The sequence below is a fragment of the Ochotona curzoniae genome, unplaced genomic scaffold (genome assembly GCF_017591425.1).
Source record: "Ochotona curzoniae isolate NIBS_2020 unplaced genomic scaffold, NIBS_Ocur_1.0 scaffold_1852, whole genome shotgun sequence".
Taxonomy (NCBI): domain Eukaryota; kingdom Metazoa; phylum Chordata; class Mammalia; order Lagomorpha; family Ochotonidae; genus Ochotona; species Ochotona curzoniae.
In genome coordinates this window covers 42665838-42737926 of record NW_024467087.1, presented here as the reverse complement: position 1 = coordinate 42737926, position 72089 = coordinate 42665838, and the positions used below count along the sequence as shown (strand labels likewise).

The 72089-nt window shown below is 37.8% G+C and overlaps 1 pseudogene; it reads left to right on the top strand.

Moving 5' to 3' along the window:
- The first annotated feature begins 24644 nt into the window (after window positions 1-24644).
- On the top strand, window positions 24645-50313 carry LOC121169099 (annotated as a pseudogene).
- Window positions 50314-72089: the final 21776 nt, after the last annotated feature.

The following is a 72089-nucleotide window of genomic DNA, read 5'->3' as shown; positions in this document are numbered from 1 at the left end:
AAGTGTATAATTACAGCATGTTCACTCAAGAAAAGTGTGTATTTTGAAAAGAACATGCAGATGAATACTAGTCTCACAAATACATAGTTGACAAGAATTTAAGCTGGCAGAAGAGCTCAGTTAAGCTCTTTTTCATAAGCTAATGTCAATATGTCTGTATAAACGGCTTTTTTTTTTTTGATGTTCAAGTACCCATACCAGTGATGTTTCTATTCACAGGCATACCTTTATCTGTAAGGCAGAGGAAGAATGTGGCATAAAAGATTTCCCTCAGATGATCTTCCAACCACTTACTGAAGGACATTTTTGATATCAAACGTTTGTTCATAAGAAATTGCCTGGATTGTGGCATGGAAGGTAAAGCCACAGCCTGGATGATTCATTTGCCTTCCAGCTCCCTACCTGTGGCCTGGGAAAAGAAGTACAAGATTGTGTCAGTGCTTGTGCCCTTGCACACATATGGGAGACCCACAAGAGGCTTCTGATTCCCACCTTTGGACTGGCCCAGTCCTAGTCATTGCGGCCCTCTAGGGAGTAAAGCAATGAATAGAAGACCCCTCTTTCTATCTTTCTTTCCCTCTCTATCTCTGTAGCTCTGACTTTAAAATGCATAATGAAATAAATGCTTTTACTAAAAAGAAAGAAATTTTCAGAGTGTATGTCGCAGATTCACATCTAGGTCATTATCTCCAGCACATTTGAACTCTCATAAGCAAATCTGAAGGTGAAAAAACAATTTTGGATAATATTTTGTGTTGAGAAATAATAAATGATGACCGAGTGCCCCTAGCTTCCATGTACGCTCTCTAGAAACCTTGCATTTCTTCATCTTCGTACCCTATGGTAAAGTTAGCCTTAAATGGTACATGAATAAGGAGTATGTGTAAGGAAGTGAAAGATCAGAAGGCTGGAGTATTCACTAAAGGTGAAAAATGGATATACGGGAGATAAGAGTCCGCATGGGGTCCCCGCAAATTTCCACATGGCATGCATCAGCATATATTCTTGATCGTAAGTAAGACGAGAGAATAAATGTCTTTACCACTTAAAGTGCTTGCCTGGGATCATATTGAATTCTAGATATTTTTGATTCATTTAATTATCCATTTAAAACATTGAATCATCATGAAGATGCCACTTTTCAGTATGAGTAATTTCCATTCTGTTAAAGCTAAGTTTTTGCTTGAAAGTCAGATTGATATGTCCAAGTGTAAATTAATACTTTAAAGAAAAAAAAAAAACAAAAAAGTTGCTTCACTTTAAAAAGTCATAAAAATACTGCATTCTGTAAAAACATCAGTATAAATCGTAATGTTTGAAGTAATATATATTTTTTAAAAATTCATTTTTTTATTAGAAATTCAGATATATAGAGAACAGGAGAGACAGGAAGATGTTCTGTCTGCTGATTCACTCACCAAGTGAGTGCAAAGGCCAGAGCTGCACTCTGATCTAAAACCAGGAACCAGCCAGGAGTTTCTTCCAGGTCTCCCACGCGGGTGCAGGGTCGCAAGGCTTTGGGCCGTCATTGACAGCTTTCCCAGGCCACAGGCAGGGAGCTGGAAGGGAAGCGGGGCTGCTGGGATAGAACCAGCGCCCATATGAGATCACAGTGCTTGCTAGGCAAGGACTTTAGTTGCTAGGCTATTGCGCCAGGCCCTATAATTTACATTTTGAGTATTCTTTTGTCTGTTTAGTTGCATAACTGTTCTTAAATAATTTTGATGACACTTTTGTTTTTAAGATTTATTTATTTTCACTACAAAGTCAGACATACAGAGAGGAGGAGAGACAGAGAGGAAGATCTTCCCTCCGATGATTCACTCTCCAAGTGAGCGCACCAGCCGGTGCCGCAGCAATCCGAAGCCGGGAACCAGGAACCTCTCCCAGGTCTCCCACACGGATGCAGGGTCCCAAGGCTTTGGGCCGTCCTCGACTGCTTTCCCAGGCCACAGGCAGGGAGCTGGATGGGAAGTGGAGCTGCCGCGATTTGAACCAGCACCCATATGGGATCCTGGCGTGTTCAAGACAAGGACTTTTACATTTATCATGACTATTATTATTATTTTATTTTATGATACAGTTCAATAGGCTATTGGGTATCCCTTCTTTATATATTCTAAACATTTTAAAGCACATTTAAAAAGTTTTATGATGCAATTCCATAGGCTCTGGGATTTCTCTTATCTCCTCCCAGAATTCCCTCCCCCACAATGATTTTCCCTATATTATTACAATATTATAGTCCTTCATAAGCAGTCATAACTCCATCATTTTGCTACTAAAGTGTACCCTGACACTGGGGGCATGGACAATGGCAGAGAGTTCAGCATCCTATTGTCAAATTATATTTAACAGTTTCATTGGGAGTCCATCTTTGATTTGGAAGTAGAGATGCATACTGAATTGTATCTTCACATCTGGATATGATAGCCTCCATTACACATTTACTATTTATTCCCTTAAACGAAAAAACATAAAACAGAAATTGACAATAAGATGAGAGTTAAAAAATTTACAGCACCAAGTAGTTAAATAACATTCTATTGAATAACTAAAGTGTAGCTGAATAATTGAAAAAGAAATATTAAACCTTCTTAAAGCAAATAATGGTACTGTGACCTATGAGTCAATGAAAAATTTAATAAGAGAATAGAAACTATTTTGTGGAAATTAAAATAAAAAACAAAAATATCAAAACCCATGAGATGAGCAAAAACAGTAAAAAAAAGGCTATTGATCTTACAGGGACTAATATCCAAGATTTACAAAGAGCTTCAGAAGCTGAATGACAGGAAAACAAACAATCCTGTGAAGAAATGAGCTAAGGAAATGAACAGTTTTTAAAAGAACACATTCAAGGCCCAGCGCAATAGCATAATGGTTAAAGTCCTCGTCTTGCATGCACCAGGATCCCATATGGGCGCCAGTTCAACCCCGGTGGCCCTGCTTCCCATTCAGCTCCGTGCTGTGGCCTGGGAAAGCAGTTGAAGGCAGCCCAAAGCCTTGGGATCCTGCACCTGCATGGGAGACCTGAAGGAAGTTCCTGTGTCCTTGCTTCGGATCGGCACAGCACCGGCCATTGCAGTCATTTGGGGAGTGAACCATTGGATGGAAGATCTTTCTCTCTGTCTCTCCTCCTCTCTATGTATCTGCCTTTCCAATAAAAATAAATAAATCTTTAAAAAAAAAAAAAGAGAACACACTCAAATGGCTAATAGATGAAAAAATGCTCTGGCTCCCTAGTTGTCAGGGAGATACAAATGAAAACCACATTGAGGTTACACCTAACTCCAGTGAGATTGCCTACATTCAGAACACTACTAACAACACCTGCTAGCTTGAACCTGTGAAGAAGATACCCTCCCTCCACTGTTTGTGGGAGTGCTGGCTACTACAACCACTTTGTGAGTCAGTATGGAGAGTGCTAAGACAACTGCTAATAAGCCAGCTATCTCACTGCTGAGAATATATTCAATGGAAATGAGATCCACATATGAGAAAGGATCTGTAATCCTATATTTAGAGCACCGCAATCTAAAATTGCAAAGACATGGAAACAATCCAGATGCCTGTCCAAAGAGGAGTAGATAAAGAAACTGCGGTACCTCTACTTCATAAAATAACTATCACTCATTGAAATGAATGAAATTCTACCATTTGTAATGAAATTTCCGAAACTGTAGACCATTATTCTCAGTGAAATAAGTCAATCCCAAAGGATATATATCATATATTTTCTCTGATATAAGGCAACCCTCACGCAAAATAAGAGATAAAATAAGATTGATTATTTTTTAAAGATGCTTATTCAGTGTTATACCTTTGAAACAAAGGCAGAGTGATTGAGATACATACATGAACACACACATGCAAACGCACATGCACACATAGGGGAGGGGAGAGAGAGAGGAAAAAGAGAGAGGATGATTCCATCAGCTGATTCACTCCCTAAAATAAGATAAAGGGCCAGGGTTGGGCTAGGTGGAAGCCAGGAGGCAAGAGCTTCATCCATCCTTCCAACATGGGTGGCTGGGACTCAAGCACTTCAGCGGTCTTTTACTGATTTCCCAGGCATATCAACAGGGAGCTGAATATTAGTAATTACATTTATTTTTTGCTTTTTGTTCTTTTATGACCAAGAATGTTACAATCTGCTTAGATAACCACTAAGGCTTTTCAAAGATTCTGCAATTATTTAAAAATAAGGAACTATATTGTCATCTTGTTTCGTTGTAAAAATTCGTTTTATGAAACATTAAACAACCACAACAAGTTCACAATTATTATGATTGAGCTCTGGCATTTATCAAGTGCTAAGATAAGCACATAATATTCATATGTCTTTAAATTGTGTTTATAAAAATGTTAACCCCTAACATAACAGCATTGTAGGCTAACATAACAGCATTTTAGGCAGGGCCTTCTGTGAGCAATTAAATCATGGGAGCAGTACCTTCAGAAATGCAACCCCAGAAAGTCTTCTCTTCCCTCACATCTTCTATCATATAACGATGTAGTATGAAAATGGCAGTCTATGACAAAGTGAACCAGGTTCTCATTATACACTGAATCTGCCTGCTTCTAGAACTATGTGATATATATATATATTATCCACAAGCTAGTCTGAAGTATTCTATTATAGAAAATCAAATGTAATAAGTCAACATAATTGTAATAAGTCAAATTGTTTTCAAGAACTCACAGAAAACTGGAAAATAAGCCATGTTAATATTACCTGCTTAAAAACAAATTTTTTAAACTTTTTAAAGATATATTGTTCATGTTAAAGAATTCTGTAAATACCATTTTATAAAATTTGTGTCTACGTTGCCAATGCCTTTCAAGATATCTGTTAATATAGTACTGTCTTCTTTATAGGGGTTTTCCCTACAACTTTTTCTGGCCTTAGTATCAAGACCATTTATGGATTTTCCCAAACCAAAGAAGGATGTGTGGAGTTGGAGAAAAACAAGACATGGACTACTGTAACCCAATGCTCATAATGGACAACTCAGAAATCTACCTTCTTTATTTATACAGAAATGATCACAAGCCTTTGTGCAAACATCTAATTGTTTCAATTTTACTTCAGGGTTAAAAAAGTAATTATCAAGATAATGTAAAAAAAAAAACCAACTTTACAATCATTTTACTTTAAAGAAACTTTCTCAGGAAGCCATTGCTCATGAGATCTGCAGTTACCTGGATGAAACCAGGAAACTCCATGGTGGGCAGCACATGTAGTTACATAGTGTCAGTGGTTTATTTATAAACAAAATCAATTTTTACTAAAGTTAAACTAGTATTACTTTAAAATCAAGAATACAAAATTTAAAAGAAAGCTTATAAATGAAAGGAATTTATAAAGTTACATATCATAGATTCTTATTAGAAATTATGATCAATCATACACTAATTACCGTCACCTTCACCGAGTACTAAATCAATTATTTTATAATATTATTTTGGATATTTTGTTAAAGGGCAGTGGGAAGGATCAGGGGTCCTTAAGCTTTCTATGCATGGAGGGCCTGCACAAGAAAGTTCTTTTTATCTTTTCAAGCTGTTTTCTTTCCCCAAATGTAAGTGCCAATATAAGGTAGAAGTTTCAAAACATTTTCCTCTAACAGCTCATAATGTTTCTCTCCCTTTTAAAAGTTGCTCCATATATTTTCTGCTTTACCTGATGCAAGTCAAAATGACTGTGTCACTGCATGAGTTGTAGCAGTTTTAGGCTAACAGTAAATAAACCCTTTGTTCCTCCATAATTGTCAATTTTTTCTAAGATATTATCAAGCCATTTCTTAAGGAGATCATTTTGTGTCCTTGGCTAAGTTCCAGGACAAAGGTGAACACTTAATAAGATATTTTGGAACAATGTGGGCTCAACTGCACTATTGTATGCTTTTAGTTGTGTCTCTTTGTCTTAAGTTGCTAGAGAACCTTTTACCATAACTTATGTTTGATAAAATTGGTTTCTGGTATTATACCAATTACAGAGACCGTTCTCACATTTGCAGATAAAAAACAACACCCTCAAGAGAATTCCAAGAAATATCAATGAAGTGATTGAGTGTCCATGCAACGGGTGAGCTTTTGATCAATGACTGTGATGAGGTGAATAGAAAGACATTTGGCCAGGCCTTGCTCTGCAGCCAGAAACTCCTCATAACCTTGCGAACAGAGAATCTGTACTTCTTACACCTTTACACCATTTTCCCCAACGGCATAGCTTCCACACTTTTCCAGAGACTTTAGACAATTGTTTTGCTTATTTTCATGATTTTCAAATAGTATAAGGCTGCTAATTTTACTTCTTGCTCTATTTTATTGTCGAGAACTGCCTTTGTTTTTGGCAAAAACTAAGAAATATATATGCCAGCTGCTTATTTGACAGCTTTTGTTAAGTATCTAATGTATGCCTAAATTCACACTATCCAATGGACTTATGATCTGTGACTCTGCAACCGATATCCATGATCCTTCTTCTCAATCCATTGCACTGCCATGGGAGTACATTTAAAGTATGTGTGGGGTTTTCCTTAACAACCTCTCACTTTCCTCATCCTGCTTCTATATTTTATCATCAAGTTTTACATCCTAACTATATCTGATAATCTGGCTTTTATGCATTTCCAACTGTATAATGTTTTCAAATTTTCATACTCTCTAACTTAGACTACTCATGTATTATTCCTCCAGCTGATGTAACTGAATCTACTCTTTTTCAGATATATTTTGTACTCTACATCCAATAACAGTGTTAAAAATTGCAAATTTTGTTGTCACTCAGTTGCTGGAAATCTTCCAAAGAATTCTCAATTCACTTGGAAATATACAAAACAAAGACCCTTGATATACAGATAGTATTTGATGGAGCCCTTACCTATCTTTGCACAACCCTATCTTTCAATGTCCATGCAATGTCCAGAAACTGTTAAGTGAATCTGGAGCTCCCATGTGGGTGGTGTGGATCCAAATATGTGAGCTATTATCTGACATTTCAAAGATTGTGCATAAATAGGAAGCTGAAAATAAGATTGAAATTGGGACTGAAACTCAAATGTTAGAAATTTCAGGCCATTGGTATCCCAAGTGGTGGTTTATCTACTAGACCAAACTTCTGTCTTAATCCCACTCCATTTACTTGACATTATTCATTGAGACATTTCTTGACTTTCTTAACTACACTAGACATATTTTTATATGACTTAATATCAACATGTAGTTTCCATCCACCGTATTTAACACTGTGCACATCACTTTCATTTTGGTGATTATTTGATTAATGTTTCTGCCCCCAAATAATTGCTAAACACAATCAAACTAAAAACAGTAACAATACTTTGCCCATTATTGCACACTCAGTTACCGTGTCAGTGCCTGGCAAATTGCAAGCCCTTGGTAAGTAGAGAATTGATGAATAGAAAGAACACGGAGGGGCAAAATTGTGTGTTCATGTAGGTGTGTGTATGTGCATGTCTGTGTAAGCAGACAGAGTTTCTGGTTTTGCATTTTTTACTGAGACTTATTTACTATCAATTGGCCCTATCCTGAGGTCTATATGTTAACTCATTAGACATAGGCAGAGAGTTATGTGTTATTTCCAGAACAATGCTGTCCAGTAGAATAATCTGCAACTGATACATATATAGAGAGTCCCTGGATACGTAAAAAGGAATGGGTGGATTACATGACACTATGCTCCCACAGCCAACAAAATACTATTCACAAATAGTCTGAGGCAGAGATGTAGAACCATCATTGCTTCTTTTCCTTTCATTTCAGATGAGTAGTAAGACATCTTTAACAGCATGCAACTCCTTGCGGTACATTCTCAGACACTGGAATTTCTTAGCCTCCCAAACCTTGGGGGGGGGGAGTTCTGTTTTTTCCTGCACTACAACATGGATAAGGTAAAAACTGCATGTTGGAAAAAATTGTCAGTTATAATATCCAGGATTTGGACTTACTCTGCTGTAGAGGAGGGGAACGATCTGAGGTTTTTTTATGTCCAAGCATAGAAAACTCGAACTATGACAAACATTCCATGATAGATCTGGGTTTTCAGATAATTTTTTCTACCATGATTCCCCAAATTCTGGCCATTCCTTATGCTTAGAGGTGAAAAATTGCTTTCCTGAGGTTTCCTCACCACCTGCTGGATCCCAGGCTTGTCCTCATTATCCAGACCCTTGTTCTCAGTATTCATAGATCACACATGTGACTGTCAATCTCAATTTAACTCCTTTAGGAGTTTCCCAGAGGGGCCAGTGGCCCTACCCATGTCCAAGTTCCATTTTCCTTGCAGGGTCTTAAATAAAGGGACATTTCAGGAAATTTTCAGGTGACCTTGACAAATATATTATGTTCAGAATTTGTCCCAGGTCTTTAATCTCACCAAGAATAATGAAATGTAATGTTACCCCTAAAATGGACCTTAGTAAGGACTAGAAAATAAGTTCTCAAAGCTACAGAAACTTTGAGTTTCAATTTTAAGTGGTAATCACATCTTCTTTGGATCAGAGAGACCAAGGACCTGTAAATCCTTAAGGAAAGCAGGTTATTCTTCAGGAAAACCTTTATCCTAAATGGAAACCAACTGATCCTATATATGAATGGTAATGAAAGCATTTTATTGCTTGAGTCGTACAGGGATTGAGGAGGACTAGAATCAATTATCTATGATAGACCAGGACAAGGATTATCCTTCAGTCTTTCAAAAGAAGCTGAGACAAGTCAGTCAAACATAGCTCCATCTCTCCAAATTTCGTAAAGGAGTTTATAATATCACAGAATAAGTTCATTATTCAGTGTCAAATATCAGGAAAAAAAAATGCTTCAAAAATAGGCTAGTGGATCTGAGAGTATACTAGAAAATCTTTTAAAGATTATTTGCATATTTTATAATCAGGACCAGAAGGAAACCAATAACAGAAAATAAATAACAAAGAAAAATATTTTTCAGCTTTCAGAGCGTGTATATGATTATTCCAAACTAAGTCATTCAATCCCTTCCACCCCTTATACACCAGCTGTCTCTGAGATGTTATGGCTGGGTCAGATAGGACATTGCCAGAGTGAGCCATATCTATTGCTGGAGATAAAAACCTGGTCCTGCCCTATTGCAATGGATAACCAGGATGCTGAGTCCTTCCAGAGATTAAGGCCATAAAGGGTCAAACACCACCCCCCCCCAACATTGTATAGTGCAACAGCTATGATGGGGACCAGGGCTTGTCCTAAGGCTTTTACAACCTAGAACATCAGAACTCAAGAGCCTAGGGTGCTTTTAACAGTAAAAGGGAAGGGAACAAAGTTCTTCCTAAACACTGTCGTCATCTTCTTTGTCTTTCTCCCCAACACAGGTCTTCATTCTTCCCTAAGTATGACTATGTGTAATATCTCTGGAAAAACCCTCATCAGATATTTTACTCAGCCCTTGAACTGTAGTTTGGAATTTATTTTTCTTTTATTTTTATGAATCTTCCTGATCATACATGAAAGATCAACTCCACTCATATGAAGAGATTTCCTAGCCAAGTGGTAACCACTGTTCCTCATGGATACATGGCAACCCGTATGTTGTACCCTTATTACAACAAATGTTAACCCAGAAATTTGGGCAACTCAATGAATGATTGGTGAAATTATGTGAACTCAACCAGCCTGGATTAATCTTAAGAATCCTCCCTCTTTCCACCATTCAGACTTGACAGATTAAAAGCGAATACCAAAAACTGAAAGTCACAGGAATTTACAAAATTATGCAATAGGCCCTGAAACACTTCAATCCTTGAAATCCAAAATCCAAATGGAAAATGGAGGCTGGTAGAGGATTGCTGTTTTGTCAACAAGGCTGTAATTTCTATACACCCTTTAATCCAAATCCTTACAATTTGTTTTCTCAAATCCTGGAAGGCTCTAGATAGTTTACAGCTTTAAATTTAAGTAGTGGCTTTTTTTGGAGTGCCCATACACCCTGACTTTTAGTATTTGTTATTAAGGGCCCCTCAACTCAGCCCACTCAGTTGACATGTAATGTGTTACTACAAGGATTTGAAGACAGTCCTCACCTTAGCGATTACCCATCCTTCAGCCATTGTCCTAAAATATACCAATGATATCTTACTCTGTACTAAAATAGAAGAGAGTTTCCAGAAGAATGGTTAGGTTCTTCTCCACTTTCTAGTAAAAAAAAATGCTTCAAAATATAAAAATGCAAAACCTGATTATGTCAGTCTTCCATGAAGTTTTTAGGCTTAATCATATCTCAAAGAACATGAGCATTAAAACGGATAGGTCAAGCTGTGGATCACCTTTCCTCTTCTACAAACGTTAAAGAGATTAGAGCCTTACTGGGTATTGCAGGGTGTTGCTAACACCAGAATCCTGGGTATAGAATATTAGCTCTGCCTTTCTACCAAGTGATGAAATACACCTAGACATCATGCCACATATTTTGCCATAGGACTCAGAGGCTCAAAAGGCATTTATACAACTTATATAGGTCTTATTCAAGATCTCAGGTTTGAGCCTCCCAATGAGTAAAGTCTTAAATCTATACCTAACAAAAATAAAAGGGATGGCTTTTGGAATATTGACTCAACAAAAGGATACACGTGCACAGGAATAAGATATCTTAATAAAGAACTTGATCTGGTGCCAAAGGGGTGGTCAATCTTCCTCCATGCCATGGCAGCAATTGCCATGAGTAAGCTTGAGGCAAGATCTAATGGTATAAATTCTCCGTGATGTTCCAATACTGCTGGGCTCAGAACAATGCCTCTACTTAGAACTCACCTATGAACTAGACACTACCCCTAAAGTGCCCTGAAATCCATTTAAAAATTTTTTCATCTAGTTGGGGGAATCCCAGAGCCTATGAAACTGTGTCACATAATGAAACATAATTAATGAAAAAATAATTCTTCATCTCTTAGCCCTATTACTTTCCTTTCAGAAGAAATAGAAAGGCCTGACCATGACTGCCAACAGGTAGTTTAGCAGATGTACACTGCCAGAGAGGACAACTCAAAAAGGATCCTTTTCACAGGAGGGAGCTCCTTTATTGAGCACTGAGTATACAAGGCAGGATATACAATTGTTACTTCAACAGAAATTGACAGTTTTCTTCTCCCAAAGGCACAAGTGCCCAGCTAGCAGAACTGATAGCTCTGACAAGGACCCTTGAAATAAGAAGCCAAAGAGCTAATATACATACTGGTTTAAATATGTCTTTCTTGTTATTCATTTTTCTGGATGAAACAGATTTTCTTACTGAAAATGTATCTTACATCAAATATCCTCAGGAGGTAGGTCAGCATCATCAACAATATTCCTCCCTTGTAAGATGGCAGTTATTCATTGTAAAGGATATTAAAAGACAAAAAATGAGGTAGTGGAGAGAAGTTACTCAACAAACTTCATAGCCAAATAGGCAACTGAAAACAAAAACAAAAAAAACTTCAATTCTGTCCCTAGAGTCTTGCTTAATTTGGGAAAACCCTCTTCAGCAAATTACTACAATACTACTCAAAGGAAATTAAATGGATTTGTTCCCAAGACAACAGCCTCCAACCTAATGAATGGCTCTAATTAATGGAAGAAAGGCTCCATCTCCCACATGCAGCCAATGAAAAATACTTAAAATTCTCCATCAGACCTTCCACGGGGGGGGGGGGGCGGACAATACTAGAATCGGTCCAAGGATTTTTCACAGGAAAGGGCCTACTGACAACCATAAAACAGTTTATAGTAGTTTGTGAGGTCTGCCTCTGAAATAACCCTTAAAAATCAAAACCCTCCCTCCTATTCTAGCCATACAAAGAAAAAGATGATATCTGGAAAACAATGTCAAGTAGAAATCGTCCATGTCAGAAAAATTCAATACTTTATGGCACTGTTATTAATTGCACGATAGCCTTCTCTTACAAGACTGAAAAAGCAAAAAAGAATACAAGTACCAATTTGAGAAGCAATCTCTTTGAAGATGACCCTCATGCAAGGTTTCTCTAAAGACCACTAAATTGTCTGTGCCCAGCATAGTATCCTAGTGGCTAAACTCTCAACTTGCATTCACTGGAATCACATATGGATACTGATTTTTGTCCGAGTTGAAACACTTCCCTTCAAGCTCCTTGATTGTGGCCCGGGAAAGCAGCAGAGGATAGTCAAAAGCCTTGGGAATCTGCACTCTTGTGGGAGACATGGAAGAGCTCCTGGCTCCTGCCCAGCTTCAGATTGGTTCACCTTAGGCTGTTACAGCCACTTGGGGAGTGAATCAGCAGATAGAAGATATTCCTCTCTGTTTCTCCTTCTCTTTGTAAATATGACTTTCCAATAAAAATAAAATAAATCTTTAAGCAAAAATAAAAACAAAATAAAAATTCCTGTAAGTTGCCCCAAGAATTTCACTTCACTTGGACCTGTCTTCTGATCTGAGCATTGCTGTACGTAACATCTTATCTAAATAAGGCTACTATTGTGATTTTACTGCCTCAAATAGGATGATGACATAAAATCAGGGTGTTCCTCAAGATAATATATCACTACATTTAGGTTTGGAGATGCTATGAAATGCGGGAAATATGTCCCTTCGTTTCAATCACATATTTAAATATTTCATGTAATACATCTTTACCTACAGTACTGAAATGAAACAGTGTAACAGCAGAACCCTATGTCACAAGAGAAACAGAATTGGGTCACCTGATATAGGAACATTGAGTTCCTCAGAACTAAATAATGCAAAATGTACTGGCCAGAATATAAAACTAAATATTTATTATGAAGGACTGCTGAATTGTAGTACTACCTGCCAATGTTTGATCAGACACTTCAACTACACCCTCCTCATTTGCCAGAACACCAGAATCATTCATGCCCAGAGTATTTGCAACTCCTTCATTTATGCCTCAATCCAGGCAACATTATCTTTTGAGCAGAATTTTCAGAACAAAGTTTGCTCAAATAATTCTGTCCTTCACGCTCAGAGAACCAGAGAAAAAAGGTCCACTGTAAAAAACAAGTTCCAAGTTCAGTGGTGATTATCTCTGGAAGCATTTCCATGCAACTTTTCCAACAGCTGTAGATCCTTCAGGATACCTGGTTGTGAAAAAGTTATGGGGAAACGTCGGGTGCCTTTCTCATCAGAACCATAGCTTTCTTTTTGTGTGGAATAAGATATTATTTAGCTCTGTCTTTCAGGTGAATGGGCTCCTGAACAAAAATAGTAGTTGTTTCCAAACTGAAATACCTAAGCACAAAAGATTTGACTTCTTCTGGACAGATACTAAATCTTAGATCCCTTATAGAGTCATGCCTGTGGCTGCATCACAGCCAGGAGGTATCCAACTTGTGCAAATTGGAAATATCCTAGTATGTTATGGGACATGCCTGTGACAACTTTGACTTATAAAAACCTGGAGTAGGACGCTCCTTTTAAAGAGTCCTCTATTTGTTTGCCAGTATCACTATCCTGAAAAGAACTGTTTTAAATCTCTCATGGCTCAACAGTGATGAAGGTTACAATGAATTGAACTGATGCTCAAAAATCTCTATTAATTAACAGGCTTCAATAGTCTTGCAAAAGCTTCATGCGTTAAATATCCTCACAGACAAGCAAAATAGAATATATTCATTATTAAATGAAATGCACTACTTTTGTATTAACACTTATTATCCTGTAGAAGAAAGCCTACAAGTTTAAAAAAAAATATGAGGCTCATAGTTGACAGAGAAATACATGCTAACTCAGCTTCTAGTTGGCTGCAGTTCCTCTGGTCCGATGTAGGGCTAGCGGATATACAGAAGTAAACTTTTTTCCTTCTTGGATCCTCTTCACATTTTAATCATACTGCTTATATATTGGCCCCTTATATTCAATCTTGTCTTAAGGCTTTCCTCCTATTGTCTAGAGATTATCAAAATCCAAATGGTGCTGTAGATGGAACTTAGATTGTATACTTCGTTGGAATCTCCAGGGGAGGCTTATGGAGCAGAAAGCCTGGCTGCTATCTTCCACATTATCCGTCTACAGCTCAAAATCTTCAGAGTGCTTGTCACCCCTTCTTTTGAGGGAAGTTAGGATTATATCTTCAGAGGGCAAATTGGTAGAAAGACCACCCCCCATCTAGGTAAGACAAAGACGGGGTGGGGAGCTACTCCCATCAATTTGGAGAAGAGTGTCCACAGGACTGAGAGAAATCAATTGATTTGTTTCCATGACTGAAGACTTAACTTTCACTCAATTACCACAATAAAGAACCAATCAAAAGTCATTGCTTAACGCCTCATTTGTGTTGGCCTCTAAGGCCCATCACAAGCACCTCTCCTTAAGAGCCTTTAAAATCCCCTAAAAAAATCCCTCTAAGGTTAACTATTCTTCAGAACACTTTTCTCTTCATTTGTGAACTTTCTCCTGCTTCTGTAGAATTTCAATTATTTATCCATTATTACTTTTTAAAGATTGATTTTACTTGAATGTCAAAGTTACAGAGAGAAGGCAAGAAAGAGAATTTCCATCTTCTGGTTTACACCCCAAATAGTTGCAGCAGCCAGAACTGGGCTGACCTGAAATAAGGATCCAGGAGCATCTTCCAGGTCTCCGACATGGATACAGGGGACCAACGACATAATCCACCCTTTGCTGATTTCACAGATAAGAAGCATGGAACTTGGTCAGAAATGGAGCAGCATGGGCTTGAACTGGGGCCCATATGGGATGTTGATGCTGCAGGTAAAAGATTAGCCTGCTAGGCCACTGAACTGACCCGACTTCAATAGATTCTGCTTCTTTGCTTGCTCTTCCTTGTCTAGGCTCTTCATTCTTTTTGGTCATAAGATATAAATCTAAGCAATTAGAACCAAAGTGTTCTGTTACATTTAGAGGAGGAAATTCAGTTGCAAAATTTTTAATACTTTGTCTGAAGGAAAAATCTACAACACAATGATGAGACTCTTTTATATCCTGTGCTATAGACTAGCCACCATCCACATTTGAACAGTTAAGATACAGTTATTGCTACTGAAGGAACGGAATTCTTAGTTTGAATTATTTCATATTTAAATAATCTTATGATTTTTGTGTACTATTTTGGAAAAAGCTGTTACAGAATCTTATTTAATTTTTGACATGAATAAAGATTTGGTCTCACCTAAACATTTGAAAATGTTTAGCCAGCAAATTTCATCTGTTTTCATGGCAAGCATGCATATTTATAAGGAAGACAAAGTTTCTATTTGTGTAGGATGATATGAAATGTGTACAAAAATTTTTCTACATTCGGTGTCTCTCTTTTAGCCAGTTATCATAGTGCACATTAATTTTGTATACAGGTTCTACATACACAGATAAGATCTAGCATCATTCTGTCAAAACTTGTGTCCTAACAAGAAATTTCTGTAGAGAATATCAGACAAATGATAATTAACAGATTTGGAACAGAGACTGGATTTGAGTAGGCATGGGTGACAGCAATATTTCGTAAAGTACAGAAATCCAATATTAGGTCAAGTTGCCAAAGGAAATTAGAGGAGGACAAGATAAACTAAGTTTGATATGGCAGAAAAAGATCAGATTTTCAAAGCAGAAAAAGGACAGAGCAACAGCCGAAGCAGCAACTCATGCTGAAACAGAGTCTTGGTAGAGCAAATAGAGCAATGGGATAGGTCAGAGGTGGACACTAAGGCTGACAAATTAGAGTTAGTCATGTATTACGAAGCTGATTCATTGCAATGGAAATTGAGGGAGTTTTGAGAGTAGAACCTAACAGGGTTAGTACTTACCAAGGGCAGCACTTTAGCCTAAGACATAATTGACTTAGAGAGGTGAAGGCTTCACAAAGGCTTGCAAGCTATAGCCATTCGGTTAATTAGGTAGCAACCAAGCCCTCCTGATTAACTCTTCTAAGTGGTGGCCTCTCTGGCTTGAGAAGTTCAAGTGCTTTTTTGTGAACTTGGGTTTAGTTAGACAGTAATTCCACTTTCCCTGAATAAAAGAAAGGCAAAACTAATATTGAACTCCTGCTACCTGTCAGGAGCAGTAGCAGGAAATAGATAGCCAGATGGCAGTTTATAAGTAACCTGGTAATTGTATTAATAATTATCATTATTGATAACATTCCACATGTAAGAAACTGAAGGAGACTTGGTAAATCATTCATGTTAGCGTAGTCAGCTTCAAGTGAAACCAGGTTGAAGACTTATCTTTATTACCGGGCTTTTAAAAAGTATTTTTATATGTTTCTAAGAGTTTTCCCAGTAAGTGAAGCTAAAAACTGTTCTAGGCAGTCCTGTGTTGAACACAAACTCTGTAGGTTTACAAAGACCGCTATTATTTTCAGAAGATCACTTTTTTTTTTTAAGATTCATTTATTTTCATTACAAAGTCAGATATACAGAGAGAAGAGACAGAGAGGAAGATCTTCCGTCCGATGATTCACTCCTCAAGTGACTACAAGGGCTGGTGCTGCTCCAATCTGAAGTCGGAAACCAGGAACCTCTCCCAGGTCTCCCACGCGGGTGCAGGGTCCCAAGGCTTTGGGCCATCCTTGACTGATTTCCCAGGCTACAAGCAGGGAGCTGGATGGGCAGTGGAGCTGCTGGGATTAGAACCTGCACCCATATGGGATGCTGGGGCGTATTCAAGGCGAGGACTTTAGCCGCTAGGCCACAGTGCCGGGCCCTAGAGGATCACTTTTAAAATGCATGTTTCCTGGAAGGTTATTAATTAATCTACCCAATACATAATAATTTAAATGTTATTTTTTATCAGAGAAAATATGAGCACAGAAACTCAGGGCATTAGACTAAACACCAGCCTGAAGTGACAGAGGATATAATTAAAGCAATTAGGAAACTATGAGGGCAAACAGATAAGAACATTGATGACAGTGTTTTGAGATGAATGCATAAATCATGTGAGACCAGATTCCCTTACACATGATCTTTCTTGTACTGCTTCCTACTTGCTTTTGTTCAGGAGAATGTTCCAGCTACAGTGCCTCAATGGTGGCAGTCTTGATTAATTTACAATAGCTGATGTGTTCTGATTAGATTTTATATCTAGCTGCACACACGTATATACATATATACAGTTATATACATAATTCTATATGTATGTGTAGAATGCCTAGTGGTTGTATCATGTAATTGCAAAAGACTTTTCTGAATGACAGCATTCAATATCCACTAAGCCATATTTAAGGAATAGCAGAGCTGTAGTTCAGTCTTTGATCACTATCAACAGAAACCAAAGATGGGCCCAGGAGCTTGAAGCGCAAACTGCATTATTCTCACATGGGTTTCACAATTTCTTTTATTCTTAGGCTGCTTTCTAGCAAAAGGGTCCTTTTGAAATCCATATGATATAATTTAAAATGTTGTGCTGAGACTGTAACTAACTAAAATTGACTGTAGATTTAATCTTGGGCAATAATTTCCCCAGTCCCAGTGGGATTTTGCATTTGTCATTGTCATTAAAGACTTATTTTGTTCAAATCCATGAAAAGTGGTATTGTTGTACTGATTGTAAAGATTTGTTCCTGGAGCTGAAAAAAAGATCTAATAAGGTTGTTTTTCACGGTGTTATACTGAGAGCTGCTTTGGTTGGAGCAATTGCTGTGTAATTCTTGTTTCGAAGCTTATATTTACTACCCTTGAGTAGTTGGGGATCAATGACACCAAAAAATACATTTTGTCTTATGTGTGCTTTGAAACATCTCAGTGAAAACCATTTAGACAATCATGTCACAAGCATGTCTAGATCTTATGATTCATAGAATGGTGAATAGTTTGGCAAGCATTTTATTTTTCATTATGATTTTAAACATGTCTATTATAAAGATATTTTAAAGCAGAGGAAAATGCACACTTCAAAAATAACTGTGTATTATTAGGATTGCCAGAATTGGGATTAAGATAGGATCTAATTTGTTAATTTTATTGATGAAGATAATGGAAAACAAATGTAGGTTACATGAGAGAAAAAGTTAAAAGCTGTATAATATGTATATCTAAAATTTCATCCATGTTTTTGATATAAATATGAAGTTGAAATTTACATTTAGTCCCAACTGACAGGAATGATTCCTGTCTAAATGTACATAAATTCTTTCCAAAGTCCTATACCTAGTTCTGTTTACCTATTTATAACTTATGCTTTAAAATACTTCAAAATTGCACAAACATCAGGCTCTACCAAATCTACACCTTACTCTGATCTCAAACATTTCCAAACACCCTCAGACTGTGAGGATAAGAGCAGTTATGTTCTCAGTTGATATACAGGGCTTAAGGGAAAGAAATAATAGGTATCTATGGGGATAGGAATTAAGTGCACCACCTCTATGTGTTGTGTTCCCAAAAGTGATTTCCCATATACATTTAGAAGTCTAGGAAGGGTTGTCACCTATGGGACCCTAAGTATAGATTGTAAAAACTTCATCCCCTATCCCTAAAACAATAGATTGAAAGTGAACTTATTGTCTTAACATAGAATCTAAAGAATTCCTCTGCCAAGAATCATTATTTCTATGTGCTTCAGCCATGAATGGCTGACAATGAAATTATCTACTGTAAGGGAAACTGCTGAGCCAATAAACGAAGAAAATCAACATAATGATGATGCTATAACACATTTGCCCAGATCCTATCATGAAAAGAGAAAGTATATGCAACAAATAGAAGAATTTGCCCCAGAGGAAATAAAAGCTACAAAACAAACATTTCTGTGTTACTTTGGAAAAGTTTAAACATTTCTTGCAGTTGGGAGAATCAAGATGGAAGAATAAGGTAAGGACAAGTTTAAACAAACAATAGCCAGTGTGAAGCAGAGAGGGCACATTTTAGGAAACAGGAGAGGACAGAACAACAGCAGAGGGGTACCTGGAGACTGACAGACACAGGAAAGCCACAGACACAACAGTGTGGTGTTGCAATGACCAATACCCAGCAGCATTCGGCGAGTTGCAGCATGAACTGCTGCGGCAACTGGAACTTCACCAGCAACAAGGAGGGAAGGGACATTCACCGGGAGCTCAGGAGTTGAACCTAGACAAATGAGTGCTCCTCCTGCTGGTCCGTTTGATTTGACCAGGAGCAGAAACAGAACAGCAGTTCCAGATGTGCAATGCAGAAACAGGGTGGATTTCACAGTCCAATTCGCCCCTTAGAGCCAAATAGGGTGCCATTTTGTAAGGAGGCAAAGGCTATAGCGATGAAACTGTGCCTACACTGAGGTGGGACTGAACTCGTTTCTGTCTCAGTGAACTGCAACAATGTGGTATCCTACAGATTCCACCCAAGACAGGTCCAGGTAGACCCCAAACTTGAAAGCCAGCTGATTAAGAATGCTATTAGTGGCACATCAGGAGCTATATTGTAGGAAAAGTGAGATGTGAATGTGCTGAGCTGTGGGCTAACTCACTGAGCTCAGTGTATTGTAATAGTCACACACAGAAAATAACATTGATTCGTCATCGTAAGGGTCAAATAGGTCCAATGTGGCCCCATATCTAATGGCAAACAGATTCCAGCAAGATCAGCACCACCAACAACCTAGCTATATAGGACAGCTGGTGTCTACCTAATCCTGGGACCTGCTCCAACCGAAAACAGAAGAAAGTTTGTACGGACAACAGTGCTGCCTCAGCATGGTATCACAGAAGGTGGAGAGTGGTAAGCCAGGATCTGAAGCTATAGAGACCGTGATAGAAATCTAACATAAGAACCCAGACCTGGAACTTGCTGGAGGCAGTGGCACAAGTAACTGCAAATAAAGAGTTGTGTATCAACTGCAATAAGTAAAACTGAACTGTAGACTGTGGGTGACTCAGCTTAGAAACCTGCCCAAAGAGAAGAATCTGCTAACCAGACAAAAGAAGAGACAAGACAACGGCACAGTTAATATCACCGAGGACTCCCCTGCAAAGGAACAAATCCCTATGTCAACCTTAGAGTTAACAGAGGAACACATAGAGAAAATGGGGGATACAAAATTCAAAGCGCTTGTTATAAATCTTATCAACCAAGAGAAGCACGTAAAGCAGGAATTCAAGGAATTTAAGCAATATGTTACACAGGAAATAGCAGCAACGAATCAAATGGGAGCGGATACATCAGAAATTAAGAACACAGTGGAGCAAATTAAAAGGACAGTGGAGAGTCTCCAAAATAGAATGAAAGTGGCAGAAGTCTTAATCTCAAAATTAGAAGATATTTCCTTTCACCAGGGGGAAACAAACAAATAGGTGGAAGCAGAGCTGAGTCAAGCAAAACAAACAAACAAACAAAAAAAAAAAAACAGTATTCAAGAATTGAAAGACACTGTTAAAAGGCCAAATATAAGAGTTATTGGAATCTCAAAAGGTGCAGGAAGAGAAACTGGGATTAAAGATGTATTCAATGAAATAATAAGGGAAATTTTCCCTATCTACAGAAAGAATTGGGAAGCAACATCCAGGAGGGGCACAGAACTCCCAACAGTGTTGACCAAAAGCTATCTTCACCATGACACATGATAATCAAGCTGTCTTCAATCAAACATAAGAAAAAGATGCTTAACTGTGTACGTGAAAAATCAATTGACATACAGCAGAATGCCATTTAAACTCAGAGGAGACCTCTCACAGCAAACTCTACAGCCAGAAGAGAAAGTAACGACATATTCCAGATTATAAAAGCAAAAATATTGTTGGCCCAGGATAACGTACCTGTAAAGCTTTCCTTTGTCTTTAAAAATGAAATAAAATTCTTTCACACTGAAGAAAAGTTGAAAGAATATGCCTCTTCCAAACCTGCACTACAAAGTATACTTAAAGATGTTCTCTTGATAAAGAAAATTAATAGCACCCACCAAAAAGAAGGCATGTGAAGAACATCCCAGTAAAATAACAGAAGACTAAATCAATGAATAGCCTATTGCTATAATGACAGGACAAAATTACCACCCATTCATATTAACCCTGAATGTAAATGGTTTAAACTCCTCAATCAAATATCATATATTTGTAGACTGGATTAAAATAATAAAATCCATCTATTTGTTGCCTAGAGGAGACATTTCTCACCATGAAAGATCAGCAGAGACAATATCGAATTTGTTTGCTGTTGTTTGTTTCATCTATACAAAACTCTCATTGAATTCTTCGGTCACTCATGGATGGTACAGTGGCATTGTTTTCTTTGGGAGGGTTTCTGATTTTCTTTTTCATTCCTTCAGCGATGCATTAATCCTTCAGTAGCATGTTATTTAACTTCATGGCATTGTTAGCTTCTTTCTTCTTCCTTTTGTTGATCTTGTTTTGTGGCTTTCCATTTGGGGGGATATATAGTAACTGTGTAGTGGAGACTATTGTTTCTTTTTTTATTATTGTTAATAACATTGTATTAAGTGATACAGTTTTATAGGCACTGGGGATTCCCCCCACCCCTCCCATACCCCTCCCCCCATGGTGGATTCCTCCACCTTGCTGCATAACCACAGTTCAAGTTCAGTAGCATGTTATTTGACTTCATGGCATTGTCGAGTTCTGTTTTTCTTCCTGTTGTTGGTTTTGTATTTTGGCTTTTCATTTGGGAGGATGTATTGTGACTGTGATGTAGGCTGTCATGTCCAGATGTGGGGATGCAGTGCAGTGTGTGTTTCTACTTCCTGACCAGAGATGGACTCCCAGTGATACTGTTTACTATATCTTGACAATGGGAGGCTGGACTCTCTGCCATTGTTCTTGCACACAGTGATGGACATATGACTATTTATGAAGAAGTATACGGTGGTAATAATAAAGGGGGATGCTCAGTGAGAGTGGAGGGGGTTGGGGAAGGGTGGTGGGAATCCTAGGACTTATGGAGCTGTGTCATAGAGTGATAATAATAATAATAAGAAGAAGAAGAAGAAGAAATAATTAAAAAAAAAAAAAAAACTGGCACCCGGTCGCATGGCCTAGTGGCTGAGGTCCTCGCCTTGAACACGCCGGGATCCCATAGGGTCACCGGTTCTAATCCCGGCAGCTCCACTTCCTATCTATCTCTCCTCCTCTCTGTATATCTGACTTCGTAATAAAAATAAAATAAATCTTAAAAAAAAAACTGAAAAAAGGAATCAAAGTTGGGTGTCTAGCCAGGTACTCCCATATGAAACTGACATTTTTCATATATGAAAGAGCTTTGGAATGAATATAACGTATTTTGATAGGTGCTGGCAACATGGCATAGCATATTAAGCCTCCACCTGTGATGCCAGCATCCCACATGACTCTGTTTCAGATAGTGGTTATTCCACTTATCATTCATCTGGGAGTGTGAAAAAGAAGCAGAAGATATCTCAAGTGCTTCAGTTCCTGCACCCATGGGGCAGAGCTGGAAGAAGCTTCTGACTCCTGGCTTTGTCCTTACACAGCCTGGCTCCTGTGACCACTTTAGGAGTTGAACCAGTTAACAGAATATTCTGTCTCTTTCTCTCTCAAATAAATAAAAAATAAAATCTAAAAAAATGTATAATAAAAAAATAGAATAAGTCACATGAATTGAAAAAAGGGGTAGAATTAAGAGAGTGAATAACAGTGCACAAAAAGGAGGAAAGTTTACATGCTTTGCATCTGATAAACAATCATTATCTATTTATATAAGGGCCTTAACTTAATAACAAAACAAATAATTTAATTAAAAATGGATAAAAGATGTGAATAGACCCTTGATAGAATAAATTTAACAGACAACAACTATGAAAAATGTTCAACACAAGAACTGTCAGGGTGATTAAAATCAGGACTACAATGAGATAACATCTCACCCAAGATAGAATACTTATTATCAAAAAGAGAAATGCAAGACATTATGGCAAAGATTTGGATAATAGGAAATTAATTTTTAACATTCAATCATTTGAACAGTAGAGTTAGACAGAGGGAGGTCTTCTACTGCTTGGTTCACTCACCAAATGGCTGTCACAGACAGAGTTGGGCCAGCCTGAAAATATGAACCTTGTTTTGACTTACACGTGAATGTCAGGACCCAAATATTTGGGCCATATTCCACTACTTGCTCATAAACAACAGTAGATAGCTGGATGGGAGGTGGTATATCTAGGACATTAAGTGGTATCCAATGTGATGCAAGCTCAGCAGGTGGTAGGTTTACCTGCTATACCACAACATTGGTGCCAAGGGAAGTCTGAATACAATGTTATAAAGAATCCAAATTAAGACAGAATTGTGGGAAAAAGTATAAAGTTCCTGCAAAAGAACTGCCATGTGATCTAGCTATACAACTTCTGAGTTAAGAAATCTAAAGGAAGTGAAATAAGCATATGAAAGAGACATATCCAAGCCCTATTGCGATGGCTCATTGGTCAAATTCTCACCTTGCATATGCCCCGACCCCTTATGGTCACTGGTGCATGTCTTGTCTTCTCCATTTCCCATGCAACTTCCTGATTGTGGCCCCGGAAAGCAGCTGAGGATGGCCCAAAGCATTAGCACCCTGCACCTATGTGGGAGACCCGGAAGAAGCTCCTGGCTCCAGTGATTATGGTCACTTGGTGAGTGAACCATCAGATGAAAGATGGTTCTCTGTGTCCCTGCTTCTCCTTGCAAGCCTACTTTTCAAAGAAAATTAAAATAAATATTTCAAAATGAATAAATATCTACGCCTGCATTTACTGCTGAAATATGTATGATATCTAATTAAAAATCTGTGAGCATACAAAATAGACTATCATTACACCATGAAAGTAGTTTTTTATCATTTGCAGGAGAAGGGATGGAAAAAAAAGACATCATATCAAGTTAAATAAGAGTAAGAGACACATTCCAAATATTCTATTTCATGTATGATTGCTTACATCAAATCAATCTGAATGTAGAGAACTAATGTTTTTTCTAATGATAGACATATACATTAGCTGATAATCACTTCTAATGGTAAGCATTAGAGAGGTTTGAGGGAGGTGATAAACAGCATGGATAACAGGCACAATAATCTAGTCAAATAAAATCAATATACTTTAATTTTGCATGGTCCCGGGGTGGCAATAATCACTAAAGCCTATTATATGTTCTGTGAACAAAGAGAAAAAGAAGCCCCACAGTTCCAAATATAAAACACTAAAAAGAAGGGGAAAACATCAATCATTGATTTGATCATTTTACATTGTAAACATTCATTGTAATATCACATTGCACAATTCTTAATTTGTAAAAATATTAAATTAATGGAAATGCTAATTGACCTTATTTGATCTTTACAAATTGAATACATATATCAAAATTTTAAGCCTTCTGTATAAATATGTATACTTAATAAGAAAGTATGTGTTGATGGTAGAATAGGGTTAAGAAAAGTGAAAACAGACATTAGAGACTTAGCTGAGGACCAATGGAGTAGCCAACTAGCTAAAGACCTCACCTTGCATGGTCTGTGGTCCCATAAGGCACTGGCTTGTATTCTAGCTTCTCTACTTCCCTTCCAGCTCCCTGCTTGTGGCCTGGGAAAACTGTAGATAATGACAAAAAGCCTTGCTACCCTGCACTTTCGTGGGAGGCCCAGAGGGAGGTCCTGGCACCTGTCTTCAGATTAGCTCAACTCTGGTAGTTGTGGCTACTGGGGAGTGAACCAACAATACCTGGATACCCATAGACATGAGGAAGCAGCAAAGTCGACAGAGCAGTGTTGGGCAAACGGATATCTTGGTGGCAATTGGAAGTCTACCAGAGGTCAATTGGGAAGGGAAGATCACTGGGAAACGAGGAAGATAATCCAGCCATAAAATTATGGATCCCATAGTTTTTTGTTTGTTTGTTTGTTTTGTTTTCAGTAAGATCATGACCAGAAGCAGAGTGGTGGAGTCCTAGAAGATGTGCATGGGAATAGGGTGGATTTCACTATCCAACATTCCAACAATGTCACATGCAGTACTATTTTTTATGTTTGGTGCAAAACCTGGTCTGGGGTGGGATTCACTTCTGGCTCAACATTTTGCACTGTTTACACCAGGAAAATAATATGGACTTGGCATCACAAGGGTTGTATCAAAAAGAAGTCCAGGTTGCCCAAAGATATAATTGTCAACAGGATCCAGGAAGGAGAAGAAGAAAAAATATATATAGGGGGTGTCAATGAAAGTACTGTGGTCGAGTTTATAGTCACAACCGGTGTCTTCCTAATCCTGAGTACTGTTGGAACCAGGAGCAGGATAAGGGCTGAGCAGAAAGCAGTGTGGTCACAATATGGGATCATAGAGGGCAGAGAGTGGTGACCCAGGAGCTCTATCTGTGAAGGTTGTAGCAAAAACATAACATGAGTTTTGAGGAAAGAAAGTCTTTGGAGGGAGTGTGCAAGTGATGGAAAATGGAAAATTGGGCACTGCAGAGGGTCAATAAAAGCAGCCTGAAGATCTGTGTACCACACAACTTAAAAACCAGCCCCTAAAACACAATCTACAAAACAGAGTTGCAATGGTCCAGGGCAAAAGGAAAGGCATAGACAGAATAAATAAGGTAACTGCCATCTTCTCCACAAAGGAGCAAAAGACCTTATCAACCTCAGAGTTAATGGACATAGAAATTGAGGAAATACTGGATAAAGAATTTTACTTGTGCTTTTCATTATTTTAAGAAGCTTTACAATGATTTTTGAAATTCTTTATCCAGTAAATTTAAGGAACACATTACATAGAAAAAAGTAACATTGAAACAAAATCAATTTGAATTATTAGAGATGAGAAATATATTACAAGTCACAAATTCACTGGGAAGCCTCAACAATAGAATGAGTAAGGCAGAAGACAAAATCACAATTGGAAGACACCTCTTACAATAATTCTGAAACAGTCAAAATTTGAAACTTAGACAAACTAAAAAAAGCATCTAGCAATTGAGGTACACTGTCAAAATACCATCAAATAGTTATGGGCATTCCAAAAGGGGCAAAGAGAGAAGCTGGATTCAAAGATATATTCAGTGAAAAGATAACTAAGAAATTCCCTAACATTGAGACAGAATTGAGAAACAAAATACAAGAGGGGAAAAGAACACCCAATGAGAGTTGAGCAAAAGTGATCCTCACAATAACACATCCTAATCAGGCTCTTTTCATGGAAACATAAAGATACTTAAATATGCACATGAGAAAAGTCAACTTGTAGAGGAAACCCAACCAGACTAAACTGATCTCTCAGAAGAAACCATACAGGATAGAAGATAATTGACATTTTTCAGATCCTAAAAAAAAAAAAAAAAAGAAAGAAAAGAAAAGTCAATCCAGAACAACATGACCAGCAAAGCTTTTCTTTGTGTATGATAATGAAAGAAAATACACATATGTGGAAATGTCCAGGCTCTCTAGGTATCATGGGAATCAAAACAACAACAACAACAACACACATTGACTTTCCACCTAATTCCACTGAGATCAACCTACATTCATAACTCTACTAACAATGCCTGATGGCATGGATGCAGGAAGAAAGATACACTACTCCATTGTTGATGGGGGTACAGGCTAGTGCAGCTGCTACGGAAGTCAGTATAGAGAATGCTGAGGTCTGATCTCGGAAGCTAAGCAGGGTCGGGCCTGGTTAGTAATTGAATGGGAGACTGCTGACACAACTAAAAATTGATCCATATAAACGGTTATCCCACCCCTGGGGATATGTCCAAATGAAGCAAAATCTGCATAGTGGAAATTGACCTGAAACCCTATATTTATAGCAGCATGATCCACAATAGCAAAGTCATGGAAACAATAAAGACACCCATCAAAACAGGAATGGATAAAGAAGCCATGGTGCATCTACATCCAGCATACTACTCAACTATGAAACAGATGAAATACCATTTGCAATAAAATGTTCCTAACTGGAGATCATTATGCTAAGTGAAATAAACCATTTCCAAAGGGTCAAATATCATATGTTCTTTCTGATATAAGGCAACTTTCATGAAAAATGCAAAACAAGGTCAGATACATGTGAAAAAGCATATTCTCTTAGATGAACTATAAAATAGAGACTAGCCTACCTGGAATTAAAGATACATTGCGGTGTGTGTCTCTAGTCCTGAATAAAAGGATGACTTCCAGCAAAACTTTTAAATACACCTGCACAATAGCACACTAACCCCCCATTGCCAATACCTACAATGCCATGATTCACTTAAACAGCACAACGTTGGACCTATGATTGTTGCTGAACGACTATACTATTATAAAAATTACGAAGAAAAAATGATGATGGGTGATGGAGAGGGATGAAGGGGAAGAGGAGATGGAATCCCTTTACCTACAAAACCATATCACCGAAAATTATATTAACAATTAAAAGTGTGTTCTTTTTGAAGGCCACATACCAGCCTGTCTGATTTTCAATTCTGGTTCTGCTCACATTTCTAAATTTCCACTAATGTGCAACTTGGATTGCAGCCTTTTTTTTTTTTTTTTGTCACGTGCTAGAGTTCCTGCCATGCATGTGAGAGACAAGTTGAGTTCCAGGCTCTTGGCTTCAATTTGGCCCAACCCAGCCCCAATTGTTCCAGACTTTTGGGGAATATTCTAGAATATGAGAGCTCTCTGCTAATCTGTTTCTCTGCCTTCCTCTTAACACATTATTTTTTGAAAAGAAAGAAATGGAATACATATCAAATTTCATTGAGTGAACTCTTCTCTTCAGTGAAACTTAAGAATAGCTAAATCATTTACCAGTTCATTCCAGTTTACTTCACTAACTCAGGCATTAGGATTTGAATATACTACTAACATATACACTGGTTATTACAAGTAAGTGAAGATGAGATTTTGGAGTTTCAATGCTATTCTGAATTCTTAATTTATTTCTTTATTGTTAGAATTGGAAAAAAAATTCTCACTGATTTTCCTTAACATGAACTGTGAAAAGTGTCAAAAATTTACCTGTCAGATTTCACTTTTAACTTTGTACACTCTTATTTTTAAAGAAAATTGTGCTTTGAGGAAAGAATCATAGCTGGAGGATGGCAAATAACAGGGTAAAGTTCAGGAGAAAAGGGTGAAATTTTGGACCAATGGGAAATGAAAGTTCAATTGAAGATGAGAACTTAGAAGAAAGAAAAAGAAATAGTGTCAGATAAGGGCAATTACTAGAAGATTGAAATAAAAATGGATTCAAAAATGAGATATTTAAAGACATTTTCACTACCTTTGACCAAAGCATCTTATAATTACAGTTTTTAGCAATACAAAACTGATTTAGTTTCTTCTTTATACCATTCTAAAAGAACGTACAATTAATTGTGTTTGTGATGATCAGTCATTGTCTCAATTTGAGTGGAACATGACCTTCTCAGGTTACCTTTCTGAATGTATCACTGTGAATCTTTCTGGATGAAGTTAGTATTAGTATCCACGACTTCCATAGACTGAGTTCACCAACATGAATGGTTTGCTGGGTCCTCCAGTGTGTAAACAGAAGATCATGGAAATTTTCAACTTTTTACATTGTGTGATTCTCCCACTGCAACAAACCTAGAACTGAAGCTGTCTTTAAGGATTGGTTCTAGGTATACATTTGTAAACATTTGGCATAGTTATGATGGCATTGGGGACATCAGCATCTGATAAGAGAGCCTGGATTTAGCATCTCAGATCTGAGCTCTCATTCTAGTTTTTGCTAAAATAGACCCTGAGGGGAATAAGATAGTAGAACAATTTCCTACCCCACCCCAGTCTTGGCAGAATTTAAAGGAGTAAACCAGTAATTTGAGAGATCTCTTTTTCTCTTTCTCTTTCTACCTTTCAATGGAATAAAGAACAGTTGGTCTATATTAAACATGTGTGTTTTTGCTTTTCTATCGCAATTTAAAAATACAGCATAGCAACTCTGTATGTGTCATTACAATGTATTAGGTATTATAAATAATCTGGACATTAAAGTGCAATGATTAATTATAAATAGTTTGATATCTATGTATGTTGGCATCTGCAAGGGGATCCTGGAGAAAATATTGGTGGGCAACTGCAATGTTTCTGGAAAACTCTCAATAACACAATAAGAAATTTTTTGTTTTCTTCATTATTCTTTTACTATAACACACTTTGAAAGTGGACAATAAAAGTAATATTGAAAATTATTTGCAGTGGCCACCATAATTTCATTTTGAAATTTCTTTGAATTTTGTTAGACTGGAGGTAGAATTTTTGCAAAAATTATAATACATACCATAGCATGGCCTTGTTTGGCCTGAGATGAATAGTAACAGATTGAAAATGGTCAATTGAATGTATAGCTTCTGCCTAATATACGCTGATTAGTTATCAGAATTTGGCTATCTCTAAAAACAAACCGATATATATAATATATATATATATATATATATCTCCTCTGACAAATATTATATTGGAAACATTAATCAGAGAAATAACATTAAGAAATAGAATTTTTTAAAGCAGCAGTTGACATTAGCTGATCCGTGGGTGCTTCACCAATTCATGTTAGCTTCACTTAGCTTATCTATACACTTGTAAATGTCCCATCAAAGGAAACTTTAGATTACATCATTTTGCTTTCTGTGGTACCATGGTAGTTACAATTTTTAACATTTCTTCTATAAAAGAACGCTTCAGAAAATTCATGAAAAATGAAGTTAAAAAATAAGATTGTTTTGAATCAAACATTTGGAAAACTAGTTTGCTCAAGTACATATTATAAAACATTCACTGAGGGCCCAGAATGGTGGACTAGTGCCTAAAAGCCTTCACCTTGCATGCACTGGGATACCATGTCTGTTGAAGCTCTGTGCCTGTACCTGGGAAAGCATTGGAGGACGGCTCAAAGCCTTGGAACATTGCACCCATGTGGGAGACCTGGAAGAAGGTCCTGGCTCCTGGCTCCTGGCTTTGGATCAGCTCAGCTCTGGCCATTGCAGCCACTTGAGGAGTGAACTAGTGGATGGAAAGTCTTTCTGTTTCTCCTTCTCTCTGTAAAATCTGACTTTCCAATTGAAAAATAAATAAATCTTAAAAAAAAGATAAGGCTAGGGACGCTGTTGTTCACAATATTTCTTGGACAGGCAAACAGAAATTAAACATATCACTTGGCTGTTATGGATGAGATAAGTAATGCTTAGATAATTATACATTGTGACAGTAATTATAAAGGAAACAAATCTGGTGATGATATAACAAATGAGGTTTTATTATTTTTTATTGTTAATATAAATAGGCTTACTGCAATTTATGAATACGACTCTAAGGATATAACATAAGATTACTCCCCTCTCTCCCTCCTCTTTCTTTCTTTTCTTTTTTCTCATATAATTTTGGATATAGCACACTTTCAACTTATTTTAAAATCAGAATCTTGATGCTCAGCTAAATAGTGTTCAACAAGTGTTAAGTAGAAAGACTATTTTTCTACAGGAAGATAGAAAAGGGATATAAACAACAACAAAAAAAAAACCCCAGATAATAACAAATGGCCTTTTGGGGAAGTGGCATTTGTGTTTGCCTTTCATTGGTGTATGTAAGTGAGTTTCTCACAGATCATGAGAAAGACTATTCTAGCTAGAGGGAACAATAGGTGCAGAGACCTGGTGGTGGTAAAGAATTCGGAGTACTTAAACTATATTGAAGGAGGCCCGAATATCTCTGGAGCTTAAAAAAGGAACAAGAATACAATCTGTTACCTGTAAACATCTGTATCATTTGTTCCTTTATGTTATTTTTTTCCCTACACTTGCCATGTCATATGCTTATATATCAGAAAGTCAAGCTTTTTACTACAAAACAAATGTGCATTCTATTGTAATAACTTGGGGGAAATAACAGTGGAGGGAAGGAAGAAATCCCTATGCTTCTAAATCTGTAAAAATGTGAAATTTACACATTTTACATAAATTTCAAAGATAATACAAATAAAAACAAAGAAATGTATCTTTGGACTTTAGACATCACATCTAGTCATCATCTCTGCTACAATGCCAGGATTTCTTAGCCTTAAGAAATGACATTCCTCTAATGGAAAGAGAGTCAATGTCACTTTATACAAAGAGCATACAAAATGCTAAATTTATGACACACATGCAAATTGAAATCTGTCTCATTTTTCATCTGATGGGAAACAAAATCTCTGCATTTGTTAAGAGTATTACATATTAAGTTCTTGTAACATTATTAAGTATAAAACAGATATGTTACTTTCCATAGCAAAAAAAATAAAGAAATATGCCTCTGAATTAGGGCACAATAAAATTTTCTTATGCCTTATTTTGAAATATTAAACTTATACCATTCCATCACAAAGTTACCTTTGACTCTTTTCTGTCTTTTCTAAGGAATTAACACTGTACTACAGACATTCAGATACAAGAACCACTTTCCTGCTTGGAAGCAATTTGACCAAGCAATGAAAGAAATCTTTACATTTCTGCTTGTTCTCTGAAATACAAGGAATATATACGCTTCACTAACTGCATGCTTTTCCCAATTACTACTAAGAAATATCTATATCTATATAATGCTTACACAATATTTAATGAATAAATGGTCTTGTTTCAAAATCAGTTTCTTTTATGTATGTAAGTTCTCTATCAGTAAAGGTAATGGAAAAGCTGCTACATTCATGTCACATGTTTTCAATACAAAAGAGCAAAGTAGTTTACCGCATATTTGACTATATAGTTGACTATATATATTAATTCTACAACCTTATTAAGTATTGACTAGGCACTAGGCATTGGCTCAGATTTTAGGGGATAGTGGTAAAGAAAATATTAACCAAAGCTTCATGAAGTTTAAATTCTGTGGACAATAGGAATAATAGAAGACAAAAACTAGATTAGTATCCAATAAAGTGAAAAATAATTATTATTATGAATAAAAACAAAACATATCATGGGGATCCTTGAGTGATGACTATTTTATGGTAATTATTGATAGTTATTCTGAAAAGATATTTGAGCAAATGATAACTTCAGGCACAATTTGAATTAATTATCAAACTAACCATAGTCTTATAAGGCATAACTGCAATTTTTTTTTTAAATACTAACAAAACAAATTCACTGTTAGCAATGCAACTGGGCCAATTTGTTGTTATGACTTTAGAGAGTTAAAACAGTATTTCTCAGGTAACTACCCATTGAAATCAAAAGGAGGTCTTAAAATTTCTTATTTCCAAGTCCCACACCTCAGAAGTTCCTATTTCCTTCTTAATTTTTAAAGATTTATGGGCTTGGTGTGATGGCTTAGTGGCTAGGGTCCTCACCTTGCACGTGCTGGGATCCCATATGGTCGCCAGTTCTAATCCTGGTGGTTTTGCTTCCTATCCAGCTTTCTGCTTGTGGCCTGGGAAAGCAGTCTAGGATGGCCCAAAGCTTTGGGACCCTGCACCAGCGTGGGAAACCTGGAGGAAGCTCCTGGCTCCTGACTTCGGATTGGCTAAGCTCTAGCCATTGTGCCTGCTTGGGGAGTAAACCAATGGATGTAAGATCTTCCTCTCTGTCTCTCCTCCTCTCTGTATATCTGCCTTTCCAATAAAAATAAATTGATCTTTAAATGGAAAGATTTACTTATTTTCATTTTTAGGCCATCTTTATAGGGAAGAGGAGTAAGATATTCTCTCCATTGATTCTCTCCCCAAATGGCCACAGTTGCTGGAGTGGAGCTAATCCAAAGCAAGAGCCAGGGGCTTCTTCCTGGCCTCCCAGGTAGATGTAGGTGCCCAAGGATTTGAGCCATTCTCTTCTGTTTTCCCATATTATTAGTAGGGAGCTGGATTAGAAGTGGAACAACCAGGACATGTCCTGTCTCCTATGTGGTATGCCAGCACCACAAGATGGAGCCAGTACCCTGTTGAGCCACTGTGCCAGACCCAGAAATTTCAGTTTCATTGGATTGAGAATCAACCTAAGAATTAGGAATTTGTAATGCTCTTCAGTTAATTATAACATGCCATCAATATTGAAAGTCATTTTGTTCTAAGGATTATAGAAATTACACCTGCAATTGACTTTAATAACTTCTCCACAGTCATATCTGCTTTCTGATTATACTAGTCATGAGTGGACAATGTAGAGATGTTTAAAAAACTTCCTTGAAAATTGTGCACACACACACAAACACATATATATATAATTCAAACTTCTAAGAGAGGTTTTTTGTTTTCTGTTTTTAACAAGTGAAATTATAAAGCTATACTCCCTGAACTCAGACCAAAACTTCAGAGTCCATATGCATACACCATCATTCATGAAAGTGATCTGCCACACATTTAACTTGTGTATTTTTCTCTTTTTTTTTTTTAAGATTTATTTATTTATTGGAAAGTCAGATATACAGATACAGAGAGGAGGAGAGACAGAAAGGAAGATCTAACATCCATTGGTTCACTCCCGAAGTGGCCGCAACAGCTAGAGCTGAGCCAATCTGAAGCCAGGAGCCAGGAACTTCTTCCGGGTATCCCACAGGGGTGCAGGGTCCAAGACTTTGGGCCATCCTAGACTGCTTTCCCAGGCCACAAGCAGGGAGCTGGGTGGGAAGCGGGGCTGCCGAGATTAGAACCAGCACCCATATTGGATCCCGGGGCGTTCAAGATGAGGACTTTAGCCACTAGGCCACGCCTCCGGGCCCAACTTGTGTATTTTTCAAAAGTCTATATTTACATGCTTGAAGTAAACTCATCTGAATAGAGGCAGCACCTGATTTAAAGTTGCATCAGTAGTTCTAACTTTCTGAGTAATCATCTCAATCAGGCAAAGCAAGGAGAGAAGTCTAACATTCCCATTGCTAGGACGATAACATAGATAACAACTTTTTGCCTAGAGCATTCTTAAGCCAATAGATTCATTACAGCTTTTAAAAAAATATATTTTAGATACATGTCTGGGATATACTGCAAAATAAACAAATGAAGCAATCTGCTGTTGGTATCTAGTCATCTAAATGCCTGTTGCCAAGAAACAAATTCGAAAGTGCATAGATCATGAATGTATCTAAACAATCTTTTTAAAATAGAAAATATACTTATTTTGGATAAAAGGGAAATTCTACAAATGTGCATTGATATCCAGAAGTAAAATTTAAAAGTCTAAATTCCTAAACATTCCCAATAGTATATACATGATCTTGAAATCTTAAACTATAGAGTACATTAATAACTTGTGTCTAAAGAGCTTGCACATTTTATATATTTCATATTTTAGACATGATGCTTCCTGTCTTCACTCTCTCCATCTTCATTCCATTCTTTAAAAAATCATTTTGATAATATTTTCAACTTACTGTGTAATCACAGACTTAATCTTTTTTTTAAAGATTTATTTGTTTTTATTGGAAAGGCAGATATACAGAGAGGAGCAGAGACAGAGAGGAAGATCTAACATCCATTGGTTTACTCCCCAAATAGCCAAAATGGCCAGAGCTTAGCCAATCTGAAGCCAGGAGCCAGGAGTTCTTCCGGGTCTCTCACTCCAGTGCAGGGTCACAAAGCTTTGGGCTGTCTTGGACTGCTTTCCCAGGGCACAAGCAGAAAGCTGGATAGGAAGGGGGCTGCCGGGATTAGAACTGGTGACCATATGGGATCCCAGCACATGAAAGGTGAGGACCTTAACCACTATGCTATTGTGCTGGGCCCAATGCAGACTTAAACCAAATTTTAAAAAAACTCAACTAGCAGAGAGATTCTTCTTTCACATAAATATTGACAAGGGATTATATAAAAAATAATCACATCTCAAGATATTAATTTAAATCACAGTAATACAATTTATGTATTGTGTACATTATCCATGACAACTTAGAAAAAAATTGGTATTTGTCTTTTGGGGTCTGACTTATTTCACAAAGTATTAGCTGTTTGATTATTTTGATGTATCTGTCATCTACATGTCCATTGAAGCTAAATTCACTAGAGCTAGAATGGAATGAACCCAGATGTCTATTGACTGATGACTGCATAAAAAAATGTGCTTTACAGACATGATGGGATACTACACAATCTCAGTTTTATTTTTTTATTGGAGAGGTATAAAGGCAGAGACATACACACAGAAATATATCCCATCTGTTAGTTCTCTTGACAAATGCCTGATGAAAGCCAGAACTCAGCTAGGCCATAACTGGGCCTTTAAATGAATCTAGGTCTCCCAGGTGAGTGGCATGGACATGCGGTATAAGGGCTCCATTCTGGGCCACCCAAGAGCAGAACCAGGACTAAAACTGAAACACTCCAATGTTGAGCAATGGAACTGGATCTGATTTTATTGCCTACAAATATCGAGACACGTTTGTTATGTTGTGATCATATGTCTACCTCAAGTGTGCTCTAAGAAAACTCAGTTTTGATTCTTTGAATATCAGTTTTATTTATCCAATATATCTTATAAACTGAGAACCATATATTATCTCTTTATTGTTGCCAAAGGATGAGATCTACGTCAATTCAGATGCTGTTGTAAAGACAATTCTTTTGTATTTGTTGAAATTGGAATAAGGGCTGTAGTATTTTATACGTATATACATATTTTGTACATATATACATATTTTATACATATATACACATTCACACGTAAAACCTTAAAGTTGTTGTTAAACCAATAGGAGTATGTGACTAACTATATATTAAATATATAAACACTGTTACAAATAACTCTTTCAGTTGTTAACATATTATATTGATGTCTTTGGCAGCTCCTTGACATGTCAGATATATCATACAATCTTGTGGCTGTTGCTTTCTAACTACGTGGGCAATCTGATCCTTTTTAAACCACCTCCATCGTGTTGGTCAAAGAGAACTAATCTTCAGCTGATCAAATTATATCTTTACAGGTTTAAACCTACATTTTATGACTTCAGATTTTATTTAAAAGTTGATTGTTTAGGGCCTGGCACATTAGCTTAGTAGCTAATGTCCTAACCTTGAACATTCCGGGATTCCATCAAAGTGCTACTTTGTGTCTTTGTGGCTCTGCTTCCCATCCAGCTCCCTGCTTGTGGCATGGTAAAGGCAGTTGAGGATGAACCAAAGCTTTGGGACCGTGTACCTGGTGGGAGACGTGGAAGAAACTCCTGGTTCCTGGCTTCAGAGCGGCTCAGCTCTGGCCCTTGCATTCACTTGGGTTGTGAATCGGCAGACAGAAAACTTTCTGTCTCCTGCTCTCTGTATACCTGATTTTCCAATAGAAATAAATAAAAGTTAAAAAGAAATGTTTAATACTTTCCATTAATTACAGTATTGTGACTGAGCATATGTAAGTTGTTTAGAAATTAATATCTTCAGGTCCGGCGTGATAGCTTAGCGGTTAAAGTTCTTGCCTTGAACACACTGGGATCCCATATGGTCACCAGTTCTAATTCCAGCAGCTCCACTTCCCATCCAGCTCCCTGCTTGTGGCCTGGGAAAGCAGTCGAGGACAGCCCAAAGCTTTGGGACCCTGCACCCGCATGGGAGACCTGGAAGAACTCCTGGCTCCTGGCTTCAGATTGGCTAAGCTCTGGCCATTTTGGCTATTTGGGGAGTGAACCAATGGATGTTAGATCTTCCTCTCTGTCTCTCCTCCTCTCTGTATATCCACTTTTCCAATAAAAATAAATCTTTTTTTAAAAAGAAATTTTCTTCCTTCAAGTAACATTATGAAAAACTGTCAGTTGAGACTACCCAGTACAGCTTCTAATGAAACATAGGACCAAATATTTTGTGGCTATATGAAATCAGTCTTTTGCAAATGGGTATTTTTTTTTGTGTGTGTGAATAAGCTAGTGTGAATAACTACTAAACACTTCCTTAAATTATTAAAACATTTTGTTACATAAAAAACAACTATGTTTTATAAAAACATATCAGAACACTTCAAAATGACTTGTTAGAAACACTTGTAATACAACATTCTAAAGTGTTATGTATGTTTACAAAGCCACAATCATGTTAAAAGTAAGCAATGGTGAACGGAGACATTCTTATCCGTTCCTTATTTTTTGTGGCATCATGTGTTTTTGATGAATTTAATGATTTCATTCTAGGTTTAAAAGGCTTTTCTCTCTCTCTCTCTCTTTTTTTTTTTTTTAATTTCTGTGATGTTAGTGCCTGTGTAGCTGTGGAAAACTTAAAACAGCTAATTTTAACTTTTACCATGTGAATAATTAGCACATTTACATGTTTCAAAATTCCACAAAAGTGAAAATGAATATATTGATAGTTTTCTGTTTCACTCCTTCAATCACCCTCTTTCCTCACATGGCAAAAAATGTGTTGATTCGTGATATTCCACAAATATTTTCATTTGTATAAAAACATTTTTTGTCTATATACCTTAATCTAATTCCTCAAATTTTATTTGTGTGCGTAATATGATAGGACTTTAAGAGTCCTTTTTCTTTTTAAGTCATTGAGATAATGTTAAGTTTTCTGCAGAGTTTTGAAACCTCTTCTCCATTGATAACTTTCTTCTGTTTCCTTTTTTCCACTTGTGTATATTGTATTTGCTTGAGATCCATGTATAAGTTGCTGTATTCTATTTTCTGTATTACGGCAATGCATTGGATGGAACATAAGTGCAATAATTTATTTTTGCCAGTTTCCTCTTGATGGCTGTGATGAATAATCTTTTACATTAGATATATTTTATACATGTGAAACTATAATTTTAGAATAATTTTTAAGCAAAATTGCTAATTATAAGGTTAAGTGCAATTGTGACTTACCAAATTGTTTTCTATACACATCATCTCAATTAATATTCTCATAATCATTTATGAAAGTCAGTTCCTCACCCTTAGGCCAACATGTCTTTGCTAATCTTATAATTAATGCCTTCAGTTGCTCATCCCAAATTTTGCAGTCACATTTGACAAATTCTTTACAGATTTCTATCACATCAAATTCTGCTTTTGCTCTACATTGTAACATTGTGGACAGTCTGACCACTTCTTGCATTTCCACACAGGCCCAAGTCATCACCTCTCATTTTGATAATACCAGTTCAACTTGTAACTTGCCTCCCTCTATATATACCCCAAGCCCCTACATTCTGTAGGCTCTGAAATATCTTATGTGATTAAGTCAAACAGACAAATAAACTAAATCTGTTCCCATATATCCTTGTAATAATCATTTAGTTGCTTTTAGTATTTTTGAGAAAAGTAGTCAAAGTATGTAAAATAGTGAATGATGTGAAAATTGTGAATGATGTGGATATTCATATGTACCAACATAGCAATTGTCTATTTCGGGGGCTCATGGTATTTTTATCTCAGTTGATTTTTTTGACATCCACTCATTGCTTCTGCTTTCTCTGTGTAGATCTTCGTTCTGCTCAACAAAGCACATGGCCTTAGATTTGACATTCAAGCTTTTCTTGGATTTTTCAATTAGCAGGCTACACATTTATTAGTTCGAATTGTTGGGATCCTGTTGGCCTGTCTATGTTTCAGTGAGTAAGGTTTGGGCACAAACTAATGAAATTGATGTCTTCATCTGGGATTAAGGAGGCAACTACTAATGGAATAAACATGGGTGAGGCAAGCATTCTGCAATTATCTGCTAGAGCCTGGGATATAATAGCAAATTACAATGCCTCTATTAATATTAGCATATTTTCAATAAAAAATGTCTCATATCTTTTAAAGCTGTCTCAGAAAACTTTGCATTTTAACACGCCCTTATCTCTAAAGAGCAAATGTCATAGAAAAATAAGTCTTTGAATCCATTAGGAAAAGGAGTAATAGCCTTGAAGCTGGAGATGGTTCATTTAATTTTCTATAGCCTCCACTGACCATATGAATTGATAGCCACTAAAATTTAAAAATATGCTCTGTCTCTGATTTTCACAAAATGTGTGGAGGACTCATTACAGTGTGGTTTTGGTAAAACATTGCTTGGAGGAAGAGGGGACGGAGATGATATTTTCAAGACATTTACTATTCTACTGCTTTAAATGTAATTTAAAATACTTATTATGAAATATTTGAGATCTGCAGAAGTTGTAAATAATGATTAATTGAATCCCCACATACTGGCTTAGGAAACAAAATTCTCAACAACTGTAGAAAACCTCTGAGTTTTACACAATTACTTCTCCCTTCTGTTTCCCATACTTGCCTTCCACCTCTCACCAGGACAATCACTACTCAACCTGTACTTGTTATATATCCTATGGAAGGGGAGGAAACCATTGTTCATCGATATGAATTTATTTTCTCCTGTCTCAGACTATTATCACGGAATTTATTTTTCTCCCTTTCTTCTTAATTAAAAATGCCTTGCCAAAAATTAACTTCTAATCCTTACCATTAGAAACACCTAAACAGAGACAGAGCAATGCAATTTAGTTTTAAAAATAATTTCATTGCTTGGTTATTACTTCTTTTTGGTCCCAGTAAGTAGGATAGACTCAAGAAGTTTATTGGACTGACTGATATTTTTCTTTTCCACTTATTCTGAGATGTGATAATTCAGGAGAAGCAGTACTAGGAATTGGTAATTGAAATGTTTTCTATCCTAGGGGATAAATGCACTTTCTTATTCCACATTTCCACACAAAATACTATTTTTTTCCTATTATATAAGCATTTGGTGGGCATGTCTCTGCTATTTTGGTAAAAGTTGGCTTTCACTCCTGCTTTGCTTTGGTGTAAAATTATTGAAAGCTAAAATTCTTTGCATAACCATATTATACGTTTTAATCTTTGGTTACTGGTTTCCTGAATGCTTTATTTTACAGGGCTTTTTAGAAAGGTTTTTTTAAAAAAAAAGATTTATTTGTTCTTCTTGAAAGTCCACGTTATAGAGAAAGAGAGTAGAAGAGAGAAAAACTGTCCATTACAAAGTTATTGCAATGACCGAAGCTGAATTGCTCTGACGCTGACAGCCAGGAACTTTTACAAGTCTCCAACATGTACACATGGGTCCAAGGACTTCAGCTATCCTTTGTTGCTTTCCCAGGTTCATTAGCAGACAGCTGAATCAGAAATGGAGCAGCGGGGCCTGGTATTGGTATCAATATAGGATAGCGGTGCTGCAGGTGGAGGATTAAGTAATGAAGTCACCACACGAGCCCCCAGATATTTCTTGTAATAGTTTTGAAAAAAAAAATCCTTAAATGATTAGTTTACAAAGTTATTTAATTCACATTATAATCATTTTCTTGGATTGCAAAACGAAACCAGATTTCATTTTATATAACCAACCAACATAAAATGTACTTTATAGATAAAAAGATTAAAATTTATATAATAAGAAAACTGTAAGCAAATATATATTCTAAATATCTTAAATTTGAATGTCTACATAAATAGCTCGTCATTTTCTTCTGAAAGTATTAGGTTTTTCAAAATTGTATTCAAATCGATTGCCTTGTGTAATGCTTCTTTTCAACAGCCAATTTATGTTTCCTTTCACATTATTTGATTACGTATTCTTCCTCTAAGATTGCCAAAGTGTACTTCTGGTCCAACATGTGTGAAGGTTAGGTTGCACTACTGTGTGCTAACAGCAAATACAGATGATCAAACTGAAAAATCAATAATTCTTCATAGACTGCTCCTCAGACTGGGAACACACACAGAGACAGATACATAGAATCACACATATGTAAGAAAGTCACCAGTAACAACTTCCACAGAGAGATGGGGTAATAAAAACTGAACTTAATGGACAGAATGCTGGAGAACTCGGTATTTAATGAATCTGAGATTTAAAAATTTTAGGATGGGTCAGTGCCACAGTTTCCCACACATTTTTATGAATTTTGCTTCTCAAAGATCAATCAGGTCTTCAAAGTGCATATCAGAGGATAAAATTCCCCTTGAACTTCCAGCAGGGGAGTGAGAAAGGAACCATTTTGAAATACAGCAAAGTAGTATATACTTACTAATTTATTATCTGATTCTTTCAGTGGTTGTTTATCAGAACATAAACTAACGATTGGGAAGTGGCAACCAAATACTCAAAACTATCTAGCTGTGATCTTGCACATGGGAATTGAGAAGCATACAACTTTAGTCCATTCCAGCTAATCTATCCTATTTTGGTGGTGAGGGGGCTGAAAATACTAAGCATGAGTGAAGTTAATAGTCCCGGAGCACAGGGTCACCAAAAGACGGAGACCAAGTGATGGTGCCATGGAGTGTTCCCCCCAGCACTTAAGTCTTACCACGTTATTTTTAAAGGTCTTTTTACCTTAGTTCCTTTAATAAATTCATCATGTCCTTCTTTCAATGCAAAATACACACATACACATGCAAATCCAAAGCCAAAATTGCAGTTTCAAGAAAATGATTAACTGTTAGGACCAGTCAGATATGACCGCAATATTAAAGTTATTATACCATTAATTTAAAAACTACAATTAGAATGCTATGGTTTAATGGAGATCATAGGCGACATGCAGAACTATATGGCTAACATAAAAATAGAGATCAAGAAAAACGTGTGTTTTCTCTTTTATGTGGAAGTTTGTATATGGTCTTTAAAAAGTATTTGCATCAATCTGCAATAGCAAAGGAGTGCATAAAGAAACTGTGGTACATCTACTATTTAGAATACTACTCAGCCATTATTCTACCATTTCCACAAAAATAGCCCAACTAGAGACAGTTACGCTAAGTGAAATAAATCAATCTCCAAAATACAAATATTATATGTTCTTTCTCGTAGAAGGCAATCTTCATGTACATTAGAAGATCAATAGCACTTTCGATGCTGCTTTTGCTACATCTCAAGGGTTTTGATATTTTAATTTTAATTTTTATTTCTTCAAAATAGTTTTTATTTTCTCACTGAATCATAGGTGACACAGTAGCATCATTTTCTTTAAAAAGGTTTTTTGAGGGCCTGGCGCGGTGGCGTAGTGGTTAAGGTCCTCCCCTTGCACGCCCGGGATCCCATATGGGCGCCGGTTCTAATCCCGGCAGCCCCACTTCCCTTCCAGCTCCCTGCCTGTGGCCCAGGAAAGCAGTCGAGGATGACCCAAAGCTTTGGGACCCTGCACCCGCGTGGGAGACCCGGAAGAGGCTCCTGGCTTCGGATCAGCATCGTCCGTTGCGCTCACTTGGGGAGTGAATCATTGGACGGAAGATCTTCCTCTCTGTCTCTCCTCTCTGTATTTCCACCTTTCCAATAAAAAAAAAATAATAAAAATAAATCTTTAAAAAAAAAGGTTTTTGATTTTCTTTTTCGTTTCTTCAGCAACACACTGGTCATTCAGTAACATGTTATTTAACTTCATGTCATCGTAAATTCTCTTTTTTTCTTCCTATTTTTATGGCTTTTCATTTAATGGGGTATATAGTAAGTGTTCAATAGAGACTATTATATCCAGATGTAAAGATGCAATGCAGTATGCATCTCTACTTCCAAATCAAAGATGGATTCCTATTGAAACTGTTAAATATATTTTGACAATAGGATGCTGAACTTTCTGCCATTGTCCAAACTTAAAATGTTAAGAGACACTTAAACAGCAGAATCATGGACTTATGACTGTGTATGAAGGACTATACTATTATAATAATGTAGGGGAAACCCGTGTATGGCGGGGGTAGGGGGGAGCTTGGGAGGGAGGGAATGGAAATCCCAGAACCAAAGGAACTGTATCATAAAACAATATTTTTTAAAAATTATGTGCATGTCATATCGTTTGACATACAGCCTAAAATATTGCTTTAATCATTCAATTTATTTGCCAAAGCATCCATTCTTTCCCCCATGTTATGTCCTTCTAATGAATCCTGCACTTCGAAATATTAATACCTGTTTTCAAGAAAAATAGTATGTGTACATACACATATGTATAAATATAACATTTGAAGTCAAAGTGGGAAAAGATTAAAATCATTAAAGAATCTCTGTGTGAATTGATATAAATATACATACTTTCAAAACTGAAAAAAGGGGAGAAAGGAACATGAGGAAAGAAAAAAAAGAGAGAGATTTAAGAATTATGAAAGTGAACAGAACATCATATATTTTTATATCCAATAAAATAGGAAAGGGAAAAAAAATAAAGCAGAATACAAGTTCTACTTGAAAGAGTGCTAATTGTAAAATTTACAAATAAATGTCAGATACAGAAAGACTCAACAGATAACAACAAGATAAATAACATCAAAAATGACACTTTATTATATCAGGAACAATTACTAAGATAAATTTCATTTTGGAGCCAGGTGCAGTAGCCCTAGTGGCTGAAGTCCTCTCCTTGAACGTGCAGGCATCCCATGTGGGAGCCGGTTCTAATCCCAGCAGCTCCACTTCCCATCCAGCCCCCTGCTTGTGGCCTGGGAAAGCAGTCGAGGACAGTCCAAAGCCTTGGGACCCCAAAGAGCTCTTGGCTCCTGGCTTCAGACTGGCGAAGTACCGGCCATTCTGGTCGCTTGGGGAGTGAATCATTGGAAGGAAGGTCTTCCTCTCTGTTTCTCCTCTTCTCTACATATATTTGAGTCTGCAATTAAAAAAAAAATAACAAATCTTTACAAGAAAAAAAAATTCATTTTGAACAACAAAAATCATTAATAACTTTCTAAAAAATGAACATTAGATATTTCTTTTTACGTAATAATGGAATTAAGCTGGGCATCAGTTGCAGAAAGAGCTGGAAAAACACAACAATTAGGGATTAAACAAGAGCATTCTAATTAAAAGCTGACTAAAGAAGAGCTATCAAGAGAAGTTTAAAACAGTAAGTGAAAGTGAAAACTCAGGTTCTCAAAATATGTGGAATTCTACTAGAGCATTACTTACAAAGAAATGTATGGAATTTAATGTATATATAGGGAAGATGGATGATATAATATCAAATATTTAAGCTGATAGATTAGAAAAACAAAGGCTAAATAAATCCTGAGTAAGCAGAAGAAAATAAATAATAAAATTCACAATGAAAATTGTTGAAAAAAAAGTAAAGCAATAGAGAAAAATGAAAAAAAAAAAGTTGGCCGTCCAAAAATGCTAAATGTAGAGCCTCCAGACAGGCTAACTATAAAAACACTGAACAAACAAATTTCTACTATCTGAAATGAAAATGGAAGCTTCATTGCAAATTCCACTGAAATTTTAAAAGTCAATATGCTAAAAAAAAATCCCAAAATTTGATACACTGAATAAAACAGAACAATTGTTTGAAAAACAAAATGTGCCAAAATTTACATACAATCCTATATTTATTAGATTAATTGAATAAGTAATTATTAACTTTCCAAAACAGGGAGCATCAGTCTCAAATGTGTTCCTTTGCAAATTTTACCTAGAATGTAAGAATGAAATTATACCAACACAAATTCTCGACAATTACTTCCAGAACACAGAATTTAAGGGAATATGGCTTAACTCATTTGATGAGGTCAACATTAGCTTAAAAACAAAACCAAGAAAAGAAAATTACACTACAAAAAAAAAGAAAATTATAACTATCTCTCTTTATATTTGCCTTCAACAATCAATCAAATTTCCCTTTGTCTGAAAACAATTAGCCAATCAAATCAGCCAATGAGCCAACAAGAAACCAGCCACCAACAAATCACCAATCAACCAATCAAATTTCCCATTGTCTAAAAACAATTATACATCACAACCAAATGGAATTTATCCCAAATATGCAAGACTATTTTAACATTTGAGAACCAATTCACACAATCCATTAAATAAGTAGTTTAAATAAGAAAATTAGCATTAAATTTATTCATTTATACTTAAACACAAATAACCATTCCACAAAATCTAACATCCTTTTATAACAAAATTCCCATAAAAAATAGAAACAGAGGAAAACTGCCCCTTGAAAAAGAACATATACAGGAAATCTACAGATAAAATACAATTTCTAGCAGTGAGTTGCTTGGTACTTTACCACTAAGATCAAAAGAAAATGATATCCCCCTCTTAGCATGGCTTTCAAAGACAAGCATGGCTTGTCTTTGAAGCCATAAGTAATGAAAAAAAAAAGCCAAAAACGTAAATAAAAGGAAGATAGTTTGTGAAGTAAAAGTAGAGCTATGTATTCACAGATTTCATGACCAATTATTTTGAAAATCCAAAGGAATGACTAAAATATCCCAGAAGTAGAGGTTTTAGCAAAACTGTACAATATAAGGTTAATATATGTATCATGGTTCCCTATAAACTTGTGAAGAACAAACAAAATTTTTATATATGTATGTATGTATTTTAATTTTCCTTTTTGTTTCTTTAAAATGCAGAGTGATGGGGCCAGTATGATGGCTCATTTGGACACCCTCAGCCTGTAAGTGCCGGTATTCCATAAGGGTGCCAGTTCATGTCCCAGCTGCTCCACTTCCATCCGGCTCTCTGATTATGGGCTAGAAAAGCGGAGACCCTTCACTCATGTGGGAGATCTGGAAGAAATCTCCTGGATCCAGGTTTTGGTCAGTTCAGCACTGGTCTTTGCTGCCATTTGGGTAGTGAAGCAGAACATGCAGATCTTTCTTTCCTTCTCTTTGTAAATGTGTGTTTTCAATAAAAATAAATATAACTCTTAAAAAGTGAAAGTCAAAGTGATCGAGATACAGAGGGAGAAAGAAACAGATCAACCTACCATCCACTGCTTCACTGCCCAAGTGCCCGTTACAGCCAAGCCTGAACCCAGCAGAAGCCAGGTGCCAGAAATCTCGAAGATAAATTTCAGGGATCCAAGTAATTCAATATCATCTGCTGCCTCTAATGGTGTTCGCTTTATTCAAAGCAGAGTAGATGGGACTAGAAATAGGCATTTCAATATGAGATGTGGAAGTCCGAAGCAATGGCTTAATTTCTGCGTGAAATACCTGTCCCGACAAATGGAATTTGAGGATTAAAAAAAAAAAGCTAACATTTACCTGAGTACCCACAAAATCAAAATATGTAAGTGTACATTTAATAACATATGTGTAAGAATTATAGTCTTATGATCTAGTTAGAACATGATCTGGTTTCTATGACTTAAACATTTACATAATTACAGATCAAAGCCTAGCAGGTGGCAGACATTTCAATGCTAAGTTTTTCTGTTAAATGTTTCCAAGGTAATTGCATGCCCCGTTTTATAGTTCAGGCAAAAGCGCAATCTACCATTCAACAATAGAATCAATCATCGCATTGAGTTAACTCGCATGTGAAAAACCTGCCTTTCTTATTGTAAGCAAGACACGAGTTGCAGTGTAATCAGCCATTCGTTGGATTAACAATGAAGATGGAGCTTTCCTAGAAGCCGAATTAAGAATTAGTTTAATCTTACTTCAAACCAAAATAACTGTGAGGGATATAACAATGACATTAAGGTATGAAAATCAACAGGCAGGAGAACAGATATCAGACAGAAATACTCCTTCCTATAATTCTAGAAACTAGAATAATACCTTTAAGATTTCTTGCTTGGAAAAGAAGGCATATATCCAAAAAAGGCCAACATTACATGAGTAAATGTGGGACTGTCTTTAATCCAGCTGCTTAGATCAATATAGAATCACATTTTTTATTGTCTCAAAGTGGATTGGTGAAAGATCAGTTGCATAAAAGGAAAATAAATTTTACTCATCATATATATATATCCTGAAGGGTATGACTTACAGACTCTTTGGAAGCAGAGTCAAGGTTGAACATTCAGTAACATATTTTCACCATATTGTAGAACTGAACTACTAAGGCAGACACTGCCCCTTCATGGTTAAGCCCTTCATGGTTAAGAAGCCACCTGTAGAGTTTTTACTTTTGGAAGTCTGGACTTTTTCCCACTAAAATAAAGGAAATTGTATTTTAAAAGAAAAAAAGGAAAAAAGAAAACATTTTATATTGTTGAAAAAATGCAAAGAAGCAGGTAGATACTGAAGATGCATTTATTCAGTAAAACTTAGTAAAACACAGAATAGCAAAAGTCTGTGTCACTAGAATCAACCTCTCCAGGCCCAGCGCAATAACCTAGTGGCTAAAGTCCTTGCCTTGCATGCGCCAGGATCCCATATGGGTATCGGTTCTAATCCCAGTGGCCCCATTTCCCATCCAGCTCCCTGTTTGTGACCTGGGAAAGAAGTCGAGGACGGTCCAAAGACTTGGGACCCTGCACCCAGGTGGGAGACCCGGATCAAACTCCAAGCTTCTGGCTTTGTACTGGCTCAGCACTGGTTGTTGTGGCCACTTGGTGAGTTAATCAACAGAAGGAATATATTCCTTTCTGTCTCTCCTCCTCTCTGTATATCTGTCTTTTAATAATAATAAATAAATCTTAAAAAAAAAATAGAATCAACTCCTCCCCCAACTCCACCCTCCCATCTCAACATAAACAATATCCCACTCTGAGGACTAGTGTTGGCATGTACTGGTTTAAGGATTACCTGTAATGCCAGCATTCCCAATGGAAGCTGGTTTGAGTCCTAGCTGTTCAACTTCTTACTCAGGTCTTTGATAATACATAGGAAATGCAGTTCCTACCATTGCTTGTGGAAGATTTAGATGAAGGTTAGGTTCAGGCTCCTGGACTGGCCTGACCATTGCGGCCATTTGGACAGTGAACCAGCAGAAGGAAGATGACTCTGCTCTCCTTGTCTCTCCACTTCTCCTTTTCTCAACAGCTGCAAAGTAAGAACTTTCTTCTACTCAAGTCTTATGCATAGGAATTAAACTTTACATTGGGAAAAGTTCACTGAAAATGTTGATTGCTGTTGTTTATTTGGTTTATAAAGTGCAAGTTTTACACCTGGGGATGCAGAAATAAAGAAAAGAAAAGAAGCTACAGTTTTTGCTTCTGCTGAGCATTTATTTTCAAAAGTAGTGTTATCACTCAGAGTGAAATATACCACCGTCCCTCTCTCTAGCTCTAAGTTCATGGTTCAAAGAATTTCCACAGAAGTATAAACAACTATAAAACAAAAAGACTTGAAGCCCTTTGTGAAACAATCAATTTTATGTGCGAAAGTGTAAGAAGTTCAAACTTTAATACTACTTTTAAAACAGCAGAAGTTGTGGTAAAAGGCAAATGATAAGAGACTGGTGCATTCATTACTGATATGGCTAAATTTTAAGCCACATAATTTATTAAAGAACTAGGAAATGATAGAACTAAGAATCTTCATATGGTCAGTACCAATTTCAATATTGACTTTAAAAACTAGATTTTTATGAAGTCTGAACATAATTGTACCAGTTAGTGGAATAATGCATGCTTCAGAGGTTTTTTTTGAAAACAATAGAGAAATGAGTTAGCAATTAATGGAGCTTAGCATAAGTTGAAATATACTCATAGTGTCTTACCAAAACCATTGATATTCCAAGGTGATTGTGTACCTATCCAAACCTGCCTTTTTCAGAAGCATCAATTATTTGATATCAAAAAAATAGGTTTCTCTAGGATTATTCACCTAGTCATTAAATACACATTGAAAGTATCATAGTAGTTCCTGGAGGTACAAGATCACTAATAAGAGTTTCTAAAATATTTTCCCCATAATGTAGAGTTGTAATTAATTAATTAATTAATTAATATATTTTACACTCAGGAGACATACCAAATAGGAAAATTTGTGATTAGGGAAAGGGAGAAATAAGAATGTAAATCTTCTGTGAGAGTAACCAGATAGAACATTAAGCAAAAATGCAGATAATGTGAATATAAGGAGTGTAGAAAAAGCAGAAAAGATATTTGAATGAATAAGGATACAATTTACATATATTGATGCAAAACTTTGATCAGCAGGTTCTGAAAACCTAACAATCTCTACATCTAGGGTACATATGAAGGGTAGGCAAACAGAAATATCAAAATAAAAATGCCGACAACCAAAGACAAATTTGTGAAAGCAAGAAAAGAAAAATCACCATTTGAATGCAAAGGAATATCAATAGCGTGAAAACACTCCCAAAAGTTCAGAGGAGGGAAGAACATTTGATATAACACTTAAGACACTGCTTTTAGTGTGCCTTTGTTTCACATTGCAGTGCTTCTGTTTGAGTCTTACCTCTGCTTTTTAATTCAAGCTAAAATAGAACCTGGAGGACAGCAGAGAAAGACTGAAGTACTGATGTCCTTTCCATGCTCATAGGAGATCTGGAATGAGTTCTGGGCTCCTGATTTCTAGCTGGGCCAACCTCAGCTATTTTTGTCATTTTGGAAGTGAACCGGCATATGGGAAATTTATTGCTGTTTGTGTCTCTGCTCTTCAAATTTAAAATAACAATAATAATAATAAATCAAATTCAAAAAGTGAATTAATATATTAATGAAATTAAGTTTATGTATATGTTAGGTTTCAAAAGATTTATGAAAATATATTTACTATGAAAAAACTATGTACTTTTTCACAATAGATTAGCTATTAGAAAAACAGCACTAAATCAAATGCAAAATGGAAAAGAAAAATGCTCATTTCAACCTCACTGTCGTTGAATATATGGATTCAGGAGAGTCCACTACCACTGGGTGGGAAAGGACTCCTTCAGCTCTGCCTGGGTCTTGGATAATATGAAAACTGAGTGTGAAGGTAGTGTTACCATCAACATCTCCCTGTGGAGATTTGCAATCAGGAAGTGTTACATGACTGTCATTGATGACCCAGGACAAAAACTTTATCACAAACATGAGTGAAACACAAATTAGGCCAACCTGATTGTTGCTGTTTGTGCCAATGAATTTAAAACTGGGATCTCCCAGAATGATCAGACTTGTGAGCAGGACATTCTGGCTTCAGCACTGGATGTGAAACAAATCATTGTTGGTGTTAACAAAGTGGATTCCACTGAAGCACCCTACAGTAAGAGAGATACGAGGAAATTATTAAGGAAGTCAGCACCTACATTAAGAAAATTGGCTATGAATGTGACATATTAGCATCTGTGCCAATTCCTGATTGGGACAATGACAACATGCTTGTTTCAAGGGCCAACACGCCATGGTTCTTGGATGGAAAGTCACTCAAAATATTGTTATGCCAAGGGAATGACACAGCTTGAAAATGTGGATTGCATCCAACTAGACCAACAGAAAAAGCTTTGCTGCTGCCGTTATAGGATGTCTGCAAAATTGGTGGTATTGATGCTGTTCCTTCGGAGACTGGTGCTCTGAAACTTGGCAAGGTGGCAACTTTTGATGCAGTAAACATTATAAAGTCTGTTGAAATGTACCATGATGCTTTGACTGAAGTTCTTTTTGAGGACAACTTGGGCTTCGAAGCAAAGTGCAAGGGTATCAAAGATGTTCATGAAGGAAATATTGCTCGTGAGAGTAAAATTGACCCACCAATAGAAGCAGCTGGCTTTACTACTGAGGTGAATGTACGAAACATCTAGGCCAAATCTGTGCTGGTCAGACCCCTGTACTGGTATGTCCCAAAGCTCACATTAGTTTAAGATTGATGAGTTAAAAGAAAATATTGATTGTCCTTATATCTCTAAATGCTTGAAATCTGGTGATGTTTTCTTCATCAGTGGGTTCTTTGCAAGCCCATGAGTGTTGAGAGCTTCTCTGATAATCCTCTGCTGGGTCATTTTGCATTCTATGATATGACATCGAAATTAATTGTGGTTATAATCAAAACAGTGGTCAGGAAACATTCATCTATCCTAACAATTAGGGAAATAGAAAAAGAAGCATAAATGCAACACAAAACACACAGGTAGAAAAACCAAATATCAAAGATTAAATTAGTAATTTATTAAATGGAGGCTAGAAAAGCAAAAAGAGAAAAGGACCAACTTCAAAAATTGGTCCTACTAAAATCCAACAAAATTGCAACAGCTTTGAGAGGTGGATGGGCACATTATTGTCCCTATCTGAGAACTTCCATTTGATGGAACATAAACTGAGTGGATTTGAATAATTGTGAATTTTATGAAAATTTAAGCAACTTTTGAGCTACAAGCCGCAAAAGATCAAATTTGTGAGATGAAGTTAACTGCATCAATTGTCTATCAAATTTGCAGTCTCTTCTGTAATATTAACTAGGACCCAGAATCTCATGATATCAACGTTTCTGCTATATGATGTGTAATTATGAGGCAATGAAAATGATAAAATATTAACTCTGGTGGTAGAAAATTCATTCACAAACTCTAAGGTAACACATGTTTTAAATACAACTTATAAGCACTTTAAAGTAGGTATTATGTAAATAGTTTTAAAATAAATTGAAAAATACAGTATCAGCAAATAATTAGAACATATGAAGAAAAGACAAAATGGAACTTTAGAACTACACAAAAATTCAGTTGACCAAGAGAAAGAAACAAAAAAAAGTTTATTTAATAAACTCAAAAGCATAATGATGATAACAAAATATCCAATACACATAAACATAGGAGCAGAGATTACCCAACCTGAATAGAGAAAATCAATCAAAATATTGTACAAATGAATGTGTAATAATAACAAAAAGTCTCACATTTTACTTCAAATTTCCAAATACATAGGCGAAAGCATAGTTCACAGAATAAATGGAAAGATGAAGCCCTATATCTCTCAATTTGGTGAAAAGAATGAAATTAGATTCAATGACTCAGAGAATACAAACAGGAAACTATGTTGATTATATACAATTTTTTTGGCAATACTATGAAACTAGAATATATTTCTAATAAGCAAACCCTTTAATTATCTTGATTCCTTCTATGCTTCCAATTGAAGTACAGTTTTTGTTGCATTATAAGTATAAAAATAAATGGAGTGGAGTGGGTTATTTCTTAACTGGCTCATCCTCTATCTGCAAGTGACAACATCATCTATGGCCACCAGTCCATGCCCCAGCTGTTCCACTTCCCATTCAGCTCCCTACCTGTGGCCTGCAAAAGCAGCAGAAGATGGTCCAAAGCCTTAGGCCCCTGCATCCTCATAGGACGCCTGGAAAAAGCTCCTGGCCACTGGCTTCAGCTCAGCTCCAGACTTTGCAGCAACTTGAAGAGCCAACCAGCAGATGGGATACCTCTCTGTCTCTACTTCTCTCTGTAAATCTGCTTTTCAAACAAAAATAAATAAGTCTGTAATAAAATTTAAAAATGGGAATTTGTGAACCCTATTATAAAATATGCCGTATGAAATAAGAATTATGTGGTTCAAACTGCCTGGTATAATAGTATAAATGTAATAAATGCTGAATTAATTAATTAAGGCTTAAATTTTTATATAGGAATTAATATGGTTACTCTGCTTCTTTCTTGTTTTCAGTTTTTCTTTTTTCTTTTCAATTTGACTTGAAGATAATAAGGTTAAGCCTTATTATTATCTTTAATGTCCTCATAAAATTTTCAATAACCAGCAAAATAAATTACTTATTTTGAGTAGGTAATAATGTTTATTCACAAGTACCTCAGTGTAGAGAAATATCAGAAGACAAAGCAAACTGAGAAGTACTGCAATTTTTCCAGAGAAAATCATGGGTCATGTTGATTAAATGATCTTAAGTGTTATTATGAATTTGACATTAACCCATATTTATAGTGATTAGATATGGACTACAAGGAAATCTGACTGATATAACTGGTACTGTAAGCACTGAGTAGTGCTAAAATATATCAATTGGTGATGACTAAAATACAAAATGGTATTGATATAATTCACAAAAATATTTTTACAATGCCATGAATCCTCTATTTTAAGTTAGGCATACACAAGTTGGAAACATCTTTGATAAATTTGAAAATATAAGTGTACAACAAAACAGCAATAGTACTTAATGTGAAAATTGTGCATTAAGTTCAGTTAATCTCAATGCTTGTCAAAGAAGTCATATTCCAACTCACAAAATGGAAAGAATACATCCTAGGCTAGAATGAGAGCCAGGTAAAAGTGATTAACATATCAAAACATGAAAAAGATAGATATAATTTGTTTGATGCTTATGTGGTGATAAGCAAGGGCAGGGAATAAGGGAACAGAAAAGTTAAATAGAGTAAGAGAGAGTTGTGATGAATCAGCACATGACACTCCCCAAAGACCCAAGGAAAGAAACCCTAAAGTAAACTAGACTTCCACTTTTGGGATGTTCCCAAGTTTGAAATTCTCAAGATCCTATGAATTCTCGGGCCTGGCACGGTGGCGCAAATGGTTAAGGTCCTCCCCTTGCACGCCTGGGATCCCATATGGGTGCCGGTTCTATCCCGGCAGCCCCGCTTCCCTTCCAGCTCCCTGCCTGTGGCCTGGGAGAGCAGTCGAGGACGGCCCAAGGCTTTGGGACCCTGCACCCGCGTGGGAGACCCGGAAGAGGCTCCTGGCTTCGGATCGACTCAGCTCAGCCGTTGCGCTCACTTGGACGGAAGATCTTCCTCTCTGTCTCTCCTCTCTGTATATCCGCCTTTCCAATAAAAAAAAAATAATAATAAAAATAAATCTTTAAAAAAAAAGATCCTATGAATTCTCCTTAATAATACCTGAATTTAAAACCCCATTCTCCCTAATTACAAGAAATGTTACGGAATTCTCTTCCCCTAGTATTTCTGAGTATTTCTGGAAAAGAATGACAAGTTCCATAAATTCATCCTTATTATTAAATTGCTCTAGACTTCCCTTTTCCAGATTGGGCACAATATTATTAGTACCTATTTCATAAAATTGTCTTGGTGATTAAATGGGATAATACCAAGTGAGCATCAAATTTAGTCTAGCCCCATTCTGGTTCTTGGGTCTGCAAGCAGATGGTATGAACTGGCCTATTGTGCTGGTGGACCATGCCTGGAAAACTGTAATGCGTCTGGATCTCATGTGTCGGGAATGGCAAAGCCCCAGGCCAGCACATATGCCAGGGGCTTGTGACTCAAAGGGTGGGCAGAGCTCTGAACCAGTACACTACCCACTCGGATTCCAAAGGCTGGAATGGAGAACCCATGAGCTTGTGCGCACATGGACTGTGGATTTATTAGGGTAAAGGGCACAGGGATATGGGGTAGGAAAGACTGTTGCAAGAGTGTGCTGCAAGTGAGGAATGACTCCTTAAGGACTCCCAACTACAAGGCCACTGTACTTGGAAGTGAGGGAACTGGGACCTGGCAGTTTGAAGGGGTGAGGCTAGAGGACCTATATAGGTCAGACTGATACACCAGCCCACATGGAGCCCTGAGTTGGGCTCATGAACATGGGTCACAGCAAAACACCACAACACACCAGCCCACATCAAAGCTATGGTTGGGAGCCTATCTGGCAGGGCTGTACCACACTAGCTGACAGTGTGTGTCAGAATAGGGGCTGGATAATGTTAGGCTGGGCCATGATACTAACCAGCACCCAACAGTGAAAACCACAATGGGTGCAGGCTGATCATAGGAAACCACTGTTCCTGTTAGTCCAGGAGATGTACTAAGTCAGCCTGGGCCATGGACCTACCCGTTTGCACAAGATCTGGCATTGGCAATGATTCTGATTGAGGAGTTTGAGGAAACTCCTCTTTTGGGACACAGTCACTGCAGGTGAGCTCAAGAACCAGGTCTGGGAGTAGCCCAGATCAGGCCAGGTTACGGTACCCACCAACATACATTTGACTCATATCTGGGGGCAAGCCAGGCTAGGCCAGTTCATATCATTTGATGGCAGAACCAAGAACCAGAATGGGGTGCAGAGCAAACCATGTCAGGCTGCAATATCAGCCAGTTCACATTAAGCCTGGGATTGAGGCTGCCTGGGCTAGACAAGGTTGTAGCCCCAACAATGTGAGCTGGAACAGAAGGTGCGCCAGACCAGGCCAGACCAAGTTACAGCACCTACTGGCAAATGCCAAGGTGAAGCGGACCATACCAGACTGTGCTGCAGAGCTCAGCCAGCACATCCTACGGGGGGTAGGGGAGGGGTGCAAGCCCAGTAGGAGTGCTGCAGGAGGCTCCGCTGGTGAGCGTGCGTTCGGGAGCAGACTAGGCCAGGCAAGGCTACAAAACTTGTTCACCTGTATGTGAACTGGGAAGGGTAAAGGTAGGTGATGATGACTGAATTCTCTGATGCATGCATAAACCAGAGTGAGTGCAGGTTGGTTGGAGTTTGCCACAACATCAGCTGACAGGACAGTTGCTGGAACAGGGGGCAAATTCTGCCATGCTAAATTGCAGAACCACCTGGAGAAAGCAAGATACAGCAGTGGGAATGGGCCAATTAGGGAAATTGGGCACCTCTCTCTTGGGTTGCCACTTCCACTGATAAGAATGAGAACCAGGGCTGGGGATGGGCATGTCTAGAGAGACTGGCCTGGATAGAGTTTAGGTTTAGTAAGGCTTGAATGCTCATTGACATATACGTGAGCTGAATGGGTTGTGGAACAGACTGGACCAGTCTGTTGTACATACTGATAAGTGTGGGAACTAGGGCAAGGGGTGGGCCTGGTGGGGGTAATTGGAGTTGCTCTAAGTAGGCTGCAGATCCTGTTGGTTAATGTGAAGACTGAGTGTGTAGGAGGTAGGATCAGGCTGGGCTCCAAGACGCATTGGTTTACATAGGAGACAGGCTTGGAGGCAGAACTGACCTAGCAATTGCAACCATCAGTGAGTATGTAGGTTGATATGAGTGACAGACTGAGCCAGACCCTGTATTGGCAAGCACAAATGAGAATCAGCTCTGGGATCACCTCAGATGAGGTTTCTTTGGGGATTCCCACAAAGAACTGAATGGCTTGACTCAAAACTCCAACCACGGGGAGAATCACAAGTTCTGTGGTGTGATCTTGGAGTGCATGTGTCTGTCAGAATTTGGCTTCCTCAGTGGTTTAGATAGATAAATGGATAGCATATCTAGGTGCACATGGAAGATAGTAGCCTGCAGAAGTCACCTGGTACCATGACACAGCATGGAGGACAGAACAAATTTATCAACTACCCCAGGCAAGAGCTGACAGTGAATATTTGGGCAATGGGAGATTTTAAGGTGCAATATGTCAGCCCGTGGAATAGATAGATTTCTTTGTGCTTAGAGTGGCAAAATCAACAGTATTTCAGAACTAGTTAACTATCAAAACTACTTGAATAAGACCCTTGCAGCATGCCTCACACTGGGGACTCTGGGATGACTTGGTGGCTGTCCCCCATCCCAGGGTACTGAAACAGTTGGGAAGCTGGGTGTGGTTTCTTCTCTTATTTCCACCCCTCCCCCCTTATACAGGAAGGCAAAAAGAAGAACGTGGAAATAATGATCTCATCCATTTTCCTCTAAGCCTTGACACTTTGCACCCTGATTAACTATATAAACATCATCAAAAATAAAATTCAAAAAAAATTAATTAAAAAAGCTCCTAAAAAAGGAAGACATACTTGAGCTAAAGAAGACAACAGAAATCCTAAAGAACAGAATGAATACTTTGGAAGAAAGTGAATCAGAGCTGGTAGGTAACCAATTTGAGAACAAAAAATTAATTAAACCTATGGAAGAAAAACCTGAATAAAGGCAATAAATTATTCAGGTTTTCCAAGAAATGAATGAAAGCATCAAAAAATCGAATAACAGAATTACAGGGGATTTTGATTTTCAATTAATATAAATGAACATAAAATTAGTGTTATCCAAAAACAGAAAAGATTTTATAAATCATCTACCAAATCTACCAGCAATATAAATAGGTTACTTTTAAATTCAAATAGACCTCCCTTCTAAAATAGCTGAAGATGCCTTTTGCATAGCATTTAGTCACATTACATTTTTATTTGAGTTTTTAAATTTATTTTTAATTTTAGATGATGTCAACATAGTTGATCAGAGTGGCTTGAATCAAGGGTTAGGGAAAAGTGGGTGTGATCATTGTGTCCAAATTTTGTTTCTCCTTCTTCTTTATTTTATTTATTTATTTATTTATTTTTTGTTTGGGGGTGGGGAAAGGATAAGGGGAAATACTATACCCAGCCTCCTATTCACTCCAGAACTCAAGGATGGAGAACGACTACCTAATGCCAAGCCAGGATACCGATGCAGCATATACTTGAAGGGTTCTGCCCAGGCGTTTTTGATAGTTCTGAAATGTTGTCTGACTCGACGATCCCAGGATGAGGGATCCCCTTTAATGTCCATTGGCTGATATAGTCAACCTCAGAATCTCTATTCATCCTGATATTTTCTGTCATTGTTTGGTTGTGGTAGTTGACTACTTTGTTCTGTACTCCTGTCTCTGGGATGGTACAGATGTCCCTTTCAGGGCTCAATGGGCTGCCATATCCTTCATATGGATCTGGGCCAACTTTCCCCAATGCCGTCTTTTCTACTGAGCAGACCCAGTTCTCACTGGTGGGTTTGAGACCAGAGTCAGGCGACAAGGGCCCCACCGCTCCTCCACCCACCCTGAAGCTCATGGACCCAACACCCATCACACAGGTAAGCCAAATTTCTGGATTTGGTAACCAGAGTATTTCATACATCCCATCCCCAGGGTTCACAAATCTGGCACCAACCATGCAGGAAGGCCAAGGACCCAGGCCAGATGACCCGAAAGACCCCAGACACCAGGGTGCACAGACCCAGCCCACACTGTGCAAGTGGGAAAATCTAGCACCAGGGCTAGATTACTTGGGCCCTGCTGGACCACGCGCTTCTGGGGCAAATGAAACCTACCCCTGCACAGGCCATCCAAGAACCCAGGCCAGGCAACCTGGTTCCAGCCAGAACTCCCACCCCTGAGGCTGATACCCACCACCTAGGTGGGCCAAGGATCCGAGCCAGGAGACCTGGGCCCTGCCTGACCACCTGTCCGCAGGGCTCAAGGACATGGCATCCACCATTCTGGTAGGCCATGGGCCTGGAGCAAGCTACCAGGGTCTCCCACAGGGCTCATGGACCCAGGGTCCAACTTCTCCTGTTGTGGCTCATTTCACCTTGGCACCCACCAGTGGGTTCTACAGCCTAACTTGGTCTAGCCTGTCCCCAGTTCCAGCTTGTGCTGACAGGTTCTGAAACCCAGCCAAGCCCAGCAAAACCCGAGTTCTGGCCCTGATGTTAACTAGCTAGTGTTGCAGCTGACCCGGCTCTTTCTGCATCCCATTCTGTTCTCAGATCTTCCAGCAGATGTTATGAACTGGCCTAGCCTGGATTGCTCCTGGACCTGAACCACAAGTATTCCAGGGGGTATTGCAACCTGGCCTGGGCAGGGCTGCTCCTTGCCATGGTTCTTGCACTCACCTGCAAGGGTTGCATTCTGACAAAAGAGTTTCTCAAGTTCCTCTATCATGTGTCCTCTTAGTGGCAGATGTTATATACACCAGTGGATTTTTGGTCTAGGTGGACTTTGTGCAACTCTTGTCGTGGTAGGAATAGTGGCCTTGACTAAGCAGCTTACTACTGTTCTGGTTCTCACTGTTAGGTGCTATAGCCAAGTCACATCTGGTCCACCACAGACACAGCTCTTGTGTAGTTCAGGGGTGCCGTGACCTAGCCCACCAGTTTTACACACCCATTTTGGCTCTGCTGGCTCTCACGTTTACAAGTGGCTGCTACACTCCAGTTCAATCTGGTGCTCCCCAGAACCCATGAGACCCATGACAAGAGAAATTATAGTCATGTCCAGCCTAGACCATTACCCCCATTTTGGCTCTTGCATTTACCAGTGGGAGCCCCAACACAATTAGAGTGTCCCCTTAGTCCCCTATCTAGGCCTGTTCCCACCCACAGCTCTTGTACACGCCAATGGAAATTTTTGTTCCATGAAAATGAGAACCCATGCACACACACAAATTCTCCCTCCAGTCTTGATTGACTCATTTGCTGCTCAGTGTGATAGTCCAACCACACATTACCCATTCACTGTTCCGTGTCTCACTAGTGGGCACTTTGATCCAGCCCTACCAGGAGGGTCTCCATTGCAGCATCAGTATTTGCCTGTGAGTGGTATTTGGTGATGACCGATGCTAACTGTTCCAGCTAAGGCCTCCTAGGCGAACTGGTACTTTGGTCTGCACCTTAAAGTTTCTCCCACTCCACTCTCCCAATAACTCAGTCTAAGCATGCTTGTTTACTTACTAGAACAGTGGCAATGTCCATAGAAGTCTCTTGGAAGTCATTCATCACCTGGACATGAACTCTCAGGTTCCTACATGCTCCCACCTGTGCCAACTACAAGCCCTGTTTTAGTCCCACATCCCTTAGTCCCCAGAGCTCACCACTAGGTGGCCAGAGGTCTTTGCCTGGCACTATTGGTGCCCTGGCATCCCAACAGAAGATGGCACCAGACACATTTAAGCAGCTGGTGCAGTGAAATTCCTGGGTCAAAAGGCTAAGCTGCACACCATCCCATAGCTGAAACTCAGACTACACTTTTAAAAATACATCATCTTTACCAACTGCTTAGCCTCCTATATCACACAGCATTTATTAGCCATAAATTTGAAGCCACACAAATATAGATTGAATCAATTTAAGCAAAATATTTTATTTTTCTGCTTCACCATCTATACAATGGATTTATAAAAAAAAATCAAAAGAAGATTAATTGTGGTTAATAGTAGCAACACTGTTAAAGAGCATTTCAAAATCCAGTCATGAAGCTATTAGCAGGTGGTATTTATGCACTTTTCAAGCTGCTCTCCAGAAATCTGAACTTTGGTCACTTTGGAATTTGACTGCAGGCAAAGGGATGTCTAGAATGGCTTGATATTTAAGTTGCACCCAGAAGCTTAAGATGCATTATCAGGAGGTTGCCCGTCTCTTATTTTGTACAACTTTCCTTTCCATCTAAAGACTCCTTTAATTCTTTCAATAGAAGTTCCCTAGCAAGGGGTTGTTATGGACAAGGCTGCTTATTTATATACAATCCTGCTTCTCTTGCCCTCTGGAAAAACAGATTCAGACTGGTTGAAACCCTATATATTAAGTTGTTCTGCATAAGTTCAAATAAGGCAATCTAACAGTTGTTGAGTTTGAATTAACTGACAATAGTGCATGCTATTACAATGAATTGTTTCTAGGACTAAATATATTAATAGATAAAATGAATAAAGCACCTATTCTATTATCAGAAACAGACAAAATGTTCAGTAAAGTCAAATACTTCTAAATTATAGTATTAGTTTCTAGTAAAGAACGTATTAAGAAGACTACACATCTTGTTTTGTTTTTGTTTTCAATATAGTTTTCTGTGTTGCTTTTTCTGATTTTTCTCTGGGAGCGTAAGGGGCTTCTGATGTGATTTTCCTCCGGGAGCATAAGGAGTTTCTGATTGTACTTCATGTCTTCACATTTTCCAGAAATAGTTGATGAGGACAAGGTGATTTTTAAAAGTTGCAGTTTTTCATAGCTTTGTTTTTTAAAGCAATGAAGATGCAGATGAGGGGTTGAACTCTCCTCTAAAAAGGGTTAGAGAAAGTAACTTACTCAAATGACCTCATTTCCTTATTTCAAATTATTGAATATGTTTTCTTTGTCATTTCCCCTATCTTTAATGATATCACCCTGTGAATTCCCTTCAACCTTCTAACAAGTTGTGATTGCTTTTATACGGCTGCCCTGAATGTTGATATACCAAGTTAGGCCAAGTTAATCAAGGTGCCAAAAAAGGTGGATTTTGCTTGAGACTATACAATAGTTTAGCTGTTTATCAAATCTTTCCATTGATTCTAGATACCACAAATTTATTTGAGGATATTTTGGCATCATTCTTTTATTGGTTTTATTCTTGGAGGAAAAAGAGACAAAATCTCTGTTAAGCTGAAAAGAAAAAATAATACTATTTAGAAAACGTCTCAGTTATGTTTGTGATTTGTTATCTTAAACCTGTTTTTATTATATTTATATTTAGCAGTTCATAGTATTCAAGCAAGATTTTACAGAACTTCATGCATTTTAGAATAATCAAAATAGACATATAACTCTAACAAGTCATATATTAACAATTGAAGAGTAGAACAGTCTTAGGAGGGGTGTGCAGAGAAATCTCCAATAACTTAGCTAGTGAAGAATTACTGAAATTTGCATCCTACCTAGTGAGGTCTAGGAAATGACATTTTCTTGCCTGTTCTAAGCTTTCTAATTAGTCTCTCTCTGTCTATCTGAGCTAATTTTGAGGCTCCGGAGCTACCCTGATGGTCAGTGCAAGAGTGAATGGGGAGCCAAAGTTGGAACTAAGTAAGGACCAGAGAAAGCTTCTCTCTTGAGTCCAGAAGGAAATTTACAATTCTTCTATATCTAAGGATGACTCGGGGCTCCTGGCTATTGATCTGCTGTCACCAGACCCTATGAGGAAGGTTCTGGGCTTCTTCCATTCCATGTGGGAGATCTGATAGGAACTGACTGACCTCAGAGTTCTTGGCCTACTAGGGCACTCCAATTCCCTGTGATCTCCTTAGCATTTGGGATATGGTCCTTTGCGCCCATAGTGATGATCCTTGATGAGGTATCCACTGCCTTTGTGGCAAAAGCACTTGGGAGGTTTCTGGGGGCCTCCGTGGTTAGGATATAAGCCTCCTTTTACCCTCCTGTTTTGCTCTGGGATCCCCTCCTGCTCTGTATATATGACTTCCTTTTAAGGGGCTGTTAGGATCACTCTTGGAAACCCACTGTGGTTCTCTACAGTTTTTGCTAATGTCTAGTGCATTCTCAAACATGTTTTACATTGTTATTCTCTATTCAGGGGTTTTTGTTGTGGTAGTGAAACATCTTATAGAGCCTAAGCTTATAAAGAGAAGAAATATATTTTGGTTCATAATTTTGAAAGTTCACTGCCCAATATTGGACAGTACTTTCATTTTGGCCTCTTAAGGAAGTGTCAGAATGCAAAGGCCCAGGGGAAGAATAGTCATATGAAGACCCAGCGTATAAAGAGATGGTGAGTTGCATCCAGGATTTGTAATCAACATTCTCAAGAGAACAAAGCTCCAGCTGTAGACAGATGCCTAGGCTGCTTTGTATCCAGGTAAGTGTTACACAGCTGGTAGAAAAACAGCCAGTAGCTGAGCCTGGTTAATGTCAAATTTATGATAACTATACCAGTACAGCAGCATAGTTGCTTATTCTTTTTTATTTGTTTGTTTTGTTTTGTTTTGTTTTTAAGATAAGGGGAATACCGGGAACACCTAGCAAGAACACAGCATCACAACATCCAGTTGAAGGGGGCATCAAATTGTCTGGGGGAGGGGGTCTGGAGATGATTTGGAGTCGGGATAGCTAATGGTATGATGACAAGTTAAGAGCGACATCTAGGGTCTTCCACAGACCAGGCCACTGCACTTGTGTACAGTTGAGGGACCGAGATGGAATGGTTTATAGGGGAGACCTGGAGGGCATGTTTGGTCAGGCCAACACACCTGCTCATGTGAGAGATCAGAGCTAAGCTAAATGGCATCACCTTGTTTCAGGTGGCACTCACAAAAGCTGGGAATTTGGGGAATGCCTTGCTGAATTAGGTCACAGTACTGACCTGTGTGTGTGTGTTGGAGCAGGGGAGGGCTATGCCAGGCTGGAGCACAACACAAACCAGAAACTTAGAGAACTGGATCTGGGGACAGATCATGTAGAGGAATCCTGGGTTCACCTTTATGAGATTGCAACATCTGCCGGTTTATGCAGAGTGCTGGAATGGTGACTGGCCAACCAGGCTGAGTGACAGAATTCATCTGATAGCAATGCACCTGATACTCACAGGGGCTGGGACTGGGAGATGGCCAGGCTGGGCCAGGTGTAGCACTAGCTGGTACATGCAAAGGTGAGACAGAAGGCAGACCATGCAAAGCATGGCTGCTGCCCCACCAGCATGTGTCAACTCTGGGGGCTGAGAGCAGACCTGGTAGGAGAACTTGGGGAATTACTCTCTAGAACACAGCCTCCTCTGGAAAGCATAATTGTGTGTTTGCTTCTACTAATTCATGGTACTTACTGGTAAGTGTGATGACCATGTCTGTGGCCTGCTGGCTGGGCAGTATCCCTTGATTCATTTGAGATATAGGACAGATGCAAAGCTAACCAGGCAGCTGCATCTACCAGAATGTGTGATGCCTGGTGCAATTTACAGATCACATATGACCCTGCTCTGGCTGTTGCATACCAAAGCCATCTGAGGTCACCCCAGGCAAAATTTGTTGGGGGACTCGCCAACTAGAACACTGGACTGAAACACTGGCCATAGGGCAAATCACAGGATTGATGGTCTGACCTTAGAGTACATGTATAGCAACTGGGCCTTCTGAGCTCCTAACGTCTATGCATTGGATAGCATGCCAAAGTCTGTACAGGAGACATTACTGTCAGTTCATCTAGATCAGCAGAGAATGTCAACTCCCTTGTCAGAGGATGGAAAGCAGAACAGGTTGTACAAATCTGGCCAAGCTTTGAAACACATTCTTGGATTTGTGGCTGCATTATGGCAGACTTTGTCAACCAACAGGCCTTGGAAATGTTTTCTCAATTCTGGAGCAATGAAACCAACAACTAATAACTATTAAAACTGATCAAGTAACATACTATGAACATTCTTTCCCACATTCAGGTTTCTACGGCATCATCAAATGACTGTCTCCCATCTCCAGGTGCTAATGTTGTTTGACAGCAAGGAGCAGCCTTCTCCCTTGCCTCCTCTGCAAACACAGGACAAAAATAAAATAAAATAAAATAAAAGTAAAACTCATGTGCCACTCACCTACCTCCAGATGTGAACTTTCCCACCTTAATCAGAGGCCCACATGGACATGCATCCATTTCAACTATGTAAACAATATTTTTTTTTTACAAAATAATAAGTAAAAAAGGAAACAAGGTGCATTTCACTTGGCCTACTGCCTAAACACCATATTCAGTCTAGTATGCACTTTCTTAATACTAAATACATGACTTTGAGATTTAAGTATATATTAATATGTTAATCAAATCCTGTTGAAATAATTCAGCATTTTTTTCATTTCTATTGCAGTATTTTTGGATTTTACTTTAAATGCATCCTGGCTTCAAATTGTTTTAACATGCTCCCCTCCTTTTTTGATGAAGTTCATATTGTGCATAAAGAGATTTTTTGCTTAGTCTGATGTCGGTTAATTTGTGTTTCCACTACTTCCTCCTACAATATCCCAAAATGTGGATTTCTATAGGAAAAGGTCTCCTAAACCATAGTAAAAATAGTTACCTGAGATACCATCAGCTGAAGGCTTGACTAGGACTGAAGGATCTAAAATCCATAGCTTAAAAGCATAGTTTGTGTGTCAATGGTACATGTTAGTGAGTGAGGGGAAAGAGCTCAATTTTCCTCTATGTGGAATACTCCATACTTTACATAACATTCATGGATGTGATCACTCATTTCTCTTTGAGTAAGTGTTCGAAGAAGGTGAAACAAAATCTACGTGTGTTTTGTCACCTAGTCTTAGAACTCACATTCCAATTTCTAAAGTATCTCACTGATTATACAACATAGCCCTATTCAATATAAGACAGAAGAAAACAAGGAATAAATAACAGGAAGAAAGAATCACTGAGGCTTTTTTGGAACCTAATTATAATGATGGCCTTTTTTCCTATTTAGCTGAAATCCTGCAGTAAATAGAATTTATAATTATACTTTTGAAATTAACATTCTAAAGAAGCTATTTCTCTGTTATTACTTTATCATCGTGATCACCCTTTTTAAATGACTACATAATATCACGTTATAACAATTTGCATTTTCACTATTCTTAATATTTGATCTTCTTCTAAAATATGCAGTTTTGACATTTAATGATTTCTTTCTTACTGAAGTACTTAGGTTTTTTTTTTTTTCACTATATTAATGCCACAGAAAGGATCATAAGTTTTTTTTTAACAACAAAAATATAAGCCTCTAACCTACTTAGATTTCATGTAGTCACAAAATTTGATTCCCACGATTAGAACTCTTTGACAGAATTATTTTTCTCACCCAAGAAAACATGTGGGAAAGAGTTGACCAAATTATTTATCCATGTCTTTAGTGGTTGAAACATAGAGCTAGTGCTGTAACAGAGCAGGTAGGGCCACAACGTATGACACTGGCATCCCATATGGGTGCCCGTTTCAGCTCAGGCAGTTCCAGTTCTGATCTAGCACCCTGATTACGGCTTGGGAAAGTAGCAGGTGATTCAAATGTTTGGTTCCATGCAGCCACAATGAAGTTGGAGAGGAAGCCCTAGGATTTTCATTTTGGACCATCCCAATTTCAGTAATTGAAGCCATGTAAGGGGTGTGCCAATAGATACAAGATTTTGTTCTTTCTCTCTGATTCTCCATTCTGCATAGCTCTTTCAAAAAATGAGAAACTGAAAACAGGGCGGATTAATGATTAAAACCTTTGTAGTATCATTATTAACTATGGCACAAATGCCCAAACGGCATAGAAAGTGCTTCACAATTTCTGCCATCTCCCTTTTCTCTTCAGTTTCTCCTTTCATGAGTGTTATCTTATGTTTCAAAAAACTTTATCTGTGGAAAACAGGGTGAATTGTATCCCAGGCATTTCTTGCTCATATTGCTCCTGAAATTTAGAATGTCCTATTGTAATCCCAGTACCACTTATTTGTCTGCAAAGCTGATATCTTTCAAGGTATCATGTAATGATTCTCTAAAACCCCTTTGTAGATAAATTTGAAAATGCCTTCTTTTGTGTTAAATTGTTCCAGTTCTTTTAAAATTTCTATCACAGGTCCCAGAATCAATTGTTACACCCAAGATACTCAAGTGATATTTGTATCTTCAACAACCACTATTGAATTATTTTTTGGTATAGTGAATTATGTCAAATTTATATCCAAATTTATAGCCGCTTTTTTAAATGAATATATTTTAAGATTTCTTCATTTTTTTTTAAAATTTGAAAGCCATATTTACATAGAGAGAAGGAGATATATACAAAGAGAGAGAAAGAAATAAAGAGATCTTCTATCCTCTGGTTCACTCCCCAAATTGCCACAACAGTTGGAACGGGACTGGTCCAAAGCTGGGAGCCTAGAACCTCTCCCAGATCTCAGATGTGTGTGCAGGGGCCCAGGCTAGATGGGAAGTAGAGTAAACAGGGCTTGAACTGACTCTCATATATGATGCCAGCACTGCAGGTGGAGGCTTAACCTAATCTGCCATGGCACCAGGCTTTAGGATTATTTTCTTATGGGTGGTATTGTTTACCATCATGGAAAAACACTTTTTGTGTTTCTGGTAGTACTTTATTTTAAATTTTATTTTGTCTCATACTAGTATAACCACTGTAGCTATTTTTCAGTCTGTTTTTCATGACACATCATTTAGTTTCAACCTAGTTTTGCTTCCTTTAGAAGTATGTCTTTGATATGCCATCAGTAATATATGAGGAGAAATTTAGGGTTACCTTATTTAGGTTATTTTGCACGTGATAAGATTTTTTTCTGGGGGCTTTGTAGATTGTCTTTTAATAGTTTGATTTTGTCTTTAAATACAAATGTGATTTGATTCTATTGTTGGGGCTTTTGGGTTTCATACACGCATAGAATAATTTATTCACCAAACTGCAGAAGATTTTAGCATTGTTACTTAAAATGTTGTTTCTATCCTTTTCATTTTTCTTTGATTTCAATTAAGCCCAAGTTTTTATGCTCCATTATCTTCATTGGTGTCTGAGGCACTGTTCAGATTGAATTTAGCTTTCTTTTATCAATGCCATTTATTTTTATTCACCACCCCAATGTTTTATTCTTACAGTGAATATTTCATTTCACTTTTTGTAACTAATGAAAAGATATTCTGTTCAGTTTGGGTGTCAGTTACCTGTTGTTACTCTCTCAAAATTTACTTTTGTGCAGTTTAATTAGTTCGGAGTGTAGAGTATTTGGGATCGAAGAAATAGTATAAAAAACAAAATGGAGTAGCCATGCTGTACTTGGTCAGTCATAACAAGTAAGTAAGATAGCAATTCAGACAGACAGTTTAACATAGAGATTATGGAAATAAACAACTGAACAAAGTTCCTATTAAGGTTGCTGTCACATAAGGAAGATTGTCCACACATTTAAGGTTTACCCAAAGTTATACATCTGAAAAAGTAAAACAAAAGCTTTAGATTGTGTGGGATATAAATCTCACTAAAGTAGCTTTGTCAAATCACAAACATAATGGAAAAGATAAACAGTAAAACTAAAACTCAAGAGAAAGTAGAGGAGAATAAGTGTTGTTACAATATTATATAGCATGCCTCTCTATTCCTGAGTAAAAGGACACCCCATGAAACTGTTTAATATATTTTGACAATCTGATATTAGATTTTCTATAATTGCCTATGCCTATAATGCCTTGATACAATTAAATAGTAGAATGTTTGACTTGTGACTGATGCTGAAAGACAATACTATTGTAAGAATATGGTTGAAATAGTGTACATGTATGTGTGTTGGGGGCAATCCCTACACCACAAAACTATCATGGAAAAGAAAAAAATGAAGCATATATTATGTAAAGTGCAATGATACAAAACTTTGATACAAAGCTTTGTATCAGACACAATAGACTTTATATGTTGGATGTACAGTTGTCCCTTTGTTTGCTATGGGTTTTTATGCTTATAACCACAATGTAGGTTGACAAAAATTCTTAGAAGTTCATTCACTGTACCTTGAACTGATGAATATTATAGCTTAGTTAAAGCACATGGCAGATTACTGCTAACTTTTTAATTCGGTGGATAACAACTATTCTTCACCATCATTGTTCAGTATCGGGAGAGCATTGTAGCAAAAACCACCAGACAAGCTGGTGAGGAATGTGTGCTTTATTAAACACAGGCTACAGGTTTTAAGGGTATGGAAGGGATGGGCAGGAGGGAGTCTTCTGGAAGGGCCCACGCCCACCAAAGACGCTGTCATTGGCTGTATTGACATCCTCATCATTTTAGATCAACTTTCCTCTTAACACTGCCTTGATCATTTTCAATTTTTATTTTTTTGTTTATTTATTTATTTATTTATTTATTTATTGTAGTTTACAGAGTGCTAGGGTCCAGTTCCAGTTGAGTTTAGAACTCTAGATGGGTGTGTGGATGAGGTGCAAAGAGGAACGAAACAGACCACTACGATTCCAAGATCATAATGGACAATGCAAGAAAGCTGTCTGCTTTATTTATACAGAAGCAGTCACAAGCTCTGGCAAACTTTTACATCACACTCAAGTGGGTGTTTCTAAGGATAATTCTGCTATTTGTCTTACCTTAATGCAGGATGTTATCCATCCTGACCCTGTGGTCAGGAGGTTTTCAATAGAGGGTGCATATCAATCAGTAACACATTCCTACTACAATCCTCATTCTACAACTTAATCTTGAATCAGTTAAGGGAGGAAACACATCACAGAAGGAGGGAGCTAAAGATCAAGGATGGTCAATGGGGGCAGCAGAGACAGATACAGAGACAGAGACAGCACGAATTGTAAAAGGCCATTTTGCTAAGACATTATCAGCAGCATCAACTTCCAAGATCACTTTGATAGTAAAGACCAACTGTTTTGCAGTGGCAGACAATGGCTAAATAGGTTACAGAAATCTCAGCGGGGTTGTCTAGGTGTCTATGCAAAGGGAGGTGGAGCTGCATTCAGGTGGTTGTAGAGACATCCGTCAGGCCCTGCCAAGCAGTGGGTAATTCCTTGCAGCCCTGCCTGTAATGGAACAATACTCTTCACACCTTCTTGTCTTCTACTCCCACCGCAAAGACCCCAGAAAAAGTTTTGTTTTGTAGCCAATAATATGATGAATCCTGGAAAATGTTCCATGTACAGCTGAAAAAGAGTGTATTTTCTGTCTGTAGGATAAAGTGTTTGGTAGATATTGATTAAGTTAATTTCCTCTATTGTCTGGGTGAGCTTTGTTGTTTCTTTGCTGAATTTTCGCTCTTGTTGGTCTCTCCCGTGCTGTTAATGAGGTGTCTAGGCTTCCTACTACTATTATGTTGAAGTCTATTTCTCCCTTTAAATCCATTAATGTTTGTTTCATATAGCAGGATACCCTGGGTTTTGGTGCATAAATATTTATTATGCTGATTTCTTATTGCAAAACGGGTGCTTTAATCATTATGTGGTGTCCTTTTTCATCTTAAGTTTTTTACATTAAAGTCTATATCATTTGGAATAAGAATCAACACTTCAGTTTGTTTTTCCTATCCATGAGGCTGGGATATCTTTCTCCATATTATTGCTGTCACTCTCTGCATACATATATTGGCGAAATGTGTCTCCTGTAGGCAACAGAGAGATTGGTTTGCTTTTTTGATGCAGTCTGCTAAGCTATGACACTTTATTAATGAATTTTGATCGTTTACATTCAGGGATAATAGCATAGGTAGTAATTTGTTTCTGTGATTTTAACAATGGGTCAATCATTGATTTGCCCTTCTTTCATCAATTTATTGGGACATTCCCCAAATGTGCCTTTGGGTTTGGCGGTGCTATTTCTTTTCTCTGTCAATAGAACCTCTTAAAGTATCATATTTATGGCAGGTGTGGAATAAGCAAATTCGTTGCGCTTTTCTTCACTGTGGAATGATTTTCTTTGATTTTAAAAGACAAAGGACATTTTTGCTGTATAAGTTATTCTGAGCTGACAATTTGTTGTTGTTGTTGTTTTCCTTTAGAATCTGGAATATGTTGCTCCATTCTCTTCTAGCCTGTAGAGTTTTTTCGTTAGAGGTCAGATGTGTCTGATTACAGTTCCTCTAATATGTAAATTTATTTATTTTCATGTGCATATTTAAGGATTTTTCCCCTTCTGTTCAGCTGAAGAGAGTTTGATTATCATATGTCGTGAAGATTGCTTTAAGTCAACCCTATTGGGAGTTCTGTATCCCTCCTGCATTTTGTTTCCCAATACTTTCTCCATATTAGGAATGTTTTTCTTTATTACTTCACTGGATGCATCTTTAAGCCCAGCTTCTTTTTCTGCACATTCTGGAACTGCCACAACTGATATTTGTTCTTTTAATATTGTCCCTTAGTGAGTGTTTGAATGCTTTTCTTAGTTTGACTCTGTTCCTTTTCTAGCTTTTAAATTGTTTCCTTATTGTAGCTAGACATCTATCCAACTCTGAGATAATTTGTTCTGCCTCATTCATTATAATATTGAGGGTCTCCACTGAATTTTTAATTTGCTCCATTCATTGTGTTCTTAATTTATAAAATACAAACTTGCATTTGATACAATGTTCCTATTCCCTGTGTGACATATTTCTTCAATGTGTTTCCTGGTGTTGTTAAAAAATTTTATAACAGTCTTAAAAATTCTTTATCCCTCATTTCCTCAATGTGTTGCTCAGTTAAATCTTATGTTGCAAGGGCTTCTTACATCTTTGTGTTGGACACATTAGTAATATCCACTGTGGCTCTCTTTCTTCTCTTTTTCTTGGTCATTGCTATTCTGGTTAGAAAAATCTTCTCCTTAGGGCCAACTTCTAAGCTGTTTTGCTTACAAGTCTAGAAGTCAATTTGCTCACAGGTCTACAGGTCAATTTTACTGATTGCTTTTGTTATCTGATTCTTTGTTTACAGTCACTTGCGCTACTTCCTACAGTGGATTTCAGTCACAGACTTTTGAGCTAGGATTCCACCATGGCCTCTGTAGTCCCAGCTCCTTGCTCATCCCCTCTTGACCTCTATGATCCTTTGCTGTGGCTGCATATCATTGCCTGCACAGCCTTCCTCCCACTCCTGGTTAAAACAGTGCCCGTGATAAGGAAGCCACCAGTTGTCCTAAATCACAGGTTTGTCAGCTATGTTGGTCTTGCTGGAACCTGCTAGCTCTTATGTCCGAAGCCAACCAGATCTATTTGGGGTGGAACTATAACATGCTTAGTCAGTAATCTTTTCCCTGTGGTATCAGCACAATGTATTGAGCTACAAGTGAGTTCACCCCTGGCTTAACACATGCACAACTCACCATTGTACCTCCAGCTACACAGCGTTTTCTTCAGTGTATAATAGCACCAGACATGACACTGGTGGGGGTCTTGGCCTGCTGGACTTACTTTGAGCACAACCTGTAGGATGTCAAGTTGGGACTCTTTTCCCTGTGAGAACAGTACACAAAATGGCATCCAACGTGGCACTAGGTGGAGTCTGAACTCTGAAATCCAACCTATTTTTGTACTCACCTGCTTGGGCTCTACCACTCACCTCTTACTCCTTGTTGAATGAAACAACTCAGCAGGATGGCAGTTCACCTTCTGAGCTTCCAATGAACTCTCCTTTTCAGCTGGTCACTGGGGAGATCCAATTGCTGATCACCAACCAATGTAGCAGTATTTAGCTGATGAAACACTTCCACTTCAAGCAATTCCAAGAATCAAGAAGATACAGGGTGTCCTAAACAGCTAGGCTGTTGGTGGTGTTGATCTTGCTAGAACTTACTGGCTGTTAGGTATGAGGGCCAACCGGAGTTATTTTGATCCACAGGTTGCCAAAGTGGATATTATTTTCTCTGTGGTACCAGTGCAATGCACAGAGATGAAATTGAGATTGCTCCTAGCTTGGCTCATTGTCCCTGCAGTCTCACATACTTTGCCACACTCTAGAAAATGGTGCCTACTGTGCCACTGCTGGAGTTCTGGATCTGCTGTCCATTAGGTCGGGTGGCTACCAAGACTTATTTTGGGTGAAACCTCTAGGAGAACACATTAGTGCAATGCACTGTGCCTAAACTGAGTTCAGTCCCAGTTTAGTGCTTGCACAGTGTTTTCCCAAGGCCTTTGCTCTCTATACAAAATGGTACCTGATTTGGCCTTGGTTGGGGGTGGTATCTGGGCGCTGAAACCTACCCTGTTCCCACATTACATATTTGGGGCTGCTACTCTGTCTCTGCTCCTGGTCAAATCAAACAAATCAGCAGGTTCAAGCAATTCTTTTCTGAGTTCATCTGCTGAGCTCCTGGTAAATCCCCCTCCCACCTGGCTGTTGGTGGAGTTCTGGCCGCTAGTGAAGCTCTGCTTACAACTCATTCACTGCCACAGTGGTGTTTGGTCACTGCCATACCAGAATACTGCCTCCACTGCTTTCCCATGTCTATCAGTCTTCAGGTGCCCCTCAGCCATCTACCTGTCATCTCCTATTTCCTTGAACCCGACCTTTCTGCTTCACCCTAGCTAATGAGTATCTATGTTTAAATATGCCTTTATCCTATTCTGCCATCTTGATTTTCCCAAAAATATTTATGTGTATATATAGGTGATCACCCCAAGCCCCTGCCCTGCTGCCTAGGGGACATGGCTTAAGCCTAACCCTCCCCATGGCCTGAGGCACAGCTTTCAGGCTTACACATAGAGT